At 38.3% G+C, this 72,089-nt stretch overlaps 2 protein-coding genes and 1 non-coding gene across 4 annotated transcripts; 2 read left to right on the plus strand and 1 right to left on the minus strand.

The window, feature by feature from the left end:
• Nucleotides 1-3,215: 3,215 nt before the first annotated feature.
• On the plus strand, nucleotides 3,216-41,665 carry LOC141629516 (uncharacterized). The gene is made up of 7 exons (XM_074442503.1): nucleotides 3,216-4,062; nucleotides 4,158-4,370; nucleotides 39,967-40,147; nucleotides 40,445-40,727; nucleotides 40,822-40,977; nucleotides 41,074-41,226; nucleotides 41,489-41,665. Exons 1-7 carry the CDS (start codon nucleotides 3,216-3,218, stop codon nucleotides 41,663-41,665), a joined length of 2,010 nt encoding a protein of 669 aa, XP_074298604.1.
• On the minus strand, nucleotides 7,784-7,890 carry LOC141635666 (small nucleolar RNA R71). Its single transcript, XR_012540336.1, has one exon. It is a non-coding gene; the product is annotated as a small nucleolar RNA R71 (small nucleolar RNA).
• Nucleotides 41,666-42,420: 755 nt separating the features above from the next.
• LOC141634463 (flap endonuclease 1-like) lies at nucleotides 42,421-50,977 on the plus strand. Of its 2 annotated transcripts, XM_074446630.1 has the most exons (18): nucleotides 42,421-42,621; nucleotides 42,707-42,823; nucleotides 43,034-43,092; nucleotides 43,925-43,984; nucleotides 44,220-44,273; nucleotides 44,353-44,401; nucleotides 44,530-44,577; nucleotides 44,906-44,971; nucleotides 45,048-45,098; nucleotides 45,327-45,446; nucleotides 45,522-45,606; nucleotides 46,529-46,610; nucleotides 47,399-47,513; nucleotides 47,595-47,651; nucleotides 47,756-47,802; nucleotides 47,893-47,947; nucleotides 50,645-50,752; nucleotides 50,926-50,977. In XM_074446630.1, the coding sequence occupies exons 1-17, from the start codon at nucleotides 42,610-42,612 to the stop codon at nucleotides 50,711-50,713; spliced, it is 1,146 nt and encodes a 381-aa protein (XP_074302731.1). In that variant the 5' UTR covers nucleotides 42,421-42,609; the 3' UTR covers nucleotides 50,714-50,752; nucleotides 50,926-50,977. The 2 variants fall into 2 exon arrangements, with proteins under 2 accessions (XP_074302731.1, XP_074302730.1); XM_074446629.1 differs by having other exon boundaries at nucleotides 50,645-50,977.
• Nucleotides 50,978-72,089: the final 21,112 nt, after the last annotated feature.

The following is a 72,089-nucleotide window of genomic DNA, read 5'->3' on the forward strand; positions in this document are numbered from 1 at the left end:
CGGGTTCGGGTTTGCATTCGGGTTCGGGTTTATATTCGGGTTCGGGTTCAAGTTCGGGTTTGGGTTTGGGTTTGGGTTCGGATTCAGGTTTCGGTTTGGGTTTCAGTTTGGATTCGGGTTTGGGTTTGAATTCGGGTTTGGTTTTGAATTCGGGTTTGGGTTTTGGTTCGGATTTGGTTTCAGGCTTGAGTCAGGTTTGGATTTGGGTTTGGATTCGGGTTTGGGTTGGGATTCGGGTTTGGGTTTTGGTTTGAATTTGTGTTTGGCATTGAATTCAGGTTTAGGTTTGGGTTTGGGTTTGGGTTCGGATTTTATTTCGGGCTCGGGTCAGGGTCCGGGTTCGGATTAGGGTCCATGTTCGGAGTAGGGTCCGTGTTTGAACTAGGGTTCGGATTCAGACTCGGTTTAGGGTTGAGACTCGGGTTCGGGTTGAGACTCGGATTCGGGTTTGGGTACAAATTCTAAAAACCAAATTGAAGATTTGTGGGTTTAACATGAATTTTCTGGGTTAGCAGATGAAGGATTGTGTTTGAATGATGAATTTCTGGGTTTGAAATCCAGAAATCCATCCTCAAACCCAGAAACCCATTTTCAAACCCAGAAAATTCATCCCAAATCCAGTCCTTCATCTTAAATCAAAAAACACAGCCCCTTTATCAAAAAAAATGAAAAAAAATGAGAAGACACAACATGCAAACAAATTAATGTATGGATTTTTAAAAATCAATTTTATCCAATACTACTTTGTATACTTAATTACAAAAATAACACATTCATCAAATATAATGAATTTAATCGTTACTAAATTAAATAATCGTAAAAAATACAACAATTACCGCAGTTACATATAAATTACTCATATGGAAAACAAATCTATTAAACCATGATTCATAAATATGAAGAAACAATAAATATAGAGGATGTCGAAGACAAATTAACTTACTCGATCGAAAACAAAAACCATGACTTTGAAGATCGGCCGAATATAAACATTGAAACGAAAGTATAGACCCGATGGATGTTGAAGACCAATTCACTTACTCGAAAAATAATGAACACTTATGATGCTAACCATTAAAATTTGATAAAAGATGACGAAAAGGCGGAAATATAGTGTATAAATGATGAATAAAAGCGGAAATATAGTGTATAATTGATAAGAAGGCGGAAATATAGTTGAAGAATGGTGAATGTAGTGTTGTTAGGAGAAAGCCGGAAATATAGTGTAGAGAGAGAGGACGAGTGACGGCGTTTTTAGGGAGAAAAAATAGGGTTTGTGTAATAGGTTAAGGGTATATATACCATACAACTAATGCATAATGTAGTGTTCAATTGGACTATCAGTTGAAGAAACAATTGGACAAGACCTACCGGCCCAATGGAAATAAAAAATGGACGGCCCAATACATATCTATAGCATATTAATAAGGTCAAAATATAATTTGGTAATAATTTGGTCAAAATCGTAATATATCGATTATTATATCCTTAATAAAAAAATAAAAATTTCGTAATATATCATTTTTTATTTCCCTTTTGATATCGCATGACATTATATCCCTTTTAAAAAAAATAAAAAATCGTAATATATCGTTTATTATATCCCTTTTTATATCGCGTGAAATAATACCGGTATATATGATCTATTATGTTATTCAAAATAAATTTAATATTATCTAATATTCACATCTTATTTTATATTAGGTGGAACAAGACGACAAGTAAGACGAGTGTCATCACCTGCGAATGTTCATATTGATTCTACGACATCGCTTACCTTTAACACAACAGGTTCGTAAAAGACCGTGATTACAAATAAAATATTTACCATTGTGACGATACAAATTAAACCCTAAATCGTGTTTATATTATGACTACATAGGTAACGATACTCCACCAGATGTCCTCCATCGATTAGTAAGAGATTTATGTGCCACATTTGGTGAATCTTATGATGATTTTAGTCCTTCGATACCACAAACTGAGGAAGCACCCCGCAGTGAAGAAATTCATTCTTCTCAGTTGATCGATCAAGGTAAGTTTACTTAACCTTATTAGCAAATATATATGATTTGAATACGTACTATAAAGAATTTTATATTAAAAATAATAGTTACTGCGTATTTTATTTGAAAAAAATTCATAATATATTTTTATTATAATAAGTATTCAAAAGATGCATATTAGTTTTAGTTGTGTGTGTTTTGAACCGTAATCCGTTGTTTATAACTTAATAACATAGGTAGCATTGGTGAATCAGATGTCGTCGAGCGATTAGTAAGAGAATTATGTTCGGACTTCGGTGAAACTTATGATGATTTTGATAATTCAATTCTTCAATATCAAGAATTACTCGGTGGACGTGAAACAAGCTCATTTCGGTCAAACAGAGAATGTTCCCGAACTCGACCAAATCAATCCTCCCAATTGATCAACGAAGGTTATTTTGTTTAATGTGACATATCGGTCTATTACAAATTAATTTAAATAGTTATGTAAAAAATTTTATTTAACGTTTTCATATTATGGTGACATTTATTTATCAGCTCTAGAAGGATACTGGGATATTGGAGACCCAGAATACGAGTGCAGGAAATGTGGAGCACAAATGTGGTTTCAAGAAAGAAAAGACAAAAGAAGGGGTACTAGATGCCCTAAGTTCTCATTGTGTTGCTCTGATGGCAAAGTTGTGCTGCCACGTTTAAAAGAACCGCCTCAACTCCTAAAGTGTCTATTAAGTAGACAACATCGCTTAAGTAAGCATTTTATTGAGAATATCCGAGCTTATAACGCAATGTTTTCCTTCACATCCATGGGTGGCAAGATTGATCACTCCGTCAATCAAGGTCGAGGTCCATACACATTCAGGATAGGAGGCCAAAACATCCACCGAATAGGAAGTTTGTTGCCGTTAGCTGTAACAATGCCTAAATTTTGTGAGTTATACATATATGACACTGAAGAAGAAGTTGAAAATCGATAAACCGCACTCAGGCATTGGATATATGATTCAAATATGTTAGAATCTCAATTTAACGCATAATTGAAAAAATAAATTGTTTACTATTTATTTTAGCCAATTGAAAAACAAATTACCTTATTATTAATTAACTATGAATGCATCCAAAATACTCTGAATAGATTTGACGATGAGCTGATAGAATTGTTGCAAAAGATGGTCGATGAAAAAAAATCTTGTTGCAAAGAACTTTAAGATGGCTAGGGATAGATTGTCTTCGGATGAAGACGTTGAGGTGAGTATCAGACTCATCTCTAGAAGGGACACGGATGGGAGAACATATAATTGCCCAACGGCTTCAGAGGTAGTAGTGTTGATCGAGGGTGATTTAGGTCCAAACATGGATAAACGAGATATCATTGTTCAAAAGTCATGCGGGAGGTTACAACGTATATCTGAGCTACACCCGTCATACATGGCCCTACAATATCCGTTATTATTTCCATGCGGGGAAGACGGTTATCGGTTGGGAATTCTTCACGGTGAAGAATATCTTGGGATTAGCAAATCTGAAAATCCACGTGACAAATTAACACTCAGAGAGTGGTTTGCATTCCGTATACAGGATAGACCATTGTCTATTGAGTACCCAATACTGTTATTAGCCCGTAGACTCTTTCAGCAGTTCTTAGTTGATGGATATACAACGGTTGAAGCTCATAGACTATTGTTTGTACGCTTCAAGCAAGATCTACTTCGCGTGGAAAATTACAATACTCTTTCACGAGCTGCTCAACAAGGGGACGTTGAGCCATCTTCCGCCGGCAGTCGTTTTATTGCTCCCCCTTCTTTCGTGGGAGGTGGGCCTTATATGAGAGTGAATTACCTTGATACAATGACCATTTGTAGGTGGTTCGGTTATCCAGATCTATTTATCACTTTTACGTGTAATCCCAAGTGGCCAAAAATCACCCGATTTGTTAGTAAGAGGGGTCTTAATCCCGAGCATCGTCCAGATATTTTGTGTCGCGTATTCAAGATTAAGCTCGATGAATTGATGATTGATTTCAATGAGCGTCATATATTTGGTAGGGTTAGAGCAGGTACGCACTAATTCATCAGTCGTGTTTAATATTTTTTTACATATTCTATCATGGCGTATTATATATTATAAATTGTTTACGTAATTCTATCACAGCGGTTTATACTATTAAATTTCAGAAGCGTGGTCTTTCCCATGCTCATATCCTATTGTTCCTACATCGAGAAGACAAGTTCTTCGAGGCTGCAGATATCAATAAAATCATTTCTGCGGAGATCCCCGATCATGTTTCAAATCCTGTTCTACATGCTGTCGTTGCTACACACATGATGCATGGACCCTGTGGGACTGCAAGACTGCAATCACCGTGTATGGTTGGGTCTAAATGCTCAAAAAAAAATTCCCAAAAAGTGTACCAAAAGAACAACTATCGACAAAGACGATTATCCTGTATATAAGAGAAGTAAAGAAGGACCAACAATAGTTAAGGACGACATGGCACTTGGCAATGGATTCGTTGTTCCATATAATCCACAATTACTGTTGAAGTATCGTGCGCATATCAACGTGGAGTGGTGTAACCAGTCGCAAGCGATCAAATATCTTTTCAAGTACATAAATAAAGGATCCAATCGAGTGACAATGCAGTCGTCTTATAGACGCCGCAATGAGGAAGATCCTTCACAGGTAGATGAAATTAAACGGTTCTATGATTGTAGGTACCTTTCAGCATATGAGGCTACATGGAGAATATTCGCATTTGACATTCATCATAGGACTCCCACCGTCGAAAGGCTATAGTTTCATCTTCCTGGCGAACAAAGAGTTTTTTTTAATGATGAAGATCCTATTGACGAGGTCGTAGGTAAATCATCAATGGGAGTGTCAAAGTTTCTATCTTGGATGAAGATTAATAATAGTGACAAGGAAGAGTTGCAGATAGCTAAAGAACTATTGTACTGTCAATTCCCGACTAAATTTGTGTGGCATAAAGACAAGCGAGAGTGGTGCCTTCGAAAAAAAAAATTTAAGATAGGCAAGTTGCAACATGTGCCACCGACTTGCGGTGAATTATATTATATGAGAATGACGTTGAACCATGTAAAGAGACCTAAAAGCTATGAGGACATAAGAACGGTGAACGACGTTCCCTATCCCACATATAGAGAAGCGTGTTATGCTTTTGGCTTAATCGGTGACGACAAAGAGTACATTGATGCGATAAACCAAGCAGCGAATGGGGGTCCGAATTTTATCTTAGAAACCTTTTTGCGACTTTATTGTTAAGTGGGACGTTGGCCATACCAATTAGAGTCTGGGAGAAAACATGGCCCCTTCTATCAGATGATTGATGTGACCAATATTTGAGCATATTTAGTCTCCGAATTAGCCTCGTTCCTATGCTTTTTAGTGCATAATTGGGTCATTTACTATCTTTAGTCATTCGTTTTGCATATTCTTTGAGGTATTGTTTCCTTGGTAGGAGAGGACTGCAAACCTTAGATTTTAATGGCAAAATGGAGCTAAATTGATCGAATCTAATGACCAAGCATCAAAGTGAAGACAAGACTAAAAGGCCTATGTAAATAATGTAGTAGATGGGCAATGATGAGAAGATCCTTGCATCCCCAACAAAATCCTTGAGGATTGTTGGAAGAAGAAAAGAAGAAATGAAGAAGAAACTTGCTGAGCCACAATCCGCTCGTCGCAGCCTCGGGACGCTCGTCCCAGCCCTCCAGAATCCGAGCGTCCCACCACCCAATCCGCTCGTCCTGAACCTCCACAATCCGCTCGTCCCGACCATCTGGCCGCTCGGATTCCTTCACAGTGCAAAATATCCTCTCCCTCAGTCCACTCAGGATGCGCATATTCCTTGAAGACTAGTGAAGCGGAGATGAGCATCTCCTTCGAGAGGAGCACTTCCTCAACTTTTCTCAAGGGTCTTAATCGCCATTTAAGCCCTTAGTAACCCTAATTTATGAACCTAATCCTTAGTATAAATACCCCTTTGTACTAATTAGATTAGCATGTCCTTCTTATGCAATCTTAATCTCATTTTAATCTTATAATCAACTTTTAAATAAGCATTAATACAAATCGCATTTCCTTAATTTCTCTATTGTTCATCATTTATTTTGGGTAATTGAAGATTATTTGGGTATTATTGGGAGATTGACAACCTTCCATCAATCATCAAGTACTTCTATTATTCTTTGCTTATTATTTTGGAATCATCATTAGGTATAATTCTCTTAACCCTTGTTTTAATTATTGTTAATCATTTCCATTCATTCATCATGTTTTGCTTTGTTAATATGATTGACAACCTTGTTAGCATGTTAAACTTGATAATGAGTGAGTAGTTTCCTTAGCTAGGGTTAATGGGGAATTAGGGGAAACCAACATGGGGGACGATTCATGCTTAATCTAATATGTTCACATAATTTATTTGCTTGCTTGTTGTGATCTCAACTTATGCACATGTTATGTTTGATGAAATGCGAGCCTATGAATCCTTGCATTTTTTACCCATCACTTACCTTTTCAATGAGACTTGTAAGACATAAACCAACTCGAGTCTCATTAGACCATGCATATAGTTGAGTAGGGAGGATTAAGTCGACTTGTAGGTGTTGTACAATCTAATCGATTCGGCTCTGGGACCCAAACCTTCCTAGGATTGTAAGATATAAACCAACTCGATCCTATCACAATAATAATTGCTTGCTTATAATTTGAGAATATGTTTCTATGATCAATTCCCATGAATCCCCTATGAACCCATGACACCCTAGTGCTTTTAATCAATTATTTACATCTCTTTTTAATTATCTTGCTTGTTTATTTACATTGTCATTTAGTTTAGTGATCTTCTTATCTCAACCCAAATTGTGACACCCTTAGACACCACTACTTGCAATCGAAAATCCTACATCAATACCCGTACCTTGGGATCCGACCTTTACTTACCTCTTTATTAATAGTAGAGTAGTTTATGAAGTTATAAATATTGTTTTGGTCTATGTGCTCCTAACGACAAGTAACCGAAAACGATAGTCCGACCAAAAATGGCGCCGTGTCGGGGACGGTGTTAACTTGATTTGATTTTCTTTGATTGTTCTTAGTTGTGCCTTTCTTTGCCTTGGGGAAGTAAAACTCCTCAAGGTTTGTTCTAATTGTTTTCAAGTTGTTTGATATTTTGCATGTCTAGAAGATCACAAGGTAACTTGTTACCCATTGATCACGAACTTGAAAGAACTTTGACAACTAATATAAGACTTGCTAGAAATACTTTAAGAGGTATTGGTGAGATTGTGGATATTCAACCAAACAATATTGAGTTCTTCAACCCTTTTGTAAGAGAAGGAGAGGAGAACCCAACACAAAACCCACCACAAAATCAACCCACAATGCCTAAATTTTCGTCACATTCTGTACCAACCGAGGAGAACCTACCCAATGGTACTCCCACACCACAACACTTGACCGGTAATTTCATTGCAAAATCCGCATTTATCCAATTAGTCGCAAGAAGTCAATTTGGGGGGATGCCTAGTGAAGACCCTCATTCTCATATGGAGACTTTTTGTGACTATTGGGATGCGATTTCACAAACTGGAGTTACTCAAGACCAAATTCGATGGGTCTTATTTCCTTTTTCTTTGATAGGTACCGCGAAACAAAGGTTAAAGAGCCTTGATAAGGCTACTCTTGGTATTGACTCTTGGAAAAAATTGCCTCTTGCTTTCTACAAAAAGTTCTACCCTCTGGAAAAGACTAACATGTTAAGAGCCCAAATCACGGGGTTTAAACAAAGGGACGAAGAATCTTTGTATGAAGCTTGGGAGCGACTCAAAGGAACTTGTCGCTCATTTCCTCATCATGGACTTAGCGAGTGGTTCTTGGTACAACAATTTTGGAATGGTCTTTATGAAGACTCCTGAAATATTCTCAACATGGGATCAAATGGTATGTTCACCGAAGTTGACGATAATCAAACATGGAACAAGATTGAGGAAATGGCAGTCCATAACTCACAATATAGTAGACCTCGGAAGGCTACTAGAGGAGGAAAGCATGAAGTGGACTCTATTACTCAATTGGGTGCTCAACTTAGTGCTCATATTGATACCATTAATTTGAAGTTTGAGAAGGCTATGGCTAAACTTGAAGAAGCCTCCAAATCATCTAAGCAACATGTTAATGCCATGGTGGCATCTTCATCAATTCCAAGTGGAATATGTGAGAATTGTGGATGACCAAAGTGATTGTAGAGGAACAAGTGAGCAAGTGAATGCTTTTCAAGCATACAAGAGTGGTACCCCTTATTCCAACTATTACAATGAAAACACCAAATTCCATCCAAATCTCTCATATAAAAGCCAAAATGTTCAAAACCCCCAACAAACATACACCCCACCTCCAATGAGAAACCAAAATCAAAGACCCTTTTACAACCAAAACCAAGGTTTCCAAAATCAAACTCCATACACTCAATCAAATGACCAAGGTTTTGACATTCAAAAAGCGGTCCTCCAAATGCAAAAGAATCAACAAGAGTTTTTCACTCAAATGAGAAAGGATAGCCAAGTAAAAGACATCACCATTAACAACATACTAGCTCGCACAAAGATGTTGGAGACCCAAATGTCTCAATTAGCGTCTTCTAGTTCACAAAGACAAAAGGGGCAGTTACCACCTCAAGGTAATCCCCCAAGACAAGAATCGGTGAGTGCCATCCATTTGAGGAGTGGTACAAGGTATGAAGGGCCGAAGAAGCCCGTTAATGAAGATGTTGTGAATGCTAGTGACAAGGAAAGAGTTGTTGAAAACTCTAAAGAAGAAGAACCCACCATTCAAGAAGTTTCAAAGAAGGATGAAGAGAAGGCCAAAGAAAAGGAGCCTATTGTGATTAGACTTCCATTCCCGAGTCGTCAAGCTAAGCCTAAGTTTGATGACCAACTTGGAAAATTCATGGAGATTGTTAAGAATTTAGAAGTCTCAATTCCATTTACGGAATTAATCAATCATGTTCCGGCCTACGCAAAGTATATGAAAGATATCCTTACAAAGAAGAAATAAATCCGGAAGCTTGAGACTATTGCTTTCACTAAAGTGAGTAGTGATATTCTTCAAGGAAGTTCACCTCCAAAGCTCAAGGATCCGGGAAGTTTCTCCATTCCATGCACTATTGGTGACACTACGAGCAACAAAGCTTTATGTGACCTTGGGGCAAGTGTTAGTGTCATGCCATATTCGGTAAGCAAGAGGCTAGGAATGGGAGAACTCAAATGCACCAACATCAAGCTTCAAATGGCGGATAGATCAACAAAAACACCTTTAGGGGTATTGGAAGATGTTCCCGTAAGAATTGGCAAATTCTTCATCCCGGTGAATGTTGTTATTGTCGACATGGCCTTTGGGATGATGAGTTTGAAGGGATATTCAATCCCTATATTGGTAATGTTATGGCCCAATACCATCATAGAGAATAACAAGTGCAAAGGTCTATTGAAGATCTTTATCATGACAATGAACAAGCTTTCGATTACTTCTTCAAGGTGTTGAGTAACATCAACAACACCTTGAACATTCCTCCTTGACATCTCATTATTGGATGAGAGTTTGGTGGAGTCCTCCCTAAACCACCACTTATAAATATCTAACTCCCTAACTTGCATTTTAATTATCGTATTGCATTTTTGTCATTTTTTGATTTACATTTCTATGCCTTGATCAAAATTTTCATCATTTTGAGAGAAGTGAGGGAGGGACTTATGAGTTTATTGATGTGTAGTGTTTTGCCTTAGTGTGGGGATAGCAATTGCCTAGGCTATCCATGCCTTTGTAGTGCCCCCACAATGAAGAACACAAGAATTGAAGAATGAAATGATACGGGTTACGAAGCACCCACGGATGGACCTGAATTCGTGTGGAAACGGCAGACTCCGAGCGACCCGATAGGAATCCGCTCGTCTTGAAATGAACCCGAGCGTCCAATGCATTACTAGAAATAGAAGATTTCAAGCTTTCATTGGTGTTCTTGAGCAAACAAAGACCTTTTTCGAGTCTATGGGATTGAGTAAATTGTTTGAAATGCAAGAATTGACCTACTCCTCCCTCACCTTAGAGTTTTTGAGCTCTTTGAAAGTCACCAAGGTGGAGACCCTAACCAATATTGAGTTTCGTCTCAAGAATGTTGATCGAAAATTGTCTTGTGACGAAATTGGTAAGATATTTGGCCTTAGTGATAGCCCGAAATACACAAAGAAGCCTACCAAGTATGACCCCGCTCCTCTATGGAAGGCCATTTCCGGAAAAGAATTTACATCTTATCATGATTGTCGTGCTCTCTTAGTCCATCATCCGGGCATAAGAGTATGGCATAAGGTTGTTGGGAATACCTTGATAGTTAGAAAAGGCACAAATCATCTTACCGAACTTGATTTTGTTCTTCTTGAGTCGGCTTTGAACATTGGAAGAGAGTTCACAAAGCCATACAATACTTTACGACTTTTAATTGATAGATGGCTTAATGTTGATTGTGGCAAAGAAGGCACATCCTTTATTGTCAACGGAGGATTACTGACTTATTTGGCTAAGCACTTTAACCAGGATTTCAACAAGAATGACACTTATACACCGGTAAAGGGAGGCCCTACCATTGATCTAGCCACCATGATTCTAAAGTTCAAAAGGGTCAAGAATGATACTGTGACACCCCCATACTCCAAGTGCCTTACCAGGACCACTTAAGCTATAAGAACGTCACCATCTCGGTTACCCGAGGCAATGATAATAAAATGACAATGAAGAAACATAATTTTAATAACAATATAGTTTAAAGTGATTACATGATCAAAACCAAAACTCTTAAACTGAAATACAAGATTCTCAGACGGTCTACTTCTAAAACTATCAAAGCTATAAAACATCGTCTGACACAGCGGAAGACTTCTAAGTGCCACGTGATGACTCATCCCATCTATCCCATACGCATCATATCATACCTGCTCAATAACTGCTCACCACCCCTGAATGGATCACCACAGTTTTTAAAACATTTAAACAGGGTCGGTACTAATTACACGATATAAACCAACATGAAGCAAATACCAAGCAGCTCAATCAACACATCAATCCCCAGTCTCCATCATCAATCTCCACACAACTGACTACACACTAAAGTGTGTAGCCCCCGCAGTACCCATCGCAACAGGTACTCCACACCGCCAGTGGGGGACCGCAGCCGTTCCCACCTAAGCCCCGCTCATCTCATCGAGCGATAAACCCATGTTCCTTAATGTGCACATCCCTCCTGTGGCGGGTTTCATAGGAGGCGAATCAAGGGCGTGAAGCCACTCCCGCAAGTGAATCCACTCAGCCATGGACACACCCCGAAGAACACAGACAGATACAACAACAGTCAACGACAATAAACAACAACCATCACAACACCAACAATTACCAACAAGCAATTCCAGTACGATAATTACTCAATAACAATAACAATCACCACACAATCATGTAACTAATACTGGGTAGGGAAACCCTACCTGGAATGCAACACAAACAGCAGACGATCTAGCAACTGTCTTAAAACCTTTCCTCTACGAACCCTCCTCCTATACACATAATCATACAATCACTACCACATCAACATAAACATAGAAAACCCCCAATCCCAAAATTAGAGTTTAAACAACCTTAACCAAATGCTATAAAAATGGTACGTAGGACTTACCCTTAACGCAAGGATCACAATCATACAAAGAACGATGAAATCCGACCTCTCTAGCTCCGGGATTTGCCAATAATGCGAATAGGAAGAACAACGTAGTTTGCAATCTCTTTTGAGTGTATTAGGTTTATAAAAAGTGTTTATGAAAGATGACGGCGTAATATAGATACTAATTCACATTATTAACAAAACCCGTTGAGATATAACCCGTTAACCGACTTATTCGATCGAGTAACTACACACTCGATCGAGTGCCACCTACTCGATCGAGTACCAAGGCTACTCGATCGAGTACTCTACAGGCAGAACACTGATTCGTAAATCAAAACATGCTTACTCGACAGAGTAAGCCCCACTCGATAGAGTACCCAGAGACTCATAAAACCGTAGTATTACAGTCTTCCCTCCTTAAAAAGAACTTCGTCCCCGAAGTTCAACCCATACTCAAAACAAACACACAAACTCGACCAAGACACAACAACATAGCTAAGAACTCAAACAAAAACCCAACCTATAAAACATGAACTCTCAACACCAACTACGTCTACCTCCACAACATAACTCACGGTATCGTATCCACCACATTATAGTCTCTCTCGACACTAACTCCATACACTAGCAACTACCATCCTCAAACGCTGCTAGCTCCGTTTCACTAACATATTATCCACCAGCAAATCCAAAACCAAGACACCCATAAACATCAAACGGAATGTTACATTCTACCACCCTTAAAAGGAACTTCGTCCTCGAAGTTTACTCACACTCATAACATCATCATCCAACTGTCAACACTATTGAAATATTCTCCAATTCCTAAACATCGAACTACTACAAGCACGGTCATGACCTTTAATAAAATCAATCAAAACAAATATCCATCCTTTATGCTACACCAACACTCTACTTCCAATTATACTACCATATGCACAACCATCAAAATCTCTTTTATCGCATCCTCCTCCTCTTAAGATAAATGTTACGTCCTCGTAACTCACTAATACTAAATTCTAGCTATTTCTTCTCATTATCCCCATCACCACCGCATGTCAAAGATAAGCACTTATAATCTAAACACTCGCCATGCATATATCTAAGGCTCTCTTACTAAAAACAATTCTCATACTTCAATTCACTCGTCACACCACCTAACCTCTACCTCAAAATCTTTAGCTTAACCAAAACTTCAATTGTTCCCTATTACTGCCAAAACGACATAATCCTCTATACCTGCACCTATCTCCATACTCATAACTCACGATCCACAATTATTACATACACTTACACTAGATCCTCAAGTTCTTTTCTTCCTTTACCGCAAAACTCATACATAACTTAACATGACACTAATTCCCAACACCCTACACTCACTGTCTCAACGAAAGATTATGAACCACCTGCAGCTTTCAGATCATTACCACACATGTTCTATGAATCACTTGCCATGACTATGTGCACCGATGCCTCATCTACAACAAGATCAAATGTACTGTAACAACTTCTGACAACTATGTCCCATCAACAAAATATCCCGATGCCATAACAACCACGGAAACAAATACACTCTCTTTCATATCATACTCTACCCTCATTCCAAAACTTAACTGGTAAGAAACATCAATAAACAAAACAACTGTCTATCTGTACAAACTGAAACTCACAGGAAGCAACATCAAACAAAACAACAATTTATGTATAACTGGTATGTACTTTCGAAACTCGGATCATAATCATCCAGCATACTCCACCACAAATGGTGACGGCATCGCAACACCGTCACCAACAGCCACACCGCAGAGCGAAAATACCCGCATCACAACACTAAGTACCATGCTTGGATCACCACCCGAGGCACCACAACCACACAGATAGACATCGCAACATACACAATCCCATAAACACGGACTCAGAAATAACTTCTCGGACAAGAAAACTTACTCAAATCCACTTTACTAAATCACAACGCAACATATTATATGAATAAACGGATAAGCACCTCATGACCATCATCCCTACCATTTCACGGAATACACATACGATTATAACTAACCATGCCAGATCAATCAAACTATTACCTTTTTTTTTTTATCATTCAATCAGGTTACCGTACTCAACATATAGAAAATTCAGACAACAACTTTATAGTTATCACACAATACCACTTCTTGTGAGGTCAAAACCTCACACAAACATTCATACACATCATAGACCCGTAATCACATCCAACTAGTCAATCCTGATCACGTAAGTTACCACCTGGCAAAGGTTACCTCTCACCCGAGCTTAACTCGTATGCCCCTTATAACACATTCTCCCATTCGCATAACCAGCACTTTCTGCCATACATAACCATACAGCTAACCCTCATTACAAGGAATCACCTCCTAAGACTACGTCTTATACTTCCTCATAACCATACATCTCAATTCGGTCTACACAAAATCAACCTCTTTAGAATTGTCATCTTTCCTATTTATCATCACCCTTAACCACTAGTGACAACACCTCCACACTACCACCGTTCGTACATCAAAAAATTACAGTTTCTTTCCTAACTTTGGTTATCCTCCCAAATAACGAACATCAAATACATCAACAAAAATCATCTCAACACTATTTTCAATTCCATCCTTAATTGTATCGTCACCCGACTCACCACCAAGATCTCATATCGTGCAAATTCTCTACCCAACTTTTACTTTACTTAATTCCTCGAAACTCCTGACTAATCATGTTGTTCTAAAACTCCTATATAACCATTAACTCAAATCCTCATGATAGTATCATACATCTCGACGATTCCTTACTTTTATATCACATAACTCCGGTGAACATTTTCTTAGTTTTACTCCCCTCATTCTTTTCTTTTTACACTCGACAAAACCAATTAACCATTCAACTCCTTATTACCTCTTACCTAACTCTTTAATGCTCCGGTTACCTTCTCATTGCTCCAAAACTCACATCTCATTATTTAATATCGATATCATCTAACTCTTTCTTACTATAAATATTCTCTTATTATGCTATCACTCACCCTTGCCACCAATCCATCTATAGAATCAACGTTTACTTGTTCAAACAATTGCATCTCCCTTTTTACGTCTCTAGAAATCAAAATTCATTTTATACCGTTAATTGCCCAAGGAAATCACACGTTAGTTTCACCTCTTGATAACACAAATTCCCAAACTCAGTCACTATTTGCAAATCCACGTCGCGACATGTCTCCATTAAGTTCACTATATACCACTCTTCTCAATCCCTCTAAAACGACCTTTCATTATATATATTCTTAACCAACACAATTCCTAACCATCTCCCTCCATAATTCTTTACACATTTCAAGTTGCTACTATCCACATTCTTCCTTTCAATCTATTCTTTCTCACGTACCTTAGACTCACATCATCCCTTGCCCATATTTACTTACTTTTACATTACTCAACACAAAATCATATCACTCATATCTTCTCACAAAACATGCTCCATGCCTTAATAAACCTTACCAATCCTTCTTTGCTTTTTCCACTATCCATCACAACCACACATAACTCATGTCCTCCCACCGAATTCATACTCACCACAGGTGCCACTCACGACACCATAAGATTGGGTAACTTACGCATCAAAACCAACATACATGTAAAACAATGCATAAAGAAGTAAAATAACACCTTTGAATTAAACATAATATGCAACAAAGTCAAAAGATAAGCATATGACCCAAAACAGGGGTCACTAGATCGAGTACAGGCCACTCGATCGAGTGAGTGACTTACTCGATCGAGTGGGTGAAGCTCAGAAGCAAGTAAAACAAATTACCAGGGATACTCGATCGAGTAAGGGGTACTCGATCGAGTACCAAGGTGCACTCGATCGAGTGAGGGCCACTCGATCGAGTACCCTACGCATTTCTCAAAGACTGGCCCGGATTTTCGAAACGGTCATAACTCACTCGTTTCTTGGTCGTTTTGGGCGTGTGACCTATCGTTAGAATCGTAAAAGAACAAGCTATCACCTCCAATTAGAATCATATTAAAATCATTTATGCATCTCAAGTTATAATAGTTTAAAGAGAACCTCTCTATAATCGAAAGCACAACTACTTGATTTTACTTCCAAACAACTTAAACGACAACAAGGTAAACAAAAACAACTCGATGCTCATAAAACTAGTATCCCTAACCACATGTTACTATGTTCAAAAGCCAAGCAACAACATCCATTATGCACATGCATCATTCAATTTACCAAGCATGTATTACCTACATGTTTTTCTTCTATAACTTTACGTAAACAAAATCACAAATATATAACATCAAGTCTCCTATTCACGTGTTACTAGCATAACAACATTATAAAATCTCTTCCATCATACAACATGCTTTATCAAAAATCATATTATCATGCAACAATTATCATCTTTTTCCACCAATTATTCATGCTCTTACTCAAACTTTCAACTATATAAACTCGTACAACACTACCAATAACATATATGTATACGTAACTCTATGTATAACTCAAATCAAACAAATTTTCTTTGCGTGTTTCTATAATGCCATATCGTAAAACAACTATCATGCTTTCAATCAATAATGTAAAACATCACCTCATTATCATCTTTCTCTACACATTTCCCTTTCTCCACATACATACATCAACCGATTCATACCACACTTTGCTACAAAGATGCACAATTCACAAGATAAACATATAGCGATCCCGACTCATATCCCATGGTGACCGGTTCAAAATTGTAGGGCGAGTTCGCGACTTTAGGACGTCTACCAAGCCTTTGCATTAGCTCCTACAACTTCTACCCCGGGTTCATTTTAATTGACTCCCTATGTTCATTAGATTCATTGGTTACAGGTTTCAGGATCGTCGCTCTGATACCACTTTGTGACACCCTCATACTCCAAGTGCCTTACCAGGACCACTTAAGCTATAAGAACGTCACCATCTCGGTTACCCGAGGCAATGATAATAAAATGACAATGAAGAAACATAATTTTAATAACAATATAGTTTAAAGTGATTACATGATCAAAACCAAAACTCTTAAACTGAAATACAAGATTCTCAGACGGTCTACTTCTAAAACTATCAAAGCTATAAAACATCGTCTGACACAGCGGAAGACTTCTAAGTGCCACGTGATGACTCATCCCATCTATCCTATACGCATCATATCATACCTGCTCAATAACTGCTCACCACCCCTGAATGGATCACCACAGTTTTTAAAACATTTAAATAGGGTCGGTACTAATTACACGATACAAACCAACATGAAGCAAATACCAAGCAGCTCAATCAACACATCAATCCCCAGTCTCCATCATCAATCTCCACACAACTGACTACACACTAAAGTGTGTAGCCCTGCCAGAGTACCCATCGCAGCAGGTACTCCACACCGCCAGTGGGGGACCGCAGCCGTTCCCACCTAAGCCCCGCTCATCTCATCGAGCGATAAACCCATGTTCCTTAATGTGCACATCCCTCCTGTGGCGGGTTTCATAGGAGGCGAATCAAGGGCGTGAAGCCACTCCCGCAAGTGAATCCACTCAGCCATGGACACACCCCGAAGAACACAGACAGATACAACAACAGTCAACGACAATAAACAACAACCATCACAACACCAACAATTACCAACAAGCAATTCCAGTACGATAATTACTCAATAACAATAACAATCACCACACAATCATGTAACTAATACTGGGTAGGGAAACCCTACCTGGAATGCAACACAAACAGCAGACGATCTAGCAACTGTCTTAAAACCTTTCCTCTACGAACCCTCCTCCTATACACATAATCATACAATCACTACCACATCAACATAAACATAGAAAACCCCCAATCCCAAAATTAGAGTTTAAACAACCTTAACCAAATGCTATAAAAATGGTACGTAGGACTTACCCTTGACGCAAGGATCACAATGATACAAAGAACGATGAAATCCGACCTCTCTAGCTCCGGGATTTGCCAATAATGCGAATAGGAAGAACAACGTAGTTTGCAATCTCTTTTGAGTGTATTAGGTTTATAAAAAGTGTTTATGAAAGATGACGGCGTAATATAGATACTAATTCACATTATTAACAAAACCCGTTGAGATATAACCCGTTAACCGACTTATTCGATCGAGTAACTACACACTCGATCGAGTACCCTACAGGCAGAACACTGATTCGTAAATCAAAACATACTTACATGACAGAGTAAGCCCCACTCGATAGAGTACCCATAGACTCATAAAACCGTAGTATTACAGATACTCTTGATAACAAATTTGAGTGGTTGACAAATGAAGCTAAATCCTTCACATTGCCTAGCAAGATTTGCCGCTTGAATGTTCATAGACCGAATTACCTTCTCTCACTCTCCGAAGAAGCCGAATACATCATTCAACACCAAGGGGAAGAAGTTGCCAAGCCCTCCTCGCTCCTCCATTATTGTAACACCCCCTCATACCAAGGTACCTTACCAAGGACTACCCTAACATGAAAGGCTGTTACCATCTCGGTTTCCCGAGGTTAGTATATCAAAGTTACAATTTCCAAACAACATTTATTAAAGTATAAAGAGTTAGCGAATACATTATCTCAAATTAACTCAAATTAAAAGTGTAAGAACTTCAATACAACTGAAATCATTGACGGCTAAACTCGTAACGGCGGAAACTAGACTCGAAGTGATGTCTCCCCATGTCTGTCCCATAACTAAACATCTCGCATTACACCGTCATATCTGCTCACCATCCCCGAATGGATCACCGCAGTTTTACAAAACAACAACACGGGGTCGATTCACGCATAATTCAAATAAGACAAACAAATAATGTAACCGACTGATCATCCTCCATCCCCGGTCTCCCAATTTCACACATTAACCGACTACAAACCGAAGTGTGTAGCCCCGCCGCATTACCCATCGCAACAGTAATCCTTGCCGCCGATGGGTGACCGCACCCATCCCCACCTAGTCCAAATTTCATCAACGCGACTAACAATCCCCGTCCCTTAATGTGCACATCCCCTCCCGTGACGGGTTCCACGGAGGGCGAACTAGGGTGTGAAGCCACTCCCGCAAGTGACTCCACCACAATCACACATACCACAAAGATCACAAATTTGTCACAACACCACTTCCGTCACAACACAACCACATCACCACCGTCACCACAACACCAACACTCCGATGATCAGCAGACAACAATCATACACAATACAACAAATATCTCAATTCAATTACACAAGAACTGAGTAGGGAAACCCTACCTTTTCGCAATCCTCTTACGCTGCAATCAACCATACAAATGCATAACAATTACCACATCGTCACCTACAACAACAATCATATAGTTCCAATCACTAACTGCAAAACCCCATTTCCCCCAATTCATGAATAAAGACAAACCCTATAATTAATCATCAACAACATAGGGATAAAGACTTACCTAAAAGAAACAAAGGATGAATGCACTTGCTATGATCACACACACACACAAGGGGAGATTTAGAGAGGATTAGAGCGTCGTTTGAGTGATTAGGTTTTATAAAATGTAATAGGAAACTGTTTTGCGTTTATAAATAACTCTAATCCTTTCTAAATCAATCGCGAAAAAAATATAACCCGTCAGACTGGATACTCGGTCAAGTAAAATTTATACTAGGCCGAGTATCCTCTACTCGGTCGAGTATTCACCATACTCGGCCGAGTATTCCTCGGCAGAACCCAAACAAACTACACTCTTGGCACTACTCGGCCGAGAAGGCTCTACTCGGTCGAGTACTTAGCTTATAAAATCCGTAGTATTACAGTCTTCCCCCCTTAAAAAGAACTTCGTCCCCGAAGTTCCAACCCAACCTATAAAACATGGACACTTAACACTAACTCCACAAACCACTCTTCCTTCCACAACATGGCTCATGATATCGTCTCAACTATAGCATAGGCTCCCAATACTGACTCCATAACATTACCAAATAACCACAATATATTGTTGCCAACCTTGTCTCACTTCCATAACACTCAATAGCACTCAATCCACAAAAGAAGATCAACCATCAAAACGGAATTTTATATTCTACCATCCTTAAAACGAACTTCGTCCTCGAAGTTTACTCAAACACATAAATATCATCTTCCAACTGTCAAAACTATCGGACTCATAATCATCATCATTCAACTGTCAACACTATTGAAATATTCTCTCATTCCTAAACATCGAACTACTACAAGCACGGTCATGACCTTTAATAAAAATTAAAACAAATATCCGTCCTTTATGCTACACCAACACTCTACTTCCAATTATAGTACCATATGCACAACCATCAAAATCTCTTTTATCGCATCCTACTCCTCTTAAGATAAATGTTACGTCCTCGTAACTCAATAATACTAAATCCTAGCTATATCTTCTCATTATCCCCATCACCACCGCATGTCAAAGATAACCACTTATAATCTGAACAGTCGCCATGCATATATCTTAGGCTCTCTTACTTAAACAACTCTCATCCTTCAATTCACTCGTCACACCCCCTAACCTATACCTCAAAATCATTAACTTAACCCAAAACTTCAAATCTTCCACATTACCGCAACATGACACACCTCTCTATATAAACTATATAAAACTCATATCACCAAAAGCATAACTCACACTCCACACTTGTTACGTACACTCACACTAGATCCTCAAGTTCTTTTCTTTCATTACCGCAAAACTCATACATAACTTAACATGACACCAATTCCCAATATCCTGGACTTACTATCTCAACAAAAGATTATGAACCACCTGCCACTTTCAGATCATTACAACACATATTCCACGAATCACTTGCCATGACTATGACTACCGATGCCTCATCTTAAAATAAGATCAAAATTATCAGAACAACTTCTCACAACCGTGTCCCATCAATAGAATATCACTATACCATGACAACAACGAAAACATATACAACTCTCTTTCATATCCTACTCTACCCTCATTCCCAAACCGAAACCGGTAAGAAACATCAACAAACAAAACAACAAATACATGTTCAACCAAAACTCACAAGGAACAGCAGCAAATAAAACAACAATCTATGTTTAACTGGTATGCACTTTCGAAACTCGTATCATAATAACCTCACCTACTCCACCACAACCGGTGACGGCATCGCAACACCGCCACCAACAGCCGCACCGCAGTGCGAAAATACCCGCATCACAATACTAAATACCGTGTCTTGATCACCACCCGAGGCACCACAACCACACCGATAGACATCACAACATACACAATCCCATAAACACTGACTCAATATAACATCTCGGACAAGAAAAACTTACTCAAGACTGCTTTACCAGATCACAACACCATATATCATACGGAATAAATAGACAAGAATCTCATGCATACCATCCATACTTTTTCATGGAATAAACATATATCATGAATACACATGCAAGTATAACCAGTCTTGTCAGACCACCCAAACTATGACTTTTGATCATCATTCAATTAAGTTACCGTATCCAACATATCTTCTGACGAACATTCGATAACAACATTATAACTATCACACCATACCTCTTCTCGTGAGGTCACAACCTCACACAAACATTTATATATTTCTTAGACCCATAATCACATCCAACTAGTCAATCTTGATCACGTAAGTTACCACTTGACAATGAATATCTCTTATCCGGACTTAACTCAGGTGCCCTTCCTAACATATCTTCTCTTACACACAATTATCACCCCTCCGGCAAATGTAGCCATAACATCAGTACCCAACTTCCAGCGAACACATCGTATATCCACATATTATACTTCCTCACAACCAAACATACTAACCACCTCCACAAAATCAATCTCATTAGAATAACTAACTTCCCTAAAGTAACATCACCCTCAGCCACTAGTGACACTACTATTGTAGGTTATTATCCGTATAATACCCTTTAATTGTAGGATTATAACGCAAAATTCATATGTAGTTTATAGTCATAAAACGAAAAACAAGATGAAAACGATAAAGATGTAGAAGTAACCTTCGGTCCTAGTGCAATAAGGCAATGAGAGATTAAAGCAAATCTCCTCCTAAACGATGCACCCAAGATGTCCGAGTAATGCCCTTGTGCTAGAGACAATCCCCTAATTGACTTGCAATATCGAGGGGATTAGTTTTTGTGAATTTGTGTTGGATGAGAGATCCGGAATTTTGGAGGCACAATTCCCAAAAACCCTAATTATTTTGCAAAAATGAATTAGGTTAGACAAAGAGGAGAAGCTCTCCTTTTGTCCTTGTGTGTCTCGGCCAAACCGAGTGAGAGGAGCCCATTTGGGCTTTTCATTTTCTCTTCACTTAAACTTGCGGTCCGGTCCATAGCTTACTAAATGTATACGACGCGTTTCATTATAAACTCACATCGGTTATCGGAAATTAAGGCATCAACTAATAATACGGGTTAGTTGAATTATTAATACATGTCCGACAAAAACAGTATTGTATAATTATATTCAATATACATTTAATTTAAATATAAAACGCTTATATTTAAATTTACGAATTAACTGGTTAATTCGCCTCTAGCTCATGATATTTAATCCGTATTAAATATAATATCTCACCATCACATTTTGACTAATTATTAGTCAAATAACTCGGACTAACTGGTTAGTCAAATTTGGCATCTACATGACCGTATTTTCATACCGTCACATCACTCAAGACGTATCCTATAGGTGTGACTTTTAGGGACCAGTTGATCACCGCCATCCGTATGACAATAACGTCAAACTTATCTAGCAAGCCAACCGTTATTGATAAACGTGGATCAATTGATTATGATACAAAGTATACCCTTTGATCCTTTGTAGAGGTTTATAAGTCCTTGCACTAATCAAGGACACTAACCCCAACAAGCTCCCACTTGTCCGTACAAGTGTATGTGCAATGACGTTATCCGCACTAACTGGAGGACACTACCTCCAACAAACTCCCACTTGTCCGAACAAGTGTATGTGCGATAACCGATTCTCATATTCATTTAAAATTTCTCCCACACAATGTAAAACAATTTGCAGATCCGGATCCACAAAGGTCGTATTTTACAATCGATCCGTATCTAGAGTGGTTTCCCCGACTAGAGAGTAACTCAACTGATAAAACGAATCCGTGTCCGAGCATGGCCATGCATTTCGATTCTGACTCCTCGAGTGGCCCCGAAAAATATCGAGTACTGATAAAGGCTGAATATTTCCTTCAACTCGAACTCCTTCCGATCTAAGCACAGCATGAAATGACCCAGAAACAATCTACTTGGCCCCCTGTTACGGATGACCGTGAGAAAGAAACCAAAGTCACCCAAAATCTGCCTTAGTCTCAAGAGACAGTCGATAGTCAAAAGAATCGACTCTTAGGATCACCATGGAGGTCCTATCCACGACCGGGCATCGAATGTGATAAAACATTTAGGACTCCACGTCGATGTCACAATTGTGTCCTACGAAATATCCGTATAATTCGCCTCTCTGTGATTGGTCACCAACCCTTTGTTGACTTATGGCTAGTTGAACCCACCATCAACCAACGTCACAAAATAATTGCCAGAGTTATCAGCTCATGTGGGCAATTAAGGACTAAAAAATATAATGTTTTTGCAGTTCACTTTGTGGTGTTCAAAATTTGTCGTACAAATCCACATGAAAAACAAAATATATAAATATCAAAACGATGATGTTGTATAGAGTACAAAAGGGAATGAATCTGATCCATAAAAGAGTACTACAACTTAGGAACACGTTTAATTCCCATGGAATTAATGTGTCCTTCATGCTTATCTTGTCGTAATGCTTTAGTGAGAGGATCTGCTATGTTGTCATCTGTAGCAATCTTTTCTATCACTACTGTCTTTTGCTCCACGTAATCCCGGATTAGATGAGCTTTCCGTTGTACATGTCTAGACTTGTTGCTAGACTTTGGCTCCTTAGCTTGGAAGATGGCACCACTATTGTCGCAATAGATGGTGATCGGGTCATTCGAACTAGGCACTACAGATAGCCCATGTAAGAATTGACGCATCCATATCGCTTCCTTTGTAGCTTCGTACGCAAAGATAGTACTCGGACTCGGTCGTAGAATCTGTTTAGTAGATTTGTTTCGAACTCTTCCACCGATGCAGCGCCATTAAGAGTAAAAACGAATCTGGACCGAGATTTCGAGTCATCACGATCCGTTTGGAAGCTAGCATCTCACAGAATCGGTTGCGCATAGCTTTTGTTCGCCTCCATAAGTCAAAGCCCAATCTTTAGTCCTCCGTAGGTACTTAAGAATGTTCTTGACAGCCAACCAATGTGATTCACCGGATGCTTTGTTGGAATCGACTTGTCATACTCAATGCATATGCCACGTCGGGACGTGTGCATATCATGGCATACATGATAGATCCTATTGCCGAGGCATAAGGTATCCGTGCCATGCGCTCTTTCTCTTCCGGTGTCTCTGGTGCCCGAGACTTGCTCAAATGCACCCCTGGAGACATAGGAAGGAACCCCTTCTTGGAGTTAGTCATGCTTGAATCTCTCTAGGACTTTGTCTATGTAAGACTCCCCGATCGAGAGATAGCATCCGTCGTGATCTATCTCGATAGATACGGATGCCTAGAATTCTTTGTGCCTCTCCCAGATCTTTCATCCGGAAATGGTTTTTCAACCATACTTTCACCGAAGTTAAGAGAGGTATGTCATTCCCAATCGGGAGTATGTCGTCAACATACAATATTAGGAAGACAATCTTGCTCCCACTCGACTTGATATATAAACATGGTTCCTCGACCGATCGAGTGAATCCATTTTCTTTTATCACTTGGTCGAAACGATGATTCCAACTCCTTGATGCTTGCTTAAGTCCATAAATGGAACGCTTAAGCTTGCACACTTTCTTAGGATGTCTTTGGATCGATAAAACCTTCGGGTTGTACCATGTACAACTCTTCCTCCAAAAAGCCGTTTAAGAAGGCGGTTTTCACGTCCATTTGCCAAATTTCATAGTCATGAAAAGCGGCAATCGCTAAGATAATCCGGATGGAACGCAGCATGACTACGGGTGCAAAAATCTCATCGTAGTGCAAACCTGGCACTTGGGTGAAACCTTTAGCAACTAGGCGTGCTTTGTAGATATCTTGTTGACCTTCCACAGAATGCTTTATCTTGTAAAGCCATTTGCATTGAAGGGGACGAACCTTAGCAGGTAAGTCAACAAGATCCCATACGTTGTTCTCATACATGGAGTCCATCTCGGATTGCATGGCCTCAAGCCATAGCTTTGAGTCAGAACTAGTCATGGCACCTTTATAGGTTGCGGGTTCACTACTCGTTAAGAGTAGAACGACGTCTATATCATGTTCCTCGACCATACCAATGTATCTGTCTGGAGGAATAGAGACTCTTCCCGACCTCCTAGGTTCCTCAGGAATATTCACCGCAGCCGGGATTGAAGGAATAGGTTCCTCCAATGGTTGCTCGGTGTTTGGTTCTGGAATCTCCGACAGGTCGAAGGTTCTATCACTCTTTGCATTCTCGAGAAATTCCTTCTCTAAGAATGTCGCACTAGCCGCAACAAAAACACGTTGTTCGGTTGGCGAATAGAAGTAATGACCACGTGATCCTTTAGGATAACCTATAAAGTATGTCTTGACCGATCGCGGGCCGAGCTTATCTTCAGGTCTCCACTTGACATAAGCCTCGCAGCCCCAAACCCGTATAAAGGACAAGTTAGGGACCGTTCCCTTCCATAGTTCATATGGAGTTTTGTCAACAGACTTTAGACGGACTTGGTTAAGTATTAGAGCGGTGACAAAGAGCATAACCCCATAATGAATCAGGTAAAACCGAGTGACTCATCATGGATCGAACCATATCAAGTAGTGTTCGATTTCTCCGTTCGGACACACCATTCAGCTGAGGTGTTCCAGGTGGAGTTAACTGTAGGGCGATCCCACAGTCTTTAAGGTGTTGATCAAACTCGTGAGAAAGATACTCGCCACCACGATCTGAACGTAGTGTTTTTATCTTTCTACCAAGTAGGTTTTGTACCCTATTTTGGTATTCTTTGAATTTCTCAAAGGATTCACTTTTGTGCTTCATTAAGTAGACATAACCATATCTACTTAAATCATCCGTGAAAGTGATGAAATACCTATAGCCTTCTCGTGCGGTGATTGACATAGGACCACATACATCCGTGTGTATGAGCCCTAATAGGTCAGCAGCGCGCATTCCAACACCTTTGAAGGAAATACGAGTCATTTTACCGATGAGACATGATTCACACGTGCCAAATGATTGAAAATCAAAGGCCGAGATAGCTCCATGTTTGATGAGCTGTTTTACGCGTTTCTCATTAATGTGTCCCATACAGCGGTGCCATAGATACGTTTGATCTTTGTCACCAACCTTTAACTTTTTATTCATTACGTGTAATATTTCCGTGGTCTGATCTAAAACATAAATTCCGTTCATGGAGACTGCCTTGCCGTAAATCATATCGTGTAATGAGAAAATGCAAGTATTATTTTCTATTACAAATGAAAAACCAAGTTTGTCAAGTGCGGCCGAAATAATGTTTTTCGAAAGACTAGGAACATAATAGCAATCATATAATGATAACTCAAATCCGCTAGGAAGCCGGATCACATATGTCCCCTTTGAGATGGCAAAATACTCTTGCTCCATTCCCAACACGCAAGTCCACCTCACCCTTTACGAGGGGTTCGATGTTTCGGAGCCCCTGCACATGATTACACAGATGAGAACCACAACCGGTATCAAGTACCCAAGTTCCGTAACTTGCGTGGTTAATCTCAATCATATGAATAAAAGTAGAAGAGAGAGAAGACATACCAACAAAGTTTAACACGACCGCCTTTAAGTCCTCATGATAAACAGGACATGTACGCCTCCAATGCCCGGTCATGTGGCGGTGATGGCATTCCATGTTATCTTTCTTGCTCTTTGTCGCGCCTGATGAGTTACTCGACTCACCAGGACCACTCTTACCCGAGCCCGACTTCTTGAACTTCGCCTTACCTACTGCTAGGTTTGCCCGAGCTTTGCCCTTACCCTTTCCTTTATTTGACACAACGAGAACATCCTGTTTCATGCTCCCACCGAACTTCATGTCCTTCTCGGTGCATACGAGGAGGGAGTGCGGTTCATGGGGAGTCTTCTTCAAATCATTCATATAGTAATTCGCTCTAAATTGCGAATAACCATCGTGGAGTGAGTGAAGAATGCGGTCGATAACAATGTTCTCGCTGATGTTACGATTAAAGGTCTCCGAGTTTCGACATTCTCAATCATGCTGAGAATGTGTGGGCTAACCGGTTGGCCCTTATGGAGTCTCGCATCAAAGAAGCGAGTGGTATGCTCATAAGTCACGATTCTCGGTGCTTTCGAGAATTCCTTAGTGAGCGTGGTGAAAATCTTGTTTGCACCATGGGCTATGAAGCGTTTCCGCAAATTGGATTCCATTGCAAAAATGAGTACGTTTTTAATCGCACCCGCTTCCATACAGAAATCATTAAACTTGGTGATTTCAAAGACTCTAGCCGTGGGACCTGGGTTTGCCGGAGTGGCTCTAATAGATATTTGAGCTTCCCGTCGGCCAGGCGAGATTCCGTAATGCCGCCTCCCGGTCCGCGAAGTTGGATCCATCATTCTTGATTGAGTAGACCGATTCATCTGATTCATGAAGATCCGAAGCCAGGACTCACGGTCCAATGTGGCACTTGGCATTGGGTTATCACTTGAACCGACCATTTGTTGTTTAGCGATTTAAAATCGTGATCTACACCGAAAAAGAAAGAAAAACAAAACGAAATAAGCAACTCATCGAGGTGATTTAAGTCTATTTTAAAATTCATTTTAAACATGTAGACTCTCGCACTTGCATAATTGATCTCCCTCAAGAAAGATACAAGTGATCCCAAGACTCAATTTCTGTAAATTGATAAGCCAACTGTTTAGCTAATTCTTCCGGAAGAACTCTTGGTCGATAGATTTCTGTAAATCCTATCTATTAGTCCACCATAGTCACAGGATCGTACGAGTGACCATAGTGTTGAGATAAAATAGGTCAATCGGTTCCAACTTACCCGACGTAGAAGGGGTCATAGTATGCCTACCGACGAAGAAGGGAGTCATTGGAGTTTGACCTATAAAGACCGTTCTCAATTTTGGTTTATACGAGGAAGATCCCATCAACTTAATTATGATTCATTTTAAGTGAACGAAAAACTAGCGTCTGCGTGAATGAATCAATTTAGGTGATGGCTTAGCATGATCGTGTGACATACGAATGTCAATGAAAACTAACTCGTGACCTCTATATGTGTCAGTTTTCATGCAATAATTAGGTGGTTTGGTTTTTAGGCGGAAAATGATGCATTCTATCGTTACATAAAAATAAATAAATGAATGCGATACGTAAATAAAAAAATCCTAGTGTGGCCTATCCTAGTAAAAGAACAAAATACAACTTTGGAATCCACCGTTGGACCCGAAAAGCTTGTCTTGATGTTCCATCTTGATCCATGTAGCGGGAGTGAGCATCTGGTCTCCATCTTTAGTCTTCTCAAAAATTACAATTTAAAATTTACAAATATAAACCTATTTACATTCTAAATAAAACTGTAATTAAAAGAAATAAAAATGGAGATACGAGATCTCAAAATACAACCAAGACCGTGTTCCATCATTACGGTAACACGTTCTACTAAGGCCACACTAAGTTACAACCGCTTGCAAAATAATTAAATACGTAATTAAAAGGCATTCAAAACATTCAAAATATATATAAGAACGATAAAACTAAATGCATCAACTAAAAATTAAATTTATTCGTGACATAATTCCGTAATTATGTTAAATTTTTATCCAAACCACCAAAGATAATTAAAATTATGTGACAAAACCGCTTCATCAACTTAATTTTAATTCGATATAATCCGTTACTTTAAATTTTAAAGTAACTTTAATTTACGTGGGTGAACCGTTTCACTAACAAGCGAGAGCATAAAAAACCGCTTTATGCATTAAAAAGGCCGAAAGAAAGAAAAAACAGAAATTTTTTTTTTTTTTTTTCTTCTGTACTGTTGACGTGAACAGTACCAGGGGCCAAAAAAAAATTTTTTTTTTTTTTTAAAACACGGCAGAAATGCCGAGAGCTTCAAGTGGCAAAAAAAAATTTTACGCGGCTCAAAACGTGAGCATAAAGGATCAAAACAAAACGGTTTGATTAAAACACAATTGCAATTTACTCTAATCCGGATTAAAATAAAAATACAATTGACATGTTCTTCACATTTTGTTGTAATTATCGATTAAAACAACAAATCGCTAAGAACAACACGAAAACAAGAGATCGAACGATCTAATAAAATTGTGTGGCACGCAAATCAATGCAAAATATAGGAAAAACAGGCCGTGACACTAGAAGCACGGTTTTCCAGAATTTTCGAGATAAAAAAAAAAAATTTGCCACACGAAAATTTGATGCAATCATTTTGACGGATCTTCTTTATATCGCAATGAATATCGATTACAATGCAATATGCAAAGATTAAAATGAAAAACAAGACAAAATCACAACCGTGTAAACTAGACACGGATCCCAACACAAAGAAAAACGCAGCAATAAAAATTATTGCCGAAAAAATTTTTTGTGCCGTGACAAAACAAGAACAGCCGAGACAAATTTTAAGACAAAATTCATCGATTTCAAAATCGTTCAATGAAAAACACATATAAAAATTTGCGTGGCCTCGCTCTGATACCACTTGTAGGTTATTATCCGTATAATACCCTTTAATTGTAGGATTATAACACAAAATTCATATGTAGTTTATAGTCATAAAACGAAAAACAAGATGAAAACGATAAAGATGTAGAAGTAACCTTCGGTCCTAGTGCAATAAGGCAATGAGAGATTAAAGCAAATCTCCTCCTAAACGATGCACCCAAGATGTCCGAGTAATGCCCTTGTGCTAGAGACAATCCCCTAATTGACTTGCAATATCGAGGGGATTAGTTTTTGTGAATTTGTGTTGGATGAGAGATCCGGAATTTTGGAGGCACAATTCCCAAAAACCCTAATTATTTTGCAAAAATGAATTAGGTTAGACAAAGAGGAGAAGCTCTCCTTTTGTCCTTGTGTGTCTCGGCCAAACCGAGTGAGAGGAGCCCATTTGGGCTTTTCATTTTCTCTTCACTTAAACTTGCGGTCCGGTCCATAGCTTACTAAATGTATACGACGCGGTTTCATTATAAATCATTATCGGTTATCGGAAATTAAGGCATCAACTAATAATACGGGTTAGTTGAATTATTAATACATGTCCGACAAAACAGTATTGTATAATTATATTCAATATACATTTAATTTAAATATAAAACGCTTATATTTAAATTTACGAATTAACTGGTTAATTCGCCTCTAGCTCATGATATTTAATCCGTATTAAATATAATATCTCACCATCACATTTTGACTAATTATTAGTCAAATAACTCAGACTAACTGGTTAGTCAAATTTGGCATCTACATGACTGTATTTTCATACCGTCACGTCACTCAAGACGTATCCTATAGGTGTGACTTTTAGGGACCAGTTGATCACCGCCATCTGTATGACAATAACGTCAAACTTATCTAGCAAGCCAACCGTTATTGATAAACGTGGATCAACTGATTATGATACAAAGTATACCCTTTGATCCTTTGTAGAGGTTTATAAGTCCTTGCACTAACTGTTAAGGACACTAACCCCAACAAGCTCCCACTTGTCCGTACAAGTGTATGTGCAATGACGTTATCCGCACTAACTGGAGGACACTACCTCCAACAACTATGACACCAACATCCTTCATGTGACTACTCTCTTACTATCACTTCTTAATATAACAATCTGTTTCCTCTCTTTGGTTATCATCCCAAATACGAACATCCAATCCATCAACAAAACATACCTCAACATTATTCCCAATTCTATCCTTATCATATCGCTACCTAACTCCCCACCAAAATCTCAGATCTTGCAACACTCCACAAGCTTCTTATTCCCTTAATACCTCGAAACTCACGGCTAACACGTCGTCCTGATCTCCTATATAACCATTAACTCATACCCTCTAGTGGGGATATCGTACATTTCATAATTTCCTACCTTCATGCTCCTTAACTCCGGTCAACGTTCTCTCAAGTTACTTCCATCCCTCTTTCCCTCCTTTTACTCAATAATGCCAATTAATAAGTCATCTCCTTTCTCTTTCTACCTAACCCTTTAGTCATTTGTTTATTTTCCATAGCTCTACAACTCTAATTCCATTAATTCATATCAATATCTTATCATTCTTCTTATCTTTTATCATCTCTCATCTTGCTTCACACTCACCTTTGTCACAATCAAGTCCACGCACTAACAGTTACTCTTCAATTAGTCGTATCTCCCTTTCGCATCTCTAGAAACCAAAATTCACTTCATACCGTTTGTCCAAAGAATTACACACTAGGCTCACCCCTTGATATTCCAACTTCCCAAACTTAGCCACTTTCTACAAATCCACATCGCGACATAAGTTCCTTTAAGTTCACTATATACCTCTCTTTCCTATCTTCTTACAAAAACCTTCCATTACATATATCCTTAAGCAACTCTATCCTAGCTGTCTTCCTCCATAAATCCTTACACATCCAAATATGCCACTATTCGTATCCCTTATCTCAGTCTTTTATTCTCATGCTTCTTTACACTTACATCACCCTTGCCCATATACACTTACTTTTATACTACTCAACACACGACTATATCACTCATCATATCTCACAAAACATGCTATTTACCTCGATTAGCTCATCATTCTTCCCTTTTCTTTTTCCACTATCCTTCACAACCACATTAACACATGTCTTCCTTACCCAACACATATCCCTCATAAGCCGTCATTCTCCATGTCATAACTTCCGGTAACTTACGTATCAAGACCGTCTCACATATAAAAGAATGCGTTAAGACTCAAAACATACATGTGTATATACCCTACGACTCAAAACAATGTAAAAACATAGCCACCGGCTCAAAACAAAAGTAAGAACATAGCCACCGACTCAAAACAAAAGTAAGAACATAGCCACCGACTCAAAGTGGCCGCCCAATGAGGTACTCGGTCGAGTACATAACATACTAGGTCGAGTACAAGGTACTCGGTCGAGTAACTATAATACTCGATCGAGTTTTCGACTCCAGAAGCAAACTCAATTGTCGCATAAGGATTACTCGGTCGAGTATTGGGAATACTCGGCCGAGTAGACCTTACTCGGTCGAGTATGAGACTACTCGGCCGAGTTCACGACTCCAGACGCTAAACAGTATTATCACAAAGAGATTACTCGGCCGAATATGGAATACTCGGTCGAGTATAAAAGATACTCGGCCGAGTAGGGACTACTCGGTCGAGTATCGGCAGCTTCAAAGACAGACCAGTTTTTCGTAAAACAGTCATATCTCACTCGTTACTTGGTTATTTTGGGCGTGTGACCTATCGTTAGAATCGTAAGAGGACAAGTTATCACCTCAACTTAGAATCACAACAATATCATTTCCAGAACTCGACTTATGACAGTTTTAAGACAATCCTTCCCTAATCATTCTTTATACAAATCAAGTTTCCTAAGCCAAAACAACTTGAACATACATAAGGCAACAATAATAATTCAATACCTCTAAAAACCAGTACATAGTTTAACATTTATCATACTCACATTAAAATTAAACACGATATTTACATATATAGACGCATGACCTTAATCACATGCTTCTACCAACAATCAAGCATTAAAATCATCATGTTCATATGCGTCATTTGAGTGATTAGGTTTTATGAAATGTAATAGGAAACTGTTTTGCGTTTATAAATAACTCTAATCCTTTCTAAATCAATCGCGGAAAAAATATAACCCGTCAGACCGGATACTCGGTCGAGTAAAATGTATACTCGGCCGAGTATCCTCTACTCGGTCGAGTATTCACCATACTCGGCCGAGTATTCCTCGGCATGACCCAAATAAACTACACTCTTGGCACTACTCGGCCGAGTAGGCTCTACTCGGTCAAGTACTTAGCTTATAAAATCCGTAGTATTACAATTATCACCCAACCTTATCCATTTGACTACCACAAGTTCAACCCTGAAAATGCCAAGGCGGGAAACGATTACTTGACTCTATTGATGAGGGAAATGCATAAACAAGCTTATAATGATAGAGTTGTAGAAGGCACAATATCCGCCCCTCCTACATCTTTCTAGGCAAGGACTTCTTGATCCATCTTGTCCGTTGCCTAGTTGGGCGGATAAGGAGGTATTCTTTCCTAACACTTCTAAAAGTGGTAGACCGGGTGAAGAGGAGATGGTTGTTGATGAGAGTGATGAGCAAGAAGGTGAAGATGAAGAAGTTCAAGAAGAAGAGAAAAGTGAGGATGAACAAGAAAGTGCAAGTGAGAGTGGAAATGATTCCACATCCATAGAGGTTGATGATGCCTCAAGTGAGGAAGTTGATGATGATGATGATGATGATGATGATGATGATGATGACACGATGGGTGAGGATTAGCAAACACTTGGAGGATCCTACATGCTTACACCTCCTTTATGGTTTGTCTACTTCTCTTGTTCTTATTTTATCTTGATCATTCTGTGGTGTCCTAGCAACATTGGAGAACTAACACCTTGGTTCCATTAAGGTGTTCATTTTATTGTTCCCAACTTTCAAAATCCAAAATGACAAATTTTAGTTTCATGCATTGCATTTTTATGCATGAACTCACCCAATTTTTGACATTAGAAATAGTGTCTATTTTGGCTTGGGGAAGTTTATGCATATGCATTGGGAGCTAATCTAAATTATGCTCTCCACCATAACAAAAACCATGCATCATATAGCATAGCTTAGTTTGCATTCACTCTTGTTTATATATCATTTGCATTTAGCTTAGAAATCATGCATATTCATGTAAATTGCATAATTTCCTATCGTATTGGCCATTGAGGACAATGGCCATACTAGTGTGCGGATGGGAAATTCTAACTTCACCTTTTTAAAACAAAAATGATAAAAATCGAAAAATTTTGAAAAATACAAAAATATGTCCTTTAATTTCATTAAAACAAAATACAAAAAAATTGAAAAATTGAAAAATCCAAAAACATGTTCATTTCCTTTGTAGTGTAGTCTTGTATATATTGTGTTTGTTCATCCTTTTTCACATTGATCGACTATGTCACATTCGAGACATGAGGATATATAAGACCGCATGGTATGATCTTTCCAATCTCCTTTTTCCTCTTTATGTTAATGACTATGTGGCTTTATTTTGATTGATGCAGTATAAACAATGTGAATTTAGGATTGCATTTAGATTATTTGGCATACTAGTTGGTAGAAGCATATGCACTAGAGATGTATATATGTTAGTTGCATCATGGCATGTAGTTGTATGTTAGGAAAAAATTTGTGAAACCGTCTATTTGGGAAGCTTGACAAGTGTATGTAAGGCCCTTGTAGATACTTTTTTTCTTAAGACTTTGCTTGTTAGAATGCTTGTAAAATACCCTAGGATGTGTCATGCTAGTATTGTAATACCCCGTAAACTGATAATTATTTATAGGAATAATTTATGTAATTCGAATAATTAATTAATTAAAAAGGTATTTATATTAATAATTGCAAATAAGACGATAATTAATGATAAAAGTAATGAATGATTCGAGATTTGTTAATTGGACCGTGTGCTAGTTACTCGTGTAGTCAAATAAAGATAATAATAGTATATGTATGTAATTGTATAATAATAATAATAATAATAATAATAATAATAATAATAATAATAATAATAATAATAATAATAATAATAATAATAATAATAATAATAATAATAATAATAATAATAATAATAATAATAATAATAATAATAATAATAATAATAAGAGTAATTGAATAATATTAATAATATGGCAAATTACATATTTCCTAATTAATTTCTTATAAGCTTAACCTACCAATATAAATAGATGAAACCTCAAACAATGGTCCTTATTATTCATCAAATCTGAAAAAAAAATATAAAGAGAGAGAGGGAGAATAAGAAGGGGAATAGCAGGAGTTTATCGTCTTTTATCGTCTCAGGTAATATTCTCAGACCGTCTCATGTATACATGTTTGCTTTGTTATAACTTGTAAACTAGACCACCATAGGATGAGCCGTGACCGTGACCATGACCATGGACCACTAGAGATTGACTAGGACCAACCGCTGACCACCAGGGACCTCGGGAAAGGGGAGTTTCAAGCGAGTTTCGAGGGGTGGTTTTGTTGTGGGTTTTGTGTCGTTTTGAACCCGTTCTTAAGCGTGACTGACCTGGGTTGTTTAGGGAAGATGCCTAGGGTGTATTCGACCACCGTGGGTGGTATGGGTCGTTTTATGGTGGTGGTTTGTGCGGTGGTTGGCCGGAGTTACGAGTTAGGGCAAGGGTGTTGTTTTCCACGCTAAAAACCCGTTTTATACCCCCTACCCGTGGCTTTCTTGACTCAAACCTGGGTTGGCTGGGTTGTGGTGGTTGGGTCGATCTCAGGGGAGGTGATGTGGTGGTTTCAGGTGGTGGCTTACGTAGGTGGTGGCTGGTAATACGCGAAAACAGGGGAAGTGTGTTTATGTTGTTGCTGCTGGTGTTGGGTTCTTGCTGGGGTGTTGTTAATGGGTCGGGTTTGTGCTGGTGGTTAGTGGCGTGCCAGGGTCGTGATGGGTGGTGGCCATAGTTGGCTACTGGTGGTGATAAAAGGGTGAATAACAAAAAGGGAAGTGTTGTTGTTGTTGTGAGGGTGTCGTGGTAGTGTTGTTAGGGCACGGTGGTGTTGGACCATGACTAGGGTGATGGTGCTGGTGGCACTCGGCGGGGCTTGGTGGCTGGGCTTGGTGGCTGTGGAGGTTGGGCATACACGAGAGTTGTGGTGGGTGTTTGAGGGGCGCGCGTGAGTTGAGGAGGTTAAAGAGTATGCTTATGGTGTGGTGGCGTCGTATGGAGATTTTACACGTGATTCTCAATTTCTCATATTAGAATATTGTTAGTGTATTAGTGATACGAGTTTTGGAGACGGGATTTAACTAGCCATTGACATAATAATCCAATTATTATAATTAGTTAATTATTTATATGATTAAGTTAGTTAGTAATTATTATTATAATATTTTGATTAGGTGACGATTGTGAAGAAATTATAATCGGGTTTGGATTGCTTTATTATTCGGAACGCTTTGAGTTGCTTGATTTGGATTTGCTTGCCAGGTAGGATAGCTACTCAATCACTTTAATGTTTACTTGAATGATATTATCTGATTGTATTGGTTGAATTATTTGGAATTGTGATGGGATGATATATGATTGTTGGTTGTATTGAGATGATTTGATTATTGACTACCTCAGCTCGTGACTGGGATGATTTGATTATTGACTACCTCAGCTCGTGACTGAGATGATTATATTGATTATTGGATTCCTCAGCTTCGTGTCTGAGATGGTAAGAAATTGTGTTGCTCAATTGTTTGCATTTTCATATCATGAGCACTTGCATTGGATACCTCAGAACTGGTTCTGCAGGACCTGTTATGGGATGATGAGACTACCTCAACTTCGGTTGGGATGATGAGACTACCCCGGCCAGGGATTGGCGGGATGAACGGGAGTGTCGGAGGATTGATCATGAGCATACATTGCGTTTGCATTTAATATTGTTCTTGTATCCATTTATTGTGGTTGTTTGGCTATTCCTACTCAACCTCGTGGTTGACAGTGTATTCATGAACACCTGTGGTGAACCTTAATGGGGAGCAGATTTGACAGGTACTAAAGATTAGCTGACTTGGGAGCTTATGGGAATGCGTGAGGACTTGGCCAATCTATCTAGAAGTCTAGACCACATAGAATATTTAATCACTTTATTTATTTCCGCTGCGAGTTGTAATTATTTTACATTAAGTTTTATTTTGGTTAAGTTGTAATAAACATGTAATTGTTAAGTTTTAATTTAAAGTACTTTGGTTTGTTGTACGTTGTTATTCACTACCTCGGGAAACCGAGATGGTAACGCTCTCATTTACTTAGGATGTCTAGCTAAAGGCTCCTGAATAAATGAGGGTGTTACAAGTATCCTTTGACTCATGGATTAAGGCCTAGTCAAGAGTACCTTGTGGTGTGATAACTCCTTGGCTACCATTTATTCCAAGGTGACCCTTGAAACCATGCATCCATCATCCTTGTTCTACCACATTTTGTCATCAAAGGGAATGGGCACAGAAATTGTTCAAAAATTTGAGTTCAAGAAATGAAATAAAAAGTGAAAAAAGTTTGCAAATTGCATCAAAAGAAAAGAGGAGTGACAAAAAAAAAATGAAAACTCCTATGTTTCAAAAATAAGCACCCTCACTACAAATGAGGTGACTTTGAAAATGTTCAAAAGAAAATGCAAAAAGTTGAAAATTGTCAAGTATTGAAATGCCAAACATCAAAAGAAATGGCAAAGGAAATGTTCTCAAAATGTCAAATGCCACAAGAAATTGGGGGGGAAAAACAACAACAAAAAGCAAACTCCCATATGAAACTCAAGTTTTATGGATCCCTTTTCCATCGTATCCACTTTTGTGCATGGTAAAGAGAGGACGACCCTTCTTCTTGTCTAAGCAAGAAGGGGAATTCTGCGATCCTCCAATGTTTCTAACACCATAGGGAGTCTCCTCTTGACGAAAGCATTTAACGATTGAGGACAAAGGTACCCTAACTTGACACAACTTGGAGGTGATTTATTGGTATCCTTCTAGGCTTCGTAGTTTGAAGAAACCATATATATAATGGAATGTGTACCCTTGAATTGCTTTCCTTTTAGATAATTTCCGCCACTTAGATGAGGAAAGTGGCTATTCTTTTGTAGATGCATCCATTACTTGATTTTGTGTGTTTTAATGCTTGGATGTGTTGCCATTTTGGCAAGCCTCACCTTGCCTTGCAAGAAGGCCTCCTACCTCATGGTTGTCTTGTTGTGAGTTGAAGGGGCGGAGTGAGACCCGCTAATTGTCTCATATCGGTTATATTAGTAGGTTAGTTTAAATAAGGGTCCTAGTTTTGTCACCTCTTTACTCGGGACGAGCAAAGGTTCGGTTTGGGGATATTTGATGTGACCAATATTTGAGCATATTTAGTCCTCGAATTAGCCTCGTTCCTATGCTTTTTAGTGCATAATTGGGTCATTTACTATCTTTAATCTTTCGTTTTGCATATTCTTTGAGGTATTGTTTCCTTGGTAGGAGAGGAGGTGCAAACCTTGCATTTTCATGGTAAAATGGAGCTAAATTGATCGAATCTAATGACCAAGCATCAAAGTGAAGACAAGACTAGAAGGCCTATGTAAATAATGTAGTAGATGGGCAATGATGAGAAGATCCTTGCATCCCCAACAAAATCCTTGAGGATTGTTGGAAAAAGAAAAGAAGAAATGAAGATGAAACTTGCTGAGCCACAATCCGCTCGTCCCAGCCCTCCAGAATCCGAGCGTCCCACCACCCAATCCGCTCGTCCTGGACCTCCACAATCCGCTCGTCCCGACCATATGGCCGCTCGGATTCCTTCACAGTGCAAGACGTCCTCTCCCTCAGTCCACTCGGGATGCGCATATTCCTTGAAGACTAGCGAAGCGGAGATGAGCATCTCCTTCGAGAGGAGCACTTCCTCAACTTTTCTTAAGGGTCTTAATCATCATTGCCCATCTACTACATTATTTACATAGCCCTTAGTAACCCTAATTTATGTACCTAATCCTTAGTATAAATACCCCTTTGTACTAATTACATTAGCATGTCCTTCACTCCTTCTTATGCAATCTTAATCTCATTTTAATCTTGTAATCAACTTTTAATTAAGCATTAATACAAATCTCATTTCCTTAATTTCTCTATTGTTCATCATTTATTTTGGGTAATTGAAGATTATTTGGGTATTATTGGGAGATTGACAACCTTCCATCAATCATCAAGTACTTCTATTATTCTTTGCTTATTATTTTGGAATCATCATTAGGTATAATTCTCTTAACCCTTGTTTTAATTATTGTTAATCATTTCCATTCATTCATCATGTTTTGCTTTATTAATATGATTAACAACCTTGTTAGCATGTTAAACTTGATAATGAGTGAGTAGTTTCCTTAGCTAGGGTTGATGGGGAATTAGGGGAAACCAACATGGGGGACGATTCATGTTTAATCTAATATGTTCACATAATTTATTTGCTTACTTGTTGTGATCTCAACTTATGTACATGTTATGTTTGATGAAATGCGAGCCTATGAATCCTTGCATTTTTTACCCATCACTTATCTTTTCAATGAGACTTGTAAGACATAAACCAACTCGAGTCTCATTAGACCATGCATATAGTTGAGTAGGGAGGATTAAGTCGACTTGTAGGTGTTGTACAATCTAATCGATTCGGCTCCGGGACCCAAACCTTCCTAGGATTGTAAGATATAAACCAACTCGATCCTATCACAACAATAATTGCTTGCTTATAATTTAAGAATATGTTTGTATGATCAATTCCCATGAATCCCCTATGAACCCATGACACCCTAGTGCTTTTAATCCATTGTTTACATCTCTTTTTAATCATCTTGCTTGTTTATTTACATTGTTATTTAGTTTAGTGATCTTCTTATCTCAACTCAAATTATGACACCCTTAGACGCCACTACTTGCAATCGAAAATTCTACATCAATACCCGTCCCTTGGGATCCGACCTTTACTTACCTCTTTACTAATAGTAGAGTAATTTGTGAAGTTATAATTATTGTTTTGGTCTAGGTGCCCCTAACGACAAGTAACCGAAAACGATAGTCCGACCAATGATATCATTCGCAGGCAACGCAGTATTTTTCATAACCCAGGTATCCTTAAATCTAACGATTTGTCTTTTATTCGTTTAATTTATATTCGTTGTACATGATGTTAGTTATTATAATTATTACGTATGTATATTAAAAATATAACATAATAGTTATCAATACGTTATAATGACACTACAAAAATCATTACAGGTTTAGAACTAACCGAGGAGGAATTGAAAAATTATGCGTTGATCGACATCGAAGAATCACTCCAGTTAAATGGGAGTAGTTTAGCAAGATTTGAAGGAATGCCCCTACCGGATACATCGACAACGTCACATCACGGGAACACGCTGGTCATGGATGAGTTGTCTTATGACAGAGAATCGTTGTAGGCAGAACACGCGTCTCAACTCTCTTCAATGACTGATGAACAGAGGTCGGTCTATAACCATATTAGGGAAGTTGTTGCATCTAATCAAGGAGGGATGTTCTTTATGTATGGCTATGGGGGGACCGGTAAAACATTCATATGGCGAACTTTGTGTGCTGCCCTGAGAAGTCGGGGTGAAATTGTTTTGCCCGTTGCATCTAGCGGAATTGCAGCAACGTTGATACCTAGTGGTTGAACAGCGCACTCGAGACTTGGCATTCCGTTAAACGTGACCGAGAACTCCACTTGCCCCAGAATTAAACTTGGTAGTGATTTAGCAGAACTGTTGCTCAGATCGAAGCTCATTATATGGGATGAAGCACCGATGACTCATAAACATAGCTTCGAGGCTGTTGATAAAAGTTTAAAAGACGTGATGTGTGTTGTAGAAGCGCGTAATGCAACACTACCATTTGGCAGTAAAGTGGTAGTTTTTGGTGGCGATTTTCGACAAACACTACCAGTTGTTCAAAAAGGTAGTAGAGCTGACATTGTGCATGTGTCTCTTTGTTCGTCATATTTGTGGAGTTCATGTAAGGTATGTTCAAAACTTTATTACAAATGGGAATTAAAACGCTATTCAATAACATTCTATCTTCTTTCACTTTTTAAAGACGTGTCATAAATTTCAGGTGCTTAAATTGACTAGAAATATGCGCTTAGAAGTCGGAAGTGTAGAAACTAATGTAGATGAGATAAGGAAATTCTCGGAGTGGATTCTGGAAATTGGAGATGGGTTGGACGGGGGTCCAAATGATGGTGAAGTTGACATAGAGTTCCCCGACGATGTACTTATTCAACACGTGACAAATCCAATTGCCTCCATAGTAGGTATCACTTATCCCGCTCTTCAAAATCGGTTATGAGACCTTGATTATCTTCAGGAAAGGGCAATACTCGCACCGACTCATGAAATAGTTGAAGATGTAAATGATTATGTGTTATTACTTATTGATGGGCAAGCGAGACTTTACTTAAGCTTTGATGAGGTCAGTAAAGATGATGCAACTATAGGTGAGCGTGACCTTTTCTCCACAGTATTTTTGAACAGTATTAAATGCCCTGGGCTCCCTACAACCGTGAATTGAGATTGAAAAGAGGTGCTATGGTTACGTTGCTTAGAAATATTGATCAATCACGTGGCTTATGCAATGGCACCAGATTAATAGTGACAAATTTAGGGGCTCGCGTAATTAGATGTACAGTTTTAACTGGTAGTCATAAAGGTGATCAAGCGCATATTGCCCGCATTACACTTACGCCTTCAGATTCCAGTAAATTTCCAATTCGCTTCAATAGAAGGCAATTTCCCAGTGCTGTTTGTTTTGCAATGACGATAAACAAAAGTCAAGGCCAGTCCTTATCTCAAGTGAGCATTTATCTGCCAAGACCGGTCTTCAGCCATGGACAGCTTCATGTCGCGATATCCAGGGTTACAAGCAAACAAGGCCTGAAACTTTTGATTTGCGACAATAACAAGCGTACATCTAATACGACAACCAACGTAGTTTACACATAAATTTTTGAATATTTGTAAAGTTTCATATTACTATAACATTTGTAGCATATTTTTTTTTCCCGCTTGGTAGTAATTAGTAACTTCAATTATATTAAGTCGAATATCAAATCATGGACTATTTACATTTTCACCGCATTGCACATTTAACCACGTTCACTTATATGCTCCCCTATCCATTGATAGCGCCTGCAGTTACGACCCATGCATTTTTTGCACGTGTTTAAAACTAGTGATGAACTGAAGTTGGAGAATGATCTTAGAGCAATAGCAATAGTAGTTCTTAGCATTGGAATTGTTACCAAGAACCTTATTTTAAAAGTTCTTCTATTGCATTTAAAAGTTGTTCTTATTTTTAAGAACCAAGTTCTAAAATAAGAACCAAGTTTATAAATATTGGAAAATGTACAATCAATAAATATAGCTTTGTAAAATGTGTTGAACCATTTAACATTATTCATTTAATAAATTTTTTCATCTAAGAACTTTATATAAAGTTCTTCTATTGTGAACAAAAATTATTAAAAATTGGGGTTGATGTATTATGACATGGCATGTGAAAAACTTTATATAAAGTTCTACTATTGGTATTGCTCTTAGTGGGTAGTTTTTTTTCTAAGGTGTATTGTATTCCGTATCGTAGAGTATTGTAAGTGCGCGTATATTATACGGTCGATTATTAACAGGTTGACACAAAAACATTCTTAAGTATAGTGGATGATGCTGATGAAGTGATGATGCTGATGATGAATGTATGAATGAATGAATGACGGGAAACAGAATAGAAAGAGGCGAAAACTGGAGAGCAAAACCTTAGTCAAAACTCAATAGACCGAAAACCACACTGTCAACCTGAAGACGAACAGCAGCATAATTTCAGGCTTTCAGCTGCTTCGATTTTTCCATGGGTATCAAGGTTCCAATTTTTTCCCCTCTTTCTTCTATTTCAATTTCATTTTATATTATTTTTCATTTGTTGACTTTGTTTGTCGGAAAACTAGGGTTTAACCAAGTTATTGGCGGATAATGCGCCAAAATGCATGAAAGAGCAGAAATTCGAGAGTTATTTCGGCCGCAAAATCGCTGTCGATGCTAGCATGAGCATTTATCAATTTCTTGTACGTTTTCTTGTCATTTTAATTATTTGTTGTTTTCTACCGTGTCGCCAGTCGTAAAATATCACTATAGACCGTCTTAAGCTTAAGATAACTTCTTTCATGTTATGTGATTTATTTAGTGATAGCTATAGTGACTATGTTGTAAGCCTAAGACGGTCATTGATTAATTTAATTTTGAAGTGTGATTAATTAGTGATTGATTGGTTGTAGATTGTAGTGGGGAGAACTGGAACTGAGATGCTTACAAACGAGGCTGGTGAAGTTACTAGGTATTCCACATTTGTTGAATTGATTGTCTTTCGTCTTTTTTGTTGATATGTTTATCTTGATTAGTGTAATTGACTTTTGTATATATATAATAACGCTTATGTGAAGAGAAAGCGTAGTATTGAATACTCTTAGGTGATATTCCTGATATGAAACTGACAATTGACATATAATTTGAGCCAAAAACATGTAAAATACTTCGATTAAAATCAATTTTGGCTCTTTTGACATTTTCCGTGTGGAGAGTCTTGAGTTATAGTTAATGCATGCCTAGCGCCTGATTACTCAAGATTAGTGATTTATCTTGAAAATGGATTAGACAAAACCAACGATGTACAAATTTTGCCATGGGAATCAATGCACATGGTGGTGCCTTTGACTAACGGTGGTTTTAAGCTTGAAGATGCGCAACCTTAGCCTTATCTTGAGTTATAGCAACGGTTTCAACTTGTTTAGTGCAACAGGAGGAGGGGAACGTTTTTTTGGACTTTTAATTTAATACTCCCTCCGTGCCATTCATTTATTTACCTTTGGTTTTGGCACAAAGACCAAGGAAAGAAGAGGGGGCCAATTATTAGATGACTAGTGGACCAAATTAAGTGTGGAGGGTCAAATTGCCTATCAAAGGCATTCCTAAAATAGAAAGTTAAACAATTGAATGAGACACCTCAAAATGGAATAGGTAAACAAATGACCGGGACGGAGGGAGTATTTTGATTTAGTCGCTGAGTTTATGGCAGTATTACTTGATTGTCTATGGAGTTTGTTTTCAGTTTTCATAGTTCTTCTTTTTAATTTTTTTTTTAACATCTGTCACTTTGTTTGTTTGTCTAGTCATTTGCAGGGGATGTTCTCACGAACCATTAGGCTTCTTGAAGCAGGTATAAAACCCGTGTAAGTTTCTTTTCCGTCTTTACTTATTATCATTTGCTTTCTTACCATTTAAATTATCTGTCTTTTTCATTTTTTTAGCCGTCTTAGTACCTTTTCCCTGGTACTTGATAGGAAAAGTTTGGTCTTCGATGGATTCTACTCTACTTTTGTAGTCAACTTTCTGACGTGCCAAATGGTTAATTAATTAACTCTATGTTTTCTCTTCCAATACTATAATAATATTTGCGCTATACAGCTACGTGTTTGATGGAAAGCCTCCTGATCTGAAGAAACAAGAACTTGCAAAACGGTATTGACGCCCGTTTACTTGTCATTCAAACTTACTAAAACTAGTGATTCAGTTGATTTGACTATGACCATTCGTGTAGGTACTCCAAACGAGCTGATGCAACTGAGGATTTATCTGCAGCGATAGAGGTGGATTTTGCCAATGAATATTGCTGAAAATGCTGCTTCTGTTTTGTTTTGCAGCATGTTACAGGTTCACGGTTTTCTATATGCATTATGCTTATCCTATTATTAACTTTCTTCAATGATAAATGCAGGAAGGAGATAAAGAAGGAATCGAAAAATTCAGTAAAAGAACCGTAAAAGTATGTTATCTTTATAGGTTGAGAATTTGATTTTTTTAGGAGCAGCTTAAACTTCTTCTGGGGGTATGCAACTTTGTGATTTAGTGACCTGTCGCTTAAGGAAATAAACCCTCACCAACTCCATTTTTTTCTGTTAAGAAGTCCACCCTTTTGTTTGAGGGGAACAGATGTAGGCTTAGATGGTAATTATTCGCAATATTTGAGGTTGGTACTTGAATGTGTAATTTGCAGCTAATAGAGCAAAGGTCCTAACAAAAGTTTGGTTGTGACATTGCCCTGAGACCTTTCCTAGCGCAGTGGTCTTACTGGTCACTTTCTAATCTTGCAGGTGACAAAACAGCACAACGAAGACTGTAAAAAACTACTGGGATTAATGGGAGTGCCTGTGGTTGAGGTGATTTTTCATTATCTTTTGTGAATTTTGTTCCGTCAATTATTTTTTGATAAATACGAGTTTTCCTGTGCTGCAGGCTCCTTCTGAAGCTGAGGCACAATGTGCTGCACTTTGCAAGAATGGAAAAGTATGTACTATCGCCATATCATGGACCATATTCCTTCACTTTTGGTTGTTATGCGTGAATAAACGTTCTGGTAAATATAGAGTGGAATTGTGTTGCAAGGACACCTGAAGCATAATTGTTTCTTATCTACCATGATTATCCACAATATGTAAATATAATGTCATGGGAATCACATTATGGATGTCAACATGTTCTGCTCAGTTAACATCACTTATTTTTTTCTTTCAGGTTTTTGCGGTGGCTTCCGAAGATATGGATTCTCTGACCTTTGGGGCTTGTAGGTTGCTTCGTCATTTGATGGATCCTAGCTCAAAGAAAATTCCAGTTATGGAATTTGAAATGGCTAAGGTGTGAGAGCAGTATTGTATTTGTCTCCACTTTGAACCGTAGCCTGATTACTTATAGTGATTGTTCTATTTTTAGGTCTTGGAGGAGCTGAACCTCACAATGGATCAATTCATCGACTTGTGCATTCTTTCTGGCTGTGATTACTGTGACAACATTAAAGGTACCGAGAAGTGGTCATAACTTATAACTATAACTCATAATTGATTATTATGATTGAATCCCTTTTTAAATTGGTGGACTAAGGTAAATATGCGAACATCTCCCATTTTAGCTTCAAGAAAAGCTTAATTTTTTCAGAGTTGGGATGGACCCTCAAGTTTTTATTTTTAAATTATGTGTGTAGTAAAACAAGTGTTATGTACTTATGCATTACGTGTTTGAGTAGCAAGTTGCTTTCTTGATCCAAAGGAAATGATGAAGTTTTTAATGTGCCCTAAAGTTTCTGAGCGTAAGTTATCATTTGGCAGTGTGTGTGACTATTGTCTACACTCTACAGTTGCAAGTATGATTGGTCATCCTTCATGTGTAGTGTGTCATTCTTTAAATATTTGTAGTTCTTTTGCTGTGGATTCCTTCTTATGGTTTTTTAAATTTGTATTCTATTCCCTAGTTTCAGTTTGTAAAGTAGAGCCTTGTAAGCCCTTCCTGGGTTATTCGATATAAAAGAACACAGTGATTTGAGTTTTATGATAGGGATTAGCTGCTCTCTCATCATGATAATGATACCCATGATGGGAATGACTAGTGCAGTAGTGCTTCAATTTCTTACCAGGTTGTGTGAACTAATGTCTCATGATTTACATTGAAGGTTCATAAACTCGGACCTCATACATCTGGCTGTGATGAACTGATTTTTCTGCTTTTGTCCCTTGGATGGCTCTACCTTTTCTGAAACCTTACAAAAAAAAGTCTGTTTATCAAGTGTCAGAACAAGTTAGCAATGTTATGAAGGCTTCACTTGAGGGCTGCTCTAAATTTTTACAAAAGCCAAACGTGTTTAATGAAGAAGTATTACATCTAAAATTTAAATAAACTGTTTAATCTGACACTTACCTTTTTATATACTTTAAATCCATTTGCAGGAATTGGTGGAATGACTGCATTGAAGCTCATTCGACAACATGGCTCTATAGAAACTATATTAGAGAACTTAAAAAAAGAGAGGTACTGACAGTTCTTTACTTAAGAGCTTCCAATGTGTCCTCTTATCTTGTTTTCACCTTAAATTGCTAAACAAAAAAAAAAAAATCAAGCTTCTTTTCGTGGGATGTGATCTTCCTGATTCTTTTGATGCTTGATATAAAGGCCTTCCAAGTCAATTTGTCTTCAGGTCTAGTAGTGTGATTTTGTAAGTACTCAACTTCTCAATCATTGGAAAGCAACATTTTTCCTTTTTTCCTTTTTGGTCTTTTTATCTTTTACTGTTTACTTATAAGCGCTCATGGGAGAAATAAAAGGGAATCCTACAGGTGCATTTATAACAAAAGGACCAATCTACGTTAACGTTATTTCAACATAGCAACTGATTGTTCTTATCCTTTTTACATTTGTATAGATTTTTTTCAGCAACGAACAATTCTTCTTACCGTTGTTTTTCGTGTAATTATGTTGAGAGTTTGTTCAGCTTTATGGCGTTGTGTAATCACTTACTTTCTTGGGTCACCCAGTATTAGTTTATTAATCTGGTAACTGGCTGGATATTAATTTTTGTTTGGAGGAGGTTGGAACTATCCTTATTTTACCATCCAAACACAATCCTAATGGCTCTGAGCAGGCTCTTGTCTAGGCGGGGCAGGGGTGGGGGTCAATCAGCCTATCGGTCATATCAGAGAGGCTGTTTCTGATCGATATTGATGAGAGACTCGATAAAAGAGAGTTTTTCAGTGTGTGCAAGCAAGTTGGTTTACCTTTTTTTTTCTGTTTGACTTGCGCTGACTAAAATCTTTTGTCAGATACCAAATAGCTGATGACTGGCCTTATCTAGAGGCCAGGCGCTTATTCAAAGAGCCTCATGTCTTTCCTGAAAATGAGGAACCTGAGCTGAAGTGGAGCCCTCCTGATGAAGAGGTGTGGGTATTTTTATTATATCAAGTCTAGATTATAAACTAATGTCTAATAATGTGGTTAATCAAATTTTGTCATGATTAGGGTCTGGTGAACTTTCTTGTCAAGGAAAATGGCTTCAATATTGATAGAGTGACAAAGGTATCTGGGGTTGTATTATGCAGCTGATTCAATTGTTATTTTTGTAAAATAAATACGAGTGTTAAATATAAATTATGTGGACGTTTCATTTCTTTCCTTGTCAGGCGATAGAAAAAATTAAAGCAGCAAAAAATAAATCCCCACAGGGACGGTACGTTATACTCTTTTCACTCCAAGTTTATAAGACATGTCAGGTGATCTCTCATATTCATTTGTATCACCTTATTTTGTTTGGTTGTAGGATGGAATCGTTCTTCAAGCCCGTTGCTACAGATTCTGTTCCTGTTAAAAGAAAGGTATGTCCACATTAACCCTTCGTTTCTTTGGAATAGGAACTTCAGGTTCCATGAAAATTGGTCATTTCCCACTATTGTTTAAATCGACGTTCTTTGGACTACTGATTTAACAGTTTTGTTTGGATAAGCAAATAGGAAGAAAAAGGAGGGAAGTGATGATGGAAGGGGAAGGAAAGGAAAAGGAGGAATGTAGGATATAGGAGAGGGAATTCTTTTAGATGGAGGCTGGGGGGAGGTGAGATTTTCCGTGGAATATGAATGAAAGGGGGATGAGAGTGGAAAAAGTAGAGGAACATTTTCCCCAAATATGTCCAACTTTGGAGGACTTTGATTTTTAGGAGGGACTTGAGGGAAGGAAAATGGATCCTCTATCCTCCCCTCTTATCAACCCAAATGCTGTACAAATAAAGGAATCTCCACTCATTTTCCTTTCATTCATATTCAAATAAAGGAGCAATCATGGTTACCTGATTTGCTATGAATACGCCCTTACTGATTCCCGATTCGCTCTTAGAGAATGTATGTTATATGTATTTTCTGTAAGCGACAAGATAGAATTCGCTTTTAACGATTCACGATTCGTAGTGAGCGTATCCGGTAACCCAAGGAGCAATGTACTTTACATACCAGGTAACACATCCTCTCAGGAACACCTGAACAAAAAACCATTTATGCTTCTAGCTCCAGTGATCGATGTATAAAGGGAAGTGAGTGCTGGTGATAATATACAGGTCTGATACTTTGATAAAGATTGCTAGTTTAGTCTTCTAAGGCTTAATAACTATAACTTATACAAGCTAATAAGTCTGCGAAGGTACAAAGAGCACTTTGATGTTTTGCATTTTGCAGATGATGCATTCTCTTTGCTCTCTCTATAGTCTATCCTTATAGTGTAGGAACTATAAAGTATATTCTTTGGGAAGTGTCTCTTTAATAGGTAGATTATGTAAAATACTGATCTGATCTGCATTAATATTCTCGGTGAGAGGCTGTTGCTGACCTGGAAGAAGCATTCGCTTTGGGAACTTCCAGGGAGTAGGTTGCATTTTAGTTTGAGAGCATAGTCTGCCAGCTCCTTTCTTCAATGTAAGAAAATGATACTTGGGATTTCCTTTGATTTCTTGGACCATAGTTTGATCTTTGTATATTCGATGGGGATAAGTATTCTGGTTCTGAATTTTGGTACGGTCCTGGTTGGATTGCTATACAAAAAATTTTGGGTAATGTAAACGTATGGAGGGACTGTGGTAAGGTATCTTTTGGTGTGATCCAGGATTTCTATGTAATTGGTGGCTTTGTGACTTGGTATGATTTTTGTTAAGGTATTTGCTTCTTGAGAGGTTTAATATCTTAATGCTCTACAACTCTAAGGGCGTGTTTGGATTGAAAGATTTGGAGGGAAAAGTAAGGGAGGGAGAGTAAGGAATTTAAAATCCCTTGTTTGGATAGCAAATGAGGGTGGAGAGAAATGGAGGGGGAGAGATTTGGAGGGATCCAATTTCCCTCTTCCAAGCCTAATCAAAATCTCTCCACAATAGGCTAGATTTAGAGGGAAATTGTATCCAAACACCCGCACCCCATTCCCCCTCCCCTTCCCTTCTCTCCCCCTTCCCTCCTTCCCCCTCCTCTCCCCTCCCCTTCCCTTCACTTTTGCTATCCAAACACACCCTAAGGGTCCGTTTGGATACAATTTTAGGAGGGAAGGGGAGGGGAGGGGGAGTGAGGGGAGGTGAAGGGAGGGGAGAGAAGGGGAGGGCAAATGGGATGTGGGTGTTTGGATAACAAAAATTATGAAGGGAAATGGAAGGGGAGGAAGGAGGGAGATGAAGAATGGATGGAGGATTGAAGGATGCTGGTGGTATAATTAGAGTCCAAATAATGTTTTCTTTCCAAATCTTGCCACCCTTGAAAAGATTATAGTTTGTTCTGTAGGAGGGAAAATAAGTCATCTCATTTCTCTCCCCTTCCATTTCCTTTCTCCTATATTTTTTATCCAAACAAAGGAAATTAAATCCCTCCCTTTCCCTCCCCTCCCATTCTCTCCAATTCCTTCAATCCAAACGGACCCTAAAAGAAATGGTGAAGGAAAATGTAACGTGCTGAAGAACATGACGGAGTTGGGGTTGAATAACTGATTTGTTGTTAAGGCAGAACACTAAAAATATCTCTCTGTGTTGGTGACACGATTTCGAAGGACTAATCATCAGACTTTTATGAAATAGTCGAGCTCTAGTGGTGCCATTATTATTTCATTTGATGTTGGTTCTTTTTAATGGCTAAAAGACTGAACTGAAGTTAGTGCTATTGCTGTGGAAGCTTGCCTTCGATTTCATGGAGCTAAGTGTGCAATTAATGGAGTTTATGCTGGGTCTGAAAGGGTTGCTCTAGATGCCCTAGAAGTTATATTTTTGGAAAGGAAATATGGAAACACCCACTAGCAGCTAGGAGCAAGAGTTGTGACAATGATAAGATCCCGTCTTGAAATGTGTACCTTAAAAATTTGACAAAATTTTATGTTCTATAATTAGAAACCGTAGTCTCTCTGTATTCTGGATTTGCAGTTGAATTTTGCCGCTCTCTTTCATTTGTAAATGCCTAAATGAGACTCTAGCAGTCTAATGCTGATTATAAATTAATGCTGATTCCTTTTAGCTATCACTGTATGTACCATTCATATTTTAGTTTTTTCCGTGTCAGGATGCAAAGGATGCTTCGAAGGAAACAGCTAACAAAAAACTGAAGGCCAGTGGTAGGAAAAAGAAGTGATTTATTGATCTTGGAGCATAAGGTTTGAGACTGTCTTAGGTAACTTCAATAATCATATTGAGCAATCCCTCTGTCCACAATGTTATTTGTGGTTACCTATTTGGAGCGTCCATGGATAAGCTTCCCATTATAGTTTGGCTCAACTTTCGTCAACTTGCATTTACAATTTTTTCACACATTAACTATGTTACTGTAAATTTTATGCAAAGCAGACTAGGAAGTTCAACAATGGACAGAGCGCGTATAAGAGTAAGACGACTCATCTTATTCCCTTTCCTATGATCAAGTTTTTGCTTCTTTAAAAAAAAATGTATTTCAGTATCTTAGTTTGCAGGCAAGTCTTTCTGATTGAGTGTATCTTCAGCTTTCAAATCAACATTCCCTGAATTTTCGGTTTAGACTTTTTAGTTCTGTTTGTTTTTGCAAACTTTGAGTAAAAATGATATCTGTTGATAAATTTGTACAATAACCTGTAGCTATTACAGAGCTTCTTGACATAATCATCATATGATCATTTATCATATATCATATATAATCATATCATATCACATCATTATATATATTAAAGAAGACCCTTAAAAAGTTGACGTGGCACTATGAGCATTCAGAAAAAACATTTTGGAGGTCTCTCATAAATTGGGCAAAAATGTCCAAAAACTCCTATAGTTCGCTAAGTAGGAAATGAAGGGCAAAACTGTAATTCTATTTTCATCCTCTACACCAAGTCCCATAAAGCCTTTCCACCAAATAAGACAACACTTTTACCAAGTATTTTCACTATTATTATTAAGTCACAAATTCTCATTATAGACGGACACTATCCGTCTATACGTATAGACGGATACCATTTCCCCTCACAAAATACCCATTTGCCATAAAGTGGGAAGCACATGGAGGTGCCCCACCTTGTCCCCCCTACCCATTTTATTAGAGGTCTTTACCCGTCTGTTCGCCCCACCCGTCTATACCAAGACCTATTGTTATTAAGTAGGTGTGCCAAATAAGACAACACTTTTACCAAGTATTTTCACTATTATTATTAAGTAGGTGAGCAGTGCATTCATCTATCATAAAAGTTCAATTTCATCATCAAATCACCATTTCAACACAGCCTTCGAATCAATTTATATTTCTTGAGACATTTTATTTTAGTTTTGAACAATTTGATTCTATTAATCATCTTCAAATCTGCCCAACTTCACCATCTCAACACAACAAAGGTAGAAGGGGACGATTCAGCGCGTTCTCGCAGATGTGACGGCCACCATCGACGTGGGGATTAGTGTTTTCTGGGTTTTGAGGCATTTTGGTCTTGAATAGTGGTCAACATTAGAGGATTAGAGAGATGGATTAATGAATTACGAGGGATGAACTATTGGAAATTAATTTGATAAAATGGAAGATGAAGGCAAGGATTTGATTTTTTCGGTTGTTCGTTTCACAAGTTTTACTTGGCTGAAAAGTTAGTCCAATAATTATGGCCCATTGTTGTTCATTTCAAAAGTTTTATTTTTCTTCTAATAAAATAAAAAGAAAGTCTATCTTTCAAATTGAGCATTTTCTCTTAAAAAAAATACACAATTACAAATTAATGTAAAAATAATACAAAAAGTAATAAAATAAGTAAGTATATTATAAAATGAGAAAATTGTCATAATATATGATAAACAAGGTACTATTGTTACGAAAAAATATACCAAATGAAAGAGGGATTTTGAAACACAAAAATACACAAGTTTTAAAAAAAAAAATTGTGCAAGGCACCTTATACAAGTACTTGTTGAAAAAAATATCTAAGTTGAGACGTTTTCATTTTAGTGTATGTCTTGGACAATGAACACGACAAATCATTTTTTATATGTTTTATATTCACTATTAACACATTTAACCTCTATTTCAAACTCAAAATTTTTACAATTTGAAATTAGCTCATTATTGAACATACGTCATGAAATAATTATAATCAACAATGCGAGTAATAAAGTAAAAATATATCAACGATGGTAGCGAAAGTGACAATATTCACAACATGAGTAGTGAAATTAATATTAATAACAATGATAATAAAATTAACAGCAGTAGAGAGTAACAATATTAATTGAATGAGTAGTGAGGTAACAATAGTACACACAACGGGAGCATGGAATGCGTTTTATAATCAAGTTTGTAAATTTTAATTTAATCATAATTTAAACAAGATTGAAATGGTAAATCTAAAAATTAGTCAAGTCAATGTAATTCTGTTTCGTATAAAAAAAAAGTAAGTCAATCGAGATTGGGGTACCAACCAAAATTATATATAGGCGTATTAATTATTTACTTATAATGATTAAATTCGTCTTCCTATATTCATTTCTCATATTAAGTAAATAAATTTTAATTTCTAAAAATTTTAAATAACCCCGTGAATTTCACGGGTCTTACACTAGTATTATATTAAAGTAACAACCGACTATCCCTTTAATCGTCACGTGTCACACCCCAATTTCTTGCCATGTGTCATCCAATTATTTAAATGCCCAATAAAGTTTACAACACATTTGACAAAAAAAAAAGGTGTGAAAAAGTCTAAGAGATATTTAGGAGGTATTTATGGAGTCATTTTAAGCTAATCATAGAAACAATTTTGACGTGATTTTAGGAGATATTTTTGGAGTCATTTTATATTTTAGGAGAAATTTATGGAATCAATTTATATTTTTTAATTTATTAAAACCGTTTTATCATTTAACGCTAATCAAATATAATCATATCTTTACCGTATTATTGATTGATAATAATAAAAGGAGATTAACTCAGTAAGTCAATAGCTAAAAAACATGTACGCTCAAATTTCATTGATAGGCGTGACAAACTAATGTCGTTAATAGTCATTGTTATATTTATGTCTTTAGAAACTACGAACGAACACCATCTACCACCACCAAGTAGCCATCATTCACGGACAATACCATATGAGCATTTTTTTTTTCAAATTTGGAAATATAAATTGATTTGCTAGTGATTAAATAAAATAAATTTGTTTCTAAGAAATGATCGAAGTTAATCGCGAAAACAAGTTAATTATGGAATTTTTAGGGTAATATCATCCGTCCAAATACTAAATTATTATACCATTATACTAAATTGGCATAGCATCCGTCCAAATAAATCGTAGAAACTAAAAAGAGACAATTATAAAACATAATCAATTAACAAAATGGAATCCTAAAATCTCGCTTAGCATAATTGAATCAACTAATATAAGACGTTATAAATTACAAAAGATAACGCCCCAAAATTAAATCCTATATTCTTGCCTAAAATAAAACATTATCAATTAACAAAGACGTTCAGTTGAATCCTTGATTACGTAAATTAGCCTCCAGATGTAACAATCCATAACAAAATAACAACAAAAGCAATTTAACATTTTGTTATTCAACCTCTTTACAATTGAAATACCATGCAATTTTTTTCATTTTATATCAAATTGACATTCAAGTGTCGATCAACTAGAGATGAGACGGTAACAAACGTACTCCCATGGGTATAGGTCATTATTGGTCGTTATACTTGAATTAGTGATTAAAATGGTTTGAGGCCTTTTATTATGTGTGATAAGTTGTAGTATAGATTACGATAGATGAATGAAATGATTTTTTGGTACAATTTTGGCTGGAAATAAAAAAATGGATTTAATTTCTTTAAGTCAAAGTTACGAGGCCCAATTCACTATATTTGAAACTTAAGAGGGTTAATGTCACAACTGGCCAAAGTAATGGGGTCTAATTGTTACTTTTGCGCTATCCTAATATACACAACTCTTTTTTCTTACAAAATATTTAAATTTTATAAAATATTTTTTTCAAAAAGAATCTATATATTTATAAGTTTCGTCTTTCAAAGTTCATGTTTTTAGCAATATTTATGGTCAAATTTTTGAATTTTGGTTGTCGAAAAGTGAATGTAACCTTTAATTTGGATAGAAGTGAGTAATAGTCATTACAAATTCTTAAGAGATACGGTCTTTCATTAATGATAGTGAATAGTCATAATGCGTTCAAGCAAGCGAAATCCAATAAGAGTAAGAGTTGTCACAAAATCAAAATTCAAAGTTCGCGAGAAATATATATATTTCACCCAATGATCATTTAAACCAAGTTAATCAATATAAAAATTAAAAATTTTCAATTTTACGTCTTTTGTAATAATGTACAAATAAAAAAGGGTTTTAATAATGTTGACAATTTGTAGACCATTTATCATCAATGTAAGAGTTTTCATGAAAATTAATCAAATTTTTATTTTGTCTATTATAGAAGGATGTAAATTGTTCTCAGATGAATAATATTGTATAGTAATCAATAATGTTGAAATAATTACAAAAAAAAAAAAATTGCAACAAGTCGTATAATATCAATATGAAATAAGTTTTTGCGATAGTTTAATGAGAAAAAAAAAAATTGGGTTTCATTTTACTCTTAGTTAAATTTATAGGCGTTAATTGCAATAAATGAAACTTACAAAGCCTAATTTCACAATTGTTCAAAGTTAAGGGGTAACTGTCACTTTTAAGAATTTAAAAGAAAACCATAATGACTCAAACTCGACTCACGACATGGTGACTTGGTGAATGGTGGGTCGTGAATCGTGACGGGTGACTGGTGGGAGGTGGACATGGTTCATGATTGGATGGTCATTTGTGGGTCACAGACGCATTGGGGTTGGAAGTTGGTCGGTCATTGTTAGGTAATTATGGGGTCTGTTGAGAAAGTTGGAGGAGGAGAAAATCCGATTTGGGTCCTGAGTAGTTGACTGTTAGAGTTTGCAAATTTAAGGAATTAGAAGGGGTGTAATGGTCAGTTAGGCCCGGTCTTTTGGATTTAATTTAAATTCTTAGTAATTTAATTTAGTTCAATTCAGGTCGATTCAGCTCAATTATAATATAGTAAATATTATCTATCATCTGATGTTTGATATACAAATAGTTATTTGTATGTACTCGATTAAATGCACATAAATGAGTTCATATATATAAATTATGACAATTATAATTACAATTACAATTACAATTTAAATATTATTTATAACGCAATTTGAAGATTGGTCGTGCGGGCACGGATTCAAAAGCTAGTATTATATTAAAGCTGAAGTCGATGCCTTATATGTCTGCCACGTGTCAATCCAGGAAAAATGACTAAATTATTTAAATTATGAATTGTAAATTAAATTAGTATTAACATTGATTGATCACAAATTCTTGTTTGTGACGGCACATATCCGTCACTCTTGAGTGACGGATACCATTTTACCTCACAAAGTACCCACTTTTTCTCTCTCTGCAACACTATTTATGTGGTCTCCTTTCTCCACTAACCCATTTTGTTACCATTTTAACTCAGAAAATATCCGCCACAAATGGTAACCCGTCACAAGGGAGACCAATTGTTGATTGATATTAAAATTGATAATAATCATAACTGCCTAAATTAGTTCATGAGATTAGGACATTTTCTAAGTTGTGGGCCCGGTGCAATTACAATGGTTAGGCGTTAAAAATTGCATTTAAATAAGGAGATGATTTTCTCTTATAATATGTAGCTATATTTATTAGGGGTGTTCATTCGCGGTTCGGTTCACCGAACCTCTAATTTAATTCGGTTCGCACACGGTTCGGTTCGGCAAAACTCCGAACCTAAACTGTACTGTTAGAAACGGTTTGGTTAACCTCTTTAAACGGTTATTATCGATTCGGTTACCGGTTAATCGATAATCGTACTATATTACTTTTTTTTCCAGTTTTCGTTAATTTTTTCTAATAGTTTAATTAAATTTTCATTGTATACTATACCCAACAATAAAGTTAATAAGCTAAACTTTAGCATTAATCAATTTAAGAAATTTTAAATTTGGATACACTAAGAAAATTAAACGAAAGAACAGTTTTTTATATAATATTTTAATTTTTTGCTTACTTTTTTGTGAAACGGTTCGGTTCGCGGTTAATCGGTTATCTAAAATCGCGAACCTTAACCGAACCTTTTCCATAATAAAGTTAACGGTTCGGTTCAATGAACCGCTTTGTCGAAACGGTTCGGTTAATCGAACCTTAAAAATGGACGGTTTTTCGATTATTGCGGTTCGGTTATTGCGGTTCGGTTTATTCTGAACACCCCTAATATTTATGCCATTTTCCATATTCAAAGATTCCGAATCTCAAGCAATTGATGATTTATTTTATTATACGAAGTATTATTATTAACAAATCAAAATGTTAGTTTGGTTACACTCTCAATTCATGGGAATTCTAAACTCCCAGGAATTGAGTTTTTAATAACATGTTTCGTTACCCCCCATATTACAAAATGGGAGATTTTACAATTCCAAAGGAGTTTTCAACTCCTACATGATGTAGGAGTTTGATTACCAACCCCTACCTAGGTAATTGGAAACTCCCCCATCTTATTTCCTTAAAATTACCCATTGCCCATTTGTATAAATTAGTTGTTAGTAATATTAAGGAGGGGTATATTGGTAATTAGAAACTAAAATCATGTAAATTGACACGGTTCAACCAAACATTGCATGGGAGTTTAATTCCTGGGAAAAACAAAGTCCCCCCAGACAACCAAACATATTTTTATCATTTCATGGGAATTGGATGTAGGAGTTGGATTCTAGTGAATTTCAAACTACCACAGGAATTCTATTCCCGCATGAACCAAACGAGGCCAAATACACTTTTACCATAAGAAACGTAACTTAAGCCTCCTCAAGAATTGAATATGGCTGATGCGTGCATTTTATATAGGGTTTTTATCCTATATTTACACGCATTTCTACATTATTTTTGTAGTATATAGCTACAATTTCCCCCGAATAGTCTACTTTGTTTTGTTTGGCGTTATTTGTAGGGTTGGACCTGAAGTAAGCTAAATCAAGCCTGAACCTGTCCCGTTTGCATGCATTTTGGAGATAGGAGAATTTGAGCCTGGAATTTGTCACCTAGGGATACGTGAAGTGATTTCGGAAGGTGTTTTGAGTTCATCCATGCTGACACGGTGGTAGTTGACTCGATCGACTAAGTTGACTGACTAAAACTGGTCGATCGAGTACCTTTTTGTGCTGAGAACTCTCGATCGAGAGGATGTTGATGCTCGATTGAGAGGGGTGTATGATGAGTTCCTCGATCGAGTACCTGCTTTGCTCGATCGAGGGGTTTGACCTTTATTATGCTCGATCGAGTAGTTCGCTTTTACTCGATCGAGAGGTTTTGACGCTAGAGTATTTCGATGCAATCTTTAAGATTTACCTATTTTGTATTTTAATTTTATCTTGGAATAAAATAGAGTAGGGTAGGGAGGATTGAGGAGGTTTTTTTTAGATATTTTTGAACGGACGGCAGGAAGAGAACTCTCCTCTCTCTGGCTCTTGACTTCTTAGATCTAAAACTCTAGTTTTTCGAATTCATGGTATTGGGTATTTTCCATCCTTAATTTCAATTATTAATTATTGCAATCGTTCTTATTTTCCCTCTCTTTCCTCTATTACTTTAGTTCTTGTCTTCTTTAGTAATTAATTTCTAGTATTAGGGTTCATAATTTATCACTTTATTAACATGTTCAATTTAAATGTTTCATTTGTTATTGTTAATTTCTCAATTTTCATTATGCATAGCTAATCTCCTAATGCTAGGACTTAGGGGAGCCATGGTAATTAAGAAGGTTAAAATTAGGTGATTAGGCTTGGCCAGAATTAGGTTTGTGTTGTTAATCACTGTAATTAATAGCAATTAGCTGCTTGAGTCGACGCATTTAGCTAGTTGATTTGGTACACCTTGACCTAAATCGGAAGATTGGAAAGGGTAAGACCTGAAGTGAACATTAGGGCATTCTAATGAGGGCGAAAGCTAAGTTAGTAGTGTTTTAGGGCGAATAGCGGATCGGAAGGACCTTTTCATTACCCTGCAGACTGAGTTTATGCCGACCTTTGACCCTAGGTTAGATCTCTAGAAAAACCATGGTGAACCGACTGTCCTAGCTGTATCTCTTTATCTGGTAATTTCATTAGAACTTATTGCTTTTCTTTACTGTTCCTTTTCTCTAGATCTCTGTAGTTTAGAATCCAACAATCAACCCCCAAGAAACGGGTACCTAGGCAGACTTAGTTTAGAATACATAATTCCCATCTCCCTATGGATACGATACCCGACTGCCTCTACTACATTTTATAGAGACCGGTTGATTTTATTTTTGATAGGGTTGCGACAGCCGTGTCAAATTTTGTCGCCGTTGCGGGGGAGACGGTGTTATTTTATTTTCTTTATAGTAAGTTTGTCTCAAGTCTCAAGGAATTTATTCCTTGAGACAGTTCTCATATTTCTCTCTAGTGCTATAGTTGTTTTGTAGGTGATCCGTCCTAGAAGAGGGCATTGAAAGATCTGCTATTCTTACAATTTCATTTGCTAGAATACCTAACATTGCCAGTTACTCGCAACCTACCGTAGATTCTTTATCCAAGGGTTTCCTACTTCCTACTACAGATGCTGGTACCTTTGGAATTCAACCATCTTACATTCAGTTGGTTGAGAATAATCTCTTCAGGGGAGTAGCTGGTGAGGATCCGGGCTAGCATATGGAGTTGTTCACCGATTACTGCTCCGCCATTCCTTTAGTTATTGGGGTGACACAAGATAGGGTCAAAGAAATTCTTTTTCCTTTTTCTCTAACTGATGACACCCGGGATTGGTTGAGAGATCTGGATAGGGAAGCTACTGGTGTGACTAACTGGAATTCTCTGGCATTAGCCTTCTACAGAAGGTACTTTCCTCCACAGCGCACCAACGCATTAAGAGGCCAAATCACTAATTTCACACAATTGGCCACTTAAAATTTGAGTGAAGCTTGGACTAGGTTCAAGAAGCTAGTTCGTTCTGTACCTCATCATGGCTTCCAAAAATGGTTCCTTTGCAACCAATTTTACAATGGGTTGTATGATGATCAAAGAGCCGTATTGGATGTTGCAGCTAAAGGAAGATTTCAGAAAAATATTGAAGACAATATGGGATGGCATCTTATTGAAGACATGGACATTCATGTAGCTGAGTATGGGAATTCCAGAGGAGGTAGGCGAATGAGCGGAAGAGATAGTAATACCCTTGCAGCTGAATTAGAAGTTCTTAATGCCACGTGTGACAAGTTAGAGAGTCCGCCAATTTTGGGTGATCAACAGCAGGTCCATGCTATGTTTGAGCAAGAGGTGTTTTGTGGTAGATGTGGCGCGGAAGGACATGATCCTATTACTTGTATGGTGGAAATAGAGTGAGTCCATGCTTAGCAACAATATAAGAGAGGAATTCCGTTCACCAAATTTTATGAAGATGTAGCCATATCAAGTATTTCTAGTCCTATTAATTCAATGCCGCAGCAAGATAATTCTTCTTCTACAAATACAGAGATAGCGGAATTGAAATCCTTGGTGCTATCTTTGGCACTTCAATTCCAGAAAAATGTGCAAGACAATAAGAATTCTATGAAGAAGTTGGAAGATCAATTCACACAATTTGCATCCGAGCATTTGACTCAAGCAAATCGATCACCTTCTTGCGACCCGATTAATGCAATTAATCTCCGAAGCGGTCTTACTTACGACGGACCAAAAATGCCGGACGATGCCAATTTACCTGTTGATGGAAATCCGGAAACTGTTTTGGAAGAGCAATTTGACGTTGACGCTGCTGAACCTCGTCAAAGTGCTCGATCGAGAGATCAAAGTGCTCGATCGAGTGATTTGGGTACTCAATCGAGCAATTCTCCCTCTGAAAGTATTCGATCAAATAGCCTTGAAAATGATGTGTTCGATCGAGCAGGTTATGTCCCTCGATCGACCAGATTCCATGAGCAAAGTGCTCGAACGAGTGGTAAAGCTACTCGATCAAACGCACGCGATGGCGAAGACGTTGTTTTGAGGTCTAAACACGCTCGTGGGTCATCTTCCTCTGCTTCGGAGATGCCAAGTTTAGACAAAGGCAACGAGAAAGTCGCAGACCCGCTCTTTGTTACCAGAATTCCTTATCTGGGACGACTGAAGGATGCTAAGGTTGAGCGACAGTTCGGTAAGTTCGTGGAGGTGGTCAAGAACCTTCAGGTAAAGGTTCCTTTTACCGAGCTAATTATCTAGGTACCTTCTTATGGGAAATTTATGAAAGGTATTTTGACGCGTAAGAGAGAGCTTAGTGAGTTTGAGACTGTTGCTTTCATAGAAGAGTCTAGCAGTTTAATTCTTAATAAAGTTCCACCCAAACCGAAAGACCCGGGTAGTTTTTCTATTACCTGTATAATAAGAAATGAAGTGATAGAAAAGGCTCTTTGTGATTTAGGAGCCAGTGTCAGTGTCATGCCTTACTCTGTTTGCAAGAAATTTAATATGGGTCACCTTCAAATGACTAATATCACCCTCTAGATGGCCGATAATCGGTTAGACGACCCTTAGGTATCCTAGAAGACGTGCCTGTCAAGGTCGACAAGTTCTTTATTCCAGTAGATTTTATTATCTTAGACATAGCTGAGGATGCCCGGACCTCAATTATATAGGGAAGACCATTCTTGTGTACAACTGGGGATATTATAGATGTCAAACAAGGGCGTTTGACTCTTGCGGTGGGGGACGACGCTATCACTTTCAGTTTGCCTGGTACACTTGCTAGACCAATGATAGAGGATACTTGCTATTCAGTTGATATCATTGATGACTCTGTTTATGAGGTCTGGTCGGATTCCTTGATAAGGGATCCACTGGAAGCTTTGATGTTATTAGATGAGTGTGCAGATAACCGGAGAACTGACACGGCTGTCACAACCCTATCAAAAATAAACTAACCGGCTCTAAAAAATATAGCAGAGGTAAGTCGGGTATCATACTCCACAGGGAGGCTATTATATCTATTTGTTATTCTAGTCTGTCACGGTAACAAATTGGGGTGTTTGATTTGATTTCCAAACTACTGAACTGAAAATAAAGCAGAGAGAGAGAACAATAAAAAGGAAAAGACGAAATAGGTATTAATCAAATAAAGAGATAAATGCCAGGATGTCGGTTCACCATGATATTAAGCAATTCTGCTAAAGGTAAGGTCAGTCGGTCTAATGTGAGAAGGGTAAAGGAAAGGTCCTTCCGGTTCGCTATCCACCCTAAAATACTACTAACTTAGCTTCCGCCCTCATTAGTGTAGTCTATTGTTCATAATAGGTCTATTCATTCCAATCTTCCGATCTAGGTCTGAATTTAACCGGATTAACTAGTTTAGAAGCGTGCACTCAACTAAACGATTACAATTATATAGCTATGAATCAATTCTCACAATCAAAACCGTCTAATCTAATTATGACATTATTGATTTACTATCATGGCTCCCCTAATCCTAGCACTAAGGGATTTAGCTACTCATGACGATAATAAAACTAATAAAGAATAATAGAGCAATAATAAATATTATAGAGAGATGATTAAGAAGAAATAACATAAACTAATAAAAAAAATAATTAAAACAGAAATTAAAAGCAAGGATTAAAGGTATGGAAAGGAGAAATAAAGCTTGAATAAAAGAGAGAAAGAAAGATTACAAAGATTCGGATCCGGAAAATGAAGAGCAAAGTAACGTTTAACAAGAGAAGAAAAGTGTCTGCTTAATACTTAAGAATAAAGTATGAGATTCAAAGATGATTAAAAGATAACCTAAACCTAATGATGTCTTTCCTTTATATAAGATATTTATTAAACACGCACTTTAACAAAATAAATAAGTTCACGCGATAAAATCTCGCATACTGATAGAAAGCCTCTCGATCGAGCAACTTAATTCTCCTCGATCGAACAAATCCTTAACAAAATCTCTCGATCGAGTACTTAACATACTCGATCGAGGAACCTCAAAATCCCACTCCTCGATCGAGCTCAGCAGGATCTCGATCGAACACTGCTCACCATCCACAAGCTCTCGATCGAACAGTTAGGCCAGAAAAAGTCTTCGATCGAGTCAATCACTACTGACCAGCTCCTTGTTTCATTAATTTAGCTTCTGAGACCACTTCACGCTTCTGTAGATACCTCATTTCTGCACCTCTCGCAAACCACCCGGTGATGATTGGGCCGCATGTTTGGTACGCGGAACGATTTGTGATAGTTCGTAAGTTTATCGTCAAGTGATTGCTCAAATATTAATGTCTACCTCTTAGTTGTCATCTACGTGCCGATACGGTCGTTTTGACAGTAATTAGAGTACATTTGGAGTCCGGGCCTAAAACCGTCTTCATTTTCTGATAACCGTTAAATCCCGAGTCAGAATGTTCTGGAATGTTCCGGATATTTCTATTCCATATTTTATAAATATTTCACAATCTTTATCCTTTGGTAAACAATTTCCCGTAATATTCATACAAGATATTAAGGAAAACCAAAATATTCCGTCCTACCATAACTTAAACACGAAAATCTTTCTTCCGCAGGAGGAAACCCCTTGAGGAACAGGACGCAGCGGTCTTTGCGCCTCTTCCAAGAGACGCAGTGACTGCTGCGCCTCTTCCCAGGTCCTTTTCTGCGTGTTTTTCGTATCTTTTTTATATCTTTCCGAGATTCACTTCCAAAGACTCTCCGAAACCCTAATTCCTTCACGTGATTAGTATAAATAGGAGCCTTCGCTCCTCATATTTCTCACGCGAGTGTCTGCCCTTCTCTTCTCCCTTTGCATTCTAGACCTTTGTTCTTACTTTTTGGCGTCTATGTGCTTGAACATTCGACCATGTAAGCTCGGATCCTTCTGAGTACCAGCCTCGTTTGCATGACCGACCAATTTGACCAACTCCATATCAATCAACTTAATTAATCTAATCGTTTTCCTCTTACGAGGGCACTTTCATATTTGCATTATAGTTCGAGTCGAGCATCGCTAATCGATAACTTAGTCCTTCTCGTTTCGTCAAACATGTAAGTCTGAGGGTGTATAACCTCTCTTTTTATTATTGTTGTTTACTTTTTGTATTATTAATGTAAGGTTTATGTCGAAAATACTTATTAAAACCGATTTCTAAAACCGTGCTTTAAAACCTCTTTTTACGGATTTCCAGAAGACAAACCGTCGAGAAAGGACGCAGCAACTGCTGCGCCTCTTCGAAGGAGCGCAGTTCCTGCTGCGCCTCTTCGTGAGGCTGCCGCAGTTCCTGCTTCCTTTCTTCTTCCTTCGTCCTCTGTAATTCGTTCGTCAAAATTTGTTTCGTTTGTTTCCTGTTAATTCTTTGACATAATAGCTTATCATCTCACATGTATATTATTTATCATTCATTCACATGTTTAATTCGTCATTAAATTCGACTTAAATCCCTTATAATCCGATATTTGCGGGTTTTCGTCATTAAATTCAATCCGGGTTGTAGGAATTCGATTTGTTCATATCGGGTTTCTGGAATTTGATCCTTGATATATTTTCCATTTGATTATTCATGATATTCGTCATTAATTCGTCATTAATTCATCATGTTTAGTCTATTTTGTTCACCTATGTCACTAATCAATCATTCTTCCATGTAAATAATTCGTTTGCATCCGTCTCATCCATGTTTATTGCTTTTATGACCATCAATCACATGTAAATAACCTGATAATCACTTCTATCCGAGTATATATTATAAATAAATCATTAAATTAACCCACGAACATTAACGATTTGCAGTTCCGGCTTCACAGCCAAAACTCACCCTTGGAACAGACGCAGCAACTGCTGCGCCTCTTCCAAAGGGTGCGGTCGTGCTGCGCCTGTTCCAGGTTGAGTTCTGTCTCTGAACTCCGTTGTTGCTTGACCTAGTTTAATTGGCTCACGTATAATGGACTATTATTTGTATTGTCGCCTTAATTTCTGTTCGTTAAATAATTCTTTTTACTTCCTTTTCTCAAATCATCCGTTTTAAAGGTATTTTCGACATAAATCGCTAAACCCGATGTAATTATTGTAATTTCTTATTATTGTAATTTTATTCCTTGTATTTTGTATCATTTGTATGTTTTCACATGTAATTGAGCATTAAATCCTACTTCAACTCAATTGATTGTTAAACTATGTGTCAACCGACTTAGTTAAATTCACATGCTAGGATTAAAACTTGGATGTTGCATTGCATGCATATAATCGACGATATATCAAGTATAGATGATGTCCCTAATCATTAGTAGAGGCCGCTATCGAGGCGGGCGGGATAGGTGTCCGATCAAAAGAGCTTCCTAATACGTACCCTCACCCCTTACTCCAGATCTCTGTGAACATCCGTGTTCATTGGCATCCACGAGAGTCATTCTAGACATAGAATGCTCTGGGTAACGATTGCTTAGTGTTCATGTCACTACTTTGTGTCTTGACATGACACGAGGTATTCGAACGGTTCCAATTTCCCATAAAAATTGGTGGCGACTCCAACAAAATGCAAACGCTTGTTCTCTTCCTCCCGAGCGCCCCCGTGGGCCCCCGCTGTCCACGCTTTGGCGACTCATTGGGATAATACACTTACGTGTAGCCAAGGGTGAAACTTGAACAAGGTTAGGGAATAATTTGTACAAGACAATTGTCGGTTTTCATAACTCGGTCTTCCTAGATCGTTTATTCGGCCTTCCTAGGCCCAACCCAACCCATTCGACCAATCGTCCCGTCTAAACGGTCCTAATTCTTATTTGGGCCTAAGGATGGATAGCGATTGACGTCATCCATACCATGATGCTTACTCTTGTTTGTATCAAGGGCCTTCACTACTTGAGGAAATGGACTAGGAATCGGCCTTACTCTTGTTTGGTACGAGCCTCTCCACAGACTTCGGGTTTGATGGTTCGGTATGGCAACCCACCCTTTAAACCAAAACCCATTTAAAAAGCACTCAACATCCCGTTATAATGCTTGTATAAATGTTTGTACCTTACGTGATCACCATTTCTAAAGAAACCATGACGATTTTTGCAAAAAATCAAAACCCCATTTTTAATCAAAATTTCGAAAAAGGCCATTCGATTAGCGCAAAACCCGGTCGAAACTCTGTCCGTTTGTCGAGTCAAATTTCGGGCCCAAGCCCATTTCAAAACCTCACTTCGAGTCCACTCCTACGACTACACTATAGTTGATTAGGATACACATTTTCCCAAAACTTTGTCCTTTCTTTAAAGCTCACTCAACACAAGTGGCACACACCCACTTCACGAGTCAAAACATTTCTTCTTTTAGCAAGTGTGTTAGAATAGTCGATCGTGTTTTGATTCGTCATCGATCTCTTATCCAGTTTTCAAGATGCCTGGAACCAGCGACACGAACCTCAACCAACTTCAAGATGGTAATGATCGAATCCTAGCCGCGCTAGCTCAAATCCAAGTTACTCAGGACCAAGTGTATGATCGCCTTGACACCATCGAGGGTCGGATCTACGCCGTAGAGGGGAGATTGCCTCCTCACGAAAGTGAAGTAGTAGGTGACTTCGCGAGTGAATCCAAGGACGAATATCCTCCCATGGGACTAACTGTAGCCGAGAAAAGACTCCAATACTTAGAGGAGCAATTGATGTACCTTAAAGGGGATGACATTTATAGGGAGAATAATCGCAAGTATGAGGCCGTCAACTCCAAATTGCCAACCAACTTCAATATGACGGATATCCCTATATTCAAGGGGCACGAAAACCCTTTTAACCACATCCGTGCCTTCAAGGATTACATGTCTATCAAAGGTATCAAACCTGAGATGTTTTTAAGGATCTTTCCTTCATCTCTTGACACCATCCCAAAACAATGGTTCTACTCTTTAGAACACAAGAAGATCGCTACTTGGGAGGACGCCACGATCGAATTTGCCAAGCAATACGTGGATAATGCTGAGATCCAAGTTAACATGCGTACTCTAGAGGTTCTTACCCAAAATTACAAAGAAGGATTCACCGACTTCCTAAGTAGGTGGAGGAAGACTAGTACCCAACTATTTGAACGCCCGGATGAGGCCACCCTTGTGGAGAAGTTCGTGGACAATCTCAAGCCCATCTATGCCAATCATTTGAGATACCAAAACATCAAGACTTTCAAGGACTTAACCGTACTAGGGACAAGGATTGAAGATGACATCCGTAAAGGGCTCTTGTCCAAAACGGTAGGTCGAGGATATCAAGGCTCAACAAGTCGTTCATACGGCTCCACTAGCAAGACTGATGAAGTTAACCTTCTCGAGCCATCCAAGAAAAGTACCCCCCCAAGGAAATTCACAAATCTTGGGGACACTTACTCCAACGCTCTAAAAAGGTTAATGAAACAAGGCAAACTCCAACCCATTGGACCTACTCCCGAACCCGAAAAGAAATCCAAATTCTGGGACGAGAACTCGTACTGTGAGTACCATAGGGGCAAGGGGCATGACACAGAAAAATGCTACAAATTGAAAAATGTGCTTCAAGACATGATTGAAGATGGTCGACTACCAAAAACACCGGGAGGTAAACCCAACAACACTCATAACCTTCTTGGGATTCTAGTGATTACAAGTGACAAATCTACCTTAGATTGTTCACACCTCATTTCTCCAATTGAAGATGAGATCCATGCAATCGAGAGTGAGGGGTTCTACTCTACTATCTCTCCTACCATTTCTGACTTCATCACATGGGCAAGGAGTATGGATAGACAAGTTTGGGAATTAGAAAATATGGTGACAGCTTTACATAATCCCAACGCAACATCCAAGGAGCATGTGCCACTACTCTTCTCTCAAAACGCTACTATGCAAGAAATAGTCGCCGTGGTTGATAAGTTAGTCGACCAAATCACACGACTAGAAGACGAAATCATGAGCATGAGGGAACTAGCTACGATCAATGGAGTATGGGCCGATAATGATGAGGACGAGTACCTCATTAAAAAATCCCTAGTCAAAGAATAGTCCAAAATGGAGAAGACCAAGATGTGGACCACCTAACTCGTTCGGGGCGTCCATATCAAAGTACTACTCAAAATGGTCCAACCAACGTTGTCACACCAAATGATAACGAAGATGACTCCACTGACCATTTGCTCAAGCAATTACAGAAGACAAAGGCCGATCTTTCAGTCTGGCAATTAGTAGCAAGCTCATTCCCACATCGCCAAGCTTTACTGCAAGCTTTGGCAAAGCTAAATGTAGCACATAACTCGACACCCGAAGATGTAGTCAACTTGGTCTTCCAAGAATCACCAAAGCTAAGTAATCCTATTACTTTCTCAGACGAAGATTTGCCACCTTTTGGCGCTAGTCACAACTTGGCTCTTTACATCACTGTCATCTGTCTAAAGAAGAACGTGCCAATGACCTTGGTTGATGATGGCTCCGCGGTCAACGTCATACCCCTCAAAACGGCATACAAATTAGGCATGAAAGAGTCGGATTGGACCCCTACCAATCAAGGTGTTCGCGCATACGATGGTACACGACGAAAGGTAGTAGGACTTGCTAACCTAACCATAGCCACATGGCCAATTGAGCGAAAGGTTAACTTCCAAATAGTGGACATTGAAGCTTCCTTCAACATACTCCTAGGAAGACCTTGGATTCACGCTTCCAAAGCGGTGACATCCACCCTTCATCAAAAGATCAAGATCCCACTAAATGGCAAAGTGGTGACGATCACTTCGTCACCCATCAAGGCAATAATCGAAAAGAAGTCGAACAATTAAGTCCTTGCAGACCCAGTGTATGAACTTGGGGGCTTCCAAAGCATAAGTATCATAGAAAGCGAATTGGCACCCTTATACTATGACCCCTACTCCAACTTGGTGGTCAACCACATACTCAAATCCCAGGGATACTTCCCTGGAATGCCTTTGAACCCTATTCGAAGAAACACCTTCGCACCATACAAGGAAGGCAACTCAAAGAGGATACCACTTGGACTAGGGTACAAACCCACTAAAGAAGAGGTTCTCGAGATGCTCGCTCAAGTTCAAAACCGTAAGTATGTAGGAGTCCAAATTCGACCTTATCTCCCTACCCTAAATGGGTAATTTGTTAAGGAAGGAAGTCTAGAACTCTTTCACGGATTTCCCGAGCCTTGGCATTATCTCGAGAGGAAGCTAGCCGGAATCGAGATCTTTCAAGATTGCTACTTCATCCCTCCAGAAACGGTTCCTACCGTCAAAACCCGTCAAGCACCTTGCTTAGACGAACAAGCTATTAGTCTATTGTTCGGAGAAGATCGATTTGTTAGAGCCGCGCAGGATGAGATCATTACCATGATACTTCAGGACGATCACTTCAACCCTACCGCGTTAATCACAGAAACCAACGCAAGTCAGCAGAAATGATGGAGAAATTCGATCAAGTGGACCAACAATCAAGGAAGACTCTTCAAGCTCACCACTGGAGAAGGAGAGATGTTCAAAGGAGAACCAGAAGACGATGAGTTCGAGTCGGAGTCGGAGTCAGAGTCGGAGTCTAGAGAGGTCACTAAGGAGTCACCTCCTGTCGTCATCCCCACTCCCTTTGTTTCTCCTAGTTTAGCCTCGAGTAGTAACAGTAGTTCGGGAAATGTCCCAACCACTGTCCCTTTGCCGCCACTGACCGCAGATCATATGGCTTCTTTGTTTCAACTTTTCTCAAACTTTAATATGAATAAATCAGGTTCTGCTTACTCTTTGTGTTATCTTGAGTGCAATTCTGTTTACGATGATACTGAGGATGACCAAGACCCAGACTCAATCGAAATACCTCCCTACGTAGCCAAAGAAATAATACAGGAAGGGAAAGGGGGACCAGTAATAGAGGACACCGAACCCATCAATGTAGGAACCGAACTAGAACCCCAAGAACTTAGGATAGGGACTACCTTGAGCTCTACCAAAAGGGCCGTTTTCATAGACCTCCTAAACGAGTTCAAAAGACGTTTTTACTTGGTCCTACAAAGACATGCCAGGGATCGACAGGGATATCGCCGAACATAGAATCCCGATTAAGCCAGGTCAAACCTGTAAAACAGAAGCTTCGACGAATGAGAACGGAATGGGCTCTCAAGATTAAGGAAGAAGTTGATAAGCAATTCAAAGCCGGGTTCATCAAAGTTTCCGAGTATTCTGACTGGGTAGCCAACATAGTACCTGTACCCAAAAAGGATAGGAGAATCCGTGTTTGTGTTGATTTTAGGGACTTAAACAAAGCAAGTCCTAAACATGACTTCCCTTTACCACACATCGACATATTGGTGGATAATACCGCAGACCACGCATTACTATCCTTCATGGATGGATATGCGGGCTATAACCAAATCAAAATGGCCATATAAAACATGCATAAGACCACCTTTGTCACTCAATGAGGAACCTATTGCTATACGGTCATGCCGTTTGGATTGATCAACGCCGGAGCTACATATCAACGCACCGCAACTACACTCTTACATGACATGATGCACAAAGAAGTTGAGGTATACGTAAACGACATGATTGTCAAGTCCAAGGATAGAGAGGGGCATATTGCGAACCTTCGCAAATTTTTCGCAAGACTACGAAAGTACAACATGAGACTCAATCCTCAGAAGTGCGCATTCGGAGTAACATCTGGCAAACTCCTGGGATACGTCGTTAGCCAACGAGGTATAGAGATAGACCCTTCCAAGATCAAGGCTCTGATCAAAATGCCGCAACCTCAAACAGAAAAAGAAGTCAGAGGATTCCTAGGGAAAGTGCAATATATAAGTCGATTCATATCGAAACTCACCATGATTTGCGAGCCTATCTTCAAGAAGCTCAAGAAAACAGACCACACCATATGGGATGATGATTGTCAAAAGGCGTTTGACCGAATCAACGAGATATTGGCTAAACCACCAGTACTCATGCCACCTCAACGAGATCAACCCCTTGGTTTATACCTCACAGTAACCGAAACAGCCATGGGGGCCATGCTATCTCAAACTGTAGGAAGCGAAGAAAGGTTTATCTACTACCTTAGTAAGAAGTTCTTGGAGTACGAGTGTAAATACTCACAACTTGAAAAGACATACCTCGCTCTTGTGTGGGTAACGAAGAAGCTACGCCATTACATGCTTAGCTACTCCGTCAAAATATACTCCAAAATGGATCCAGTCAAATACCTCTTCGAGAAACCCGTCCTCAAAGGACGCCTAGCAAGATGGACTTTGACGCTCTCAGAATTCGACCTCAAATACGTGCCTCTGAAAGTTATAAAAGGTCGCGCCGTCGCCGAATTCTTCGTAGAAAATCCCATCAAAGACGCACAAGCAATAGATACTTGGTCATTTCCGGACGAGGATATACTCCAAACTGACGTAGACTCCCGGGACCTTTACTTTAACGGAGCATCAAACTTAAGAGGATTTGGAATAGGAGTGTTGCTCATTTCTCCTGAAGGCGAGCATACACCAATCGCTGTCAAACTCGACTTCGAGGTAACAAATAACGCTGCAGAATACGAAGCTTGTCTCATTGGACTACAAGCGGCAGTGAGCTTAGGCATTAAAAACCTCTGAGTACATGGGGACTCATACCTAATCATCAATCAAGTTACGGGATCTTGGAAAATCCGAAGCGAAAGCCTAGCGCCATATCAAGCTAGAATAGACCAAGTTGCCCAATTCTTTGATCACGTGACATATCTACACCTACCTCGGGAAGAAAATCAATTTGCAGATGCTCTTGCAAAACTCGCATCTTTGATTAATATGTCAGACGACATGGTGGAAATGCCTTTGTGCATCGAACGATAGTCAGAGCCAGCTTATGTCCACCAAATCACCGATGAAGAGGAAATCGCGCAGGAACCCTGGTTCCAAACAATCCTGAATTTCAAGCTCAATGGTACCTATCCACCTGATATGTACAAGAGGGGACAACGTGCTATACGCCTACTAGCTTCCCAATACGTTCTCATGCAAGGTGAGTTATACAAACGAACACCTCTTGGTATAATCCTCCGTTGCCTTGATCATTCACAGGCACGAAAAGTGATGGAAGAAGTCCACGACGGAGAATGCGGTCCTCACATGAGTGGACCCATGATGGCGAAAAAAATCACACGTTTGGGATATTATTGGAAAACAATGAAATCAGATTGCATCAAATACGTAAGACATTGCCACAATTGCCAAATCTTCGGGAATGTACAACACGTCCCTCTTTCATTGCTCTATACGATGACATCTCCTTGGCCATTTTCTGCCTGGGGAATCGACATAATCGGGAAGATAACTCCAGCCGGAACAGGAGGTCACTGTTTCATCCTAGTGGCAATCGACTACTTCACAAAAGGGGTAGAAGCGTCTTCCTACACTAGTCTCACGGCTAAAAATGTGGCAAAGTTCATACAAAACAACATCATCTGTCGATACGGTTGCCCACATGA

The sequence above is a fragment of the Silene latifolia genome, chromosome Y, assembly GCF_048544455.1.
Source record: "Silene latifolia isolate original U9 population chromosome Y, ASM4854445v1, whole genome shotgun sequence".
Taxonomy (NCBI): domain Eukaryota; kingdom Viridiplantae; phylum Streptophyta; class Magnoliopsida; order Caryophyllales; family Caryophyllaceae; genus Silene; species Silene latifolia.

Excerpts from the sequence above, each read along its gene's own strand:
- LOC141634463 (XM_074446629.1), top strand. Across the intron at positions 45,607-46,528 it reads TTACTGTGACAACATTAAAG|GAATTGGTGGAATGACTGCA; the intron begins GTACCGAGAAGT and ends ATCCATTTGCAG. Across the intron at positions 47,514-47,594 it reads GGAGCCCTCCTGATGAAGAG|GGTCTGGTGAACTTTCTTGT; the intron begins GTGTGGGTATTT and ends TGTCATGATTAG.
- LOC141629516 (XM_074442503.1), top strand. The coding sequence starts at position 3,216 with ATGGCTAGGGATAGATTGTCTTCGGATGAAGACGTTGAGGTGAGTATC. Across the intron at positions 4,371-39,966 it reads TGCAAGACTGCAATCACCGT|GTTTAGAACTAACCGAGGAG; the intron begins GTATGGTTGGGT and ends AAATCATTACAG. Across the intron at positions 40,728-40,821 it reads ATTTGTGGAGTTCATGTAAG|GTGCTTAAATTGACTAGAAA; the intron begins GTATGTTCAAAA and ends CATAAATTTCAG.